The sequence below is a fragment of the Pocillopora damicornis genome, chromosome 6, assembly GCF_964200805.1.
Source record: "Pocillopora damicornis chromosome 6, jaPocDami1.2, whole genome shotgun sequence".
Taxonomy (NCBI): Eukaryota; Metazoa; Cnidaria; class Anthozoa; order Scleractinia; family Pocilloporidae; genus Pocillopora; species Pocillopora damicornis.
The window spans coordinates 7,970,621-8,042,709 of record NC_142675.1 but is presented as its reverse complement, the minus strand read 5'-3'; the positions used below and the strand labels follow the sequence as shown (position 1 = coordinate 8,042,709).

General features: G+C 37.5%; 2 protein-coding genes, 1 long non-coding RNA gene and 1 pseudogene across 4 annotated transcripts; all 4 read right to left on the bottom strand.

Moving 5' to 3' along the window:
• Positions 1–8,455: 8,455 nt before the first annotated feature.
• Positions 8,456–16,017, bottom strand: LOC149043753 (uncharacterized). The gene is made up of 4 exons (XM_089210676.1): positions 14,280–16,017; positions 12,914–13,036; positions 12,194–12,304; positions 8,456–11,128 (listed from the first exon to the last, which is right to left on the bottom strand). Exons 1-4 carry the CDS (start codon positions 14,959–14,961, stop codon positions 8,523–8,525), a joined length of 3,522 nt encoding a protein of 1,173 aa, XP_089066802.1. The 5' UTR covers positions 14,962–16,017; the 3' UTR covers positions 8,456–8,522.
• A 3,786-nt stretch (positions 16,018–19,803) lies between these two features.
• Positions 19,804–28,020, bottom strand: LOC149043752 (uncharacterized). 2 transcript variants are annotated; one of them, XR_016187980.1, is made up of 4 exons: positions 27,862–28,020; positions 27,604–27,669; positions 26,161–26,231; positions 19,804–19,860 (listed from the first exon to the last, which is right to left on the bottom strand). It is a non-coding gene; the product is annotated as an uncharacterized LOC149043752 (long non-coding RNA). The 2 variants fall into 2 exon arrangements; XR_016187981.1 differs by lacking the exon at positions 19,804–19,860 and adding an exon at positions 23,191–23,817 and having other exon boundaries at positions 27,862–28,002.
• A 1,620-nt stretch (positions 28,021–29,640) lies between these two features.
• On the bottom strand, positions 29,641–34,329 carry LOC149043751 (uncharacterized; annotated as a pseudogene).
• Positions 34,330–42,606: 8,277 nt separating this feature from the next.
• Positions 42,607–64,051, bottom strand: LOC149043750 (uncharacterized). Its single transcript, XM_089210688.1, has 20 exons — positions 63,895–64,051; positions 60,622–60,969; positions 57,596–57,850; positions 55,747–56,019; positions 51,191–51,241; positions 50,285–50,373; positions 50,032–50,087; positions 48,880–49,058; positions 48,423–48,533; positions 48,288–48,306; positions 48,123–48,153; positions 47,073–47,376; positions 46,786–46,896; positions 46,148–46,338; positions 45,333–45,455; positions 45,028–45,098; positions 44,420–44,460; positions 44,132–44,228; positions 43,949–44,048; positions 42,607–43,544 (listed from the first exon to the last, which is right to left on the bottom strand). The coding sequence occupies exons 1-20, from the start codon at positions 63,959–63,961 to the stop codon at positions 43,479–43,481; spliced, it is 2,583 nt and encodes an 860-aa protein (XP_089066814.1). The 5' UTR covers positions 63,962–64,051; the 3' UTR covers positions 42,607–43,478.
• Positions 64,052–72,089: the final 8,038 nt, after the last annotated feature.

Sequence of the window (72,089 nt, the reverse complement as noted above, 5' to 3'; positions counted from 1 at the left end):
CGGTCAGAGAACATTTTTCTATAGAACTGTAAACTTATGGAACTCTTTGGATAATTCCTTAAAACTGTGCAACTCCGTTAAGGTTTTTAAAAAACGTTTAAGGACCAAATTACTCACAGAGTTGTAATTTTATATATTTGTATGCTTTCATTTTTCTTTTAGAACATTCAGATTTTAAAACATCTTTAATTGTAAATAGGATTTTTAATTGTAATAGGATTATTCTTATAAAATTGTCTTTGAAAAGCCCCCTTGGGGAAAGTCAATAAAGTATGTTATGTTATGTTATGTTATGCTTCTTCTTCCTCTTCCTTAATTGTGCCACCTCTCTATAAAGAAAATACTTATGGAGAATCTTCAAAGATTTATAAACAATAACAAGGCCAGACCACAAGAACGGAAGCTGCGTCCCCTTTTCTTTGCGAGAAGTGGGTGGGTTCTTTAACGTCCCCTTCCTAAACCAGTACAGAGAAGATTCAGGAGAAGGGGCGTGTGGTCTATCGTCCATCTCTGTGAAGACTAGAACAGCTAACCGTTTGCAGACGTCATAGCAAAGGACACGCATTCTTCTCAGTTATTTTAAGACCCCGAGTGTGTGTCCGGTTAAGGCTTGAACCCTCTAACTCCCCCACGATAGCCAGGACTCGACCACCTATGGTAACCAAGCGGCGGTGACCTGCATTGAAAGGTTTCCGCGAAAATTACCCACGCGAAATTGCATACCTTGCAATGTAATAAGTTAATCAACGTAAATGTCAGTTTACCACATAATCGTTCTAGCCATGTTCTCTATTTTAGTTTCAGCGTGTGAGTTCTCTTTGATTACATCAATATCATCTTCTTCCTGCTTTCTTGTAAGATATCTTCGGTGCAGTCACCAAACAATCTATTCCTACCTGGCTCCTTTCAAAGTAACATATGAGACGGTCTTCAGTTTCCTTTTTATTATAATATAATTTTGTTTAGTGTCATTGGAAACTATTGTCATGGAAGATTAAAACTAGTTGTGTCAATTCTCACAATCGGAGAACTAAGAGCCGTGGGTAGACTTCTAGCTCTCTCTCCCTGACTTGAAGTCGACTTCAAGCTTCTGGGTCCCTGAGGATGGCCAATTCTGAAACTAACTGTTCGTTGACACAGATCAGTATTTGACAATTATCACGAAATTTAGTTCCTTTTGATACACATTTTTGGCCAAACCGCGAAATCAAATTCCTGCAAAATTCATACCTGTTCCATTTTCGCGAAATTAAGTTCAAGCGGAGGGTAGTGTAACACTAGAGCGAGATGTTCAAAAGTTCTTCCTAAATTGATAAATGAATTCAAGCCTACTTCACATTTTATTTTAGTTGTCTCTCTGGCTGCATGTTTTTATTTTCTGAGTCATTCAAGATGCCAATTGCCAGAGGAACGAGACCAAAGAGCATAGAAATATTCTTTAAAAGGGTGATTCCAATGTAGTGTTAGACTAACATGGGAGTCAAGTTGGCTAAATATGCAAGCTGTAACACTAGCCGGCAGCATTTTTAACCCTTCCAAAATCCAAATTTTAGTACAATTTTTTCTTAATTAACCTATATAACTTGTTTCCTCCATCTTTCATCACTGGTATTTCAGTATAATCTCGAACAAATCCTTAGTATCCAAGCAAAATGGTTCCATCCTGTTTCCTTAATATCGCATGTCAATGGAATTGTTTCGGTAACAAAAGTCTAAGAATCATTGCGTAGTACACTTTCTCTTTTGGAATGAAACAGATGTTTCAACACACAGCACATCTTTGAAAACAAAGTTAAGAAAACTTTACACAGATTACTGCAAACGGCTTGACTGTAATTTGATTATAAGGCTCGTGGCTTTAAACGACTTTCAAAACAGGGAAAGGTCATCAGGGTTCTTTAATCAGTTCAGCGCAATGCATTTGATATTAGCATACGGGTAATACTGCCTTTTTCTCTCAGAAATTTTTTACTCCTTTCATTTTTCTTCCCAGAGGGATATTTGGTGTCAAACATCAGGAGAGACTGGAAATGGGTTTTGACAGCGAAAATAAATGAGATGGGAGGGGAAGGGGGAGAATACTACCTTTCTGTTTCTTCCGCCAAGCTCTTACTAAACTTACTGATGGAGTTTTCAGGTTTTTCTCCCATTCCAGCCTGTGTGGTCACGTAATTAACGGAGGGATCGTGGATCTTGTAGGATAAGGAGTGGATAGGGGGGGGGGGGGGAGAGGGGAGGGGTTGTACGGGAAGTGAGGGAGCATAGCAGCGTTGCTTTAGCAGCAGTCAACTTCTTGTCCTTCCCAATCCCACTATTAAAGCTTTGTTGGGGAAGCATTAAGATGCTTGCGATTTCGTTTCCTTCACACGTTTTTGCTGTCCGCTGGCAATACATTACCATTTTAGAGTTATCCACAAAAATTTTGTTTACCTCGCCCCTATTGTGTCCCCCCCCCCTCCCCCCTAATGTCCATCCCCCCTCCCCCACAAACCTCCCGTTCAGGAAGCTTTCAGGGTCAAATTTCATTGAGTGGCTCTGCAGCTCGCAAGAGAAATAAAAAATGCCTATAATTTTGTTTTGTTTTGGTTTTTTAGTGAAAGAGAGACGCTCGAAATTTGGAAGTAATGAAAATCAAAGGGCTCTTGGAGCCAGCTCATTCATGTTATGGTTTAGGTTTGCATTGATTTCTTGGACTTGCTAATTATAGGTACAGTTGAGTTCGGTTTATGTGAACTTTCAAGACTTTTGGAGTAAATTTTCTTTAATTTTTGGGCAGTTGTGTGATAAGAAAACTTGTGGATTCGTCGTGATGGGAATTGGAAAAAAGTTTGTGTGGGCTGGAGGTGGGATGGGCAAAGGTCATTAGGCAGACTACACCCTCAGTCGGCTGCAATATATCTCATAACGCTGACTGCCGCAATAATTATCTATTAAATATTCCCTGCCCGTTTCTTGATATTTTTTGTTTTAAACAAAGCGGCCACTGCAATTGATTTTTATCAAAGCGGCCACAATCGCTCTTAATGGAATTTCAAGTCTTCGTATAATCTGATTTTCACATATTAATATTAGCGTAGTCACCAAACCGACGAGAGATAAAACCACCAAAAAAAGTAAACAAATCACCAGTCACGGAGGGCAACGCTTCGCTTTTCCCTATAAAAATTCTCCGGCTCCTCATGTAAACCAATAACAATATAAGACACATATGTGAAAATCAGTGTGGGTACACTTCTGAACTTTGAAAATATATCAAGTCGAAGGAACAGTTTTGGTCTTGGTTCGCATTTTTGTCAACAAAATAAACACATATCGGTTAAAAAGATGAATTTCTCGAATATTGCGCAGGTTAAATATTCGATAGTGACATCCCATTTACATCTACATCTATAACTACTTTTATTTAGTTGGTAAATTCTGTACAGACATCACGCCAACCAACTCGCGCGCAAAATGAGAATACTAGATGAGGCTTGAAATTATAGTAAGAACGATTATGATCAAGAAACAGGCAAGGAATATTCCACAATAGTGCAAATAATAGTGAAAGATGATCGCGAAAAAGCGCTTGCGTGACGCTCGGTAAGTTGTAAGATGACATGTTACAAGTATCAGACGAAAAGACAGTCTGCGGTCTGTAGTCCATATTTTGAACCTAGTAGACATTTTTTTACCCGGTCTGCAGTCTGCACTATGTACTGACCGATTGGCATTGCTATTTTTGTTCGAGCAAGCCTCAAGTCCGGACCGAAATATTGGGGCTCGAAAAGAGATTTTAGTGAGACTATCTTAGCCGCTATGATTGATGTGTGGACTGTATATTGAAGAGTTCCCAGGGACAAGCACAATGATAGAGCAATAATCCGTGTACCTTAGTGCCAACCGATTTTCAATTGTATAGGAAAATGAAACTCAAATTTTACTTTCGTCTTTCTTTGTTCTTTGCAGTGAAAAAAAAATTGCACTTCCATTTCCGTTTTTCATTTTTCCTCGTCGGGAAGGAAACGGAATTCGAATTCACTTAATGCTCTACGTTTTCCTTTTTCTGTGGCTCCAAAAAAAAAAGGTTTTAAGTCTCTTTTTCGTTTTTCGCTTTTCGTTTTCGTATGGAATTTTGAAAACGGATTACGATTCGTTTTTGGTTGTTGTTTTCGGTTTATCGCATTGAAACTGACAATCTTTGTGTAAGCGGGAATATTTAGGAAACTAAGATGGCGGCGTTAGAAAATGTCTTAGATGAAACTTTGTCCGCCGGTTTCTTATCGAACAGAAACATACTTACGAGGAGCTTGTCACTGAAATCAAGGCTCGATATCGGAATCCAAAATTTTCAATTAGAAAGGAGGACTAGTTCATTGCGTTCCGTGTGCAAAATCTCGGGAGAAACTATAAGAATTCTTTCAGAGTGTATGCATGTTGCTTTGCAAAGAACACTGTGATGCATTTTAACTTGTTTGTGTTTTTTTAAGCAACGCGGTATGTCTGTAATGACTAGAATGCCAAACTCTATTCTTTAATTTTGATCTTCTCCACACTGTGCTTAGTTCATGACCTGATATTTCAACGAAGATTAGAGTGATTTAACAAGAGGACGGGAACGTCATTTCAGATCGGGAAAAACACACGGATAGTCTGGACACGACTCTATTTCGACTTCCGGTGTTAGCGTTGCCGTTCTCTCCAACAAGTTCAGGACGTCATTTCGCTAATTTTCACGTCGCGATCAAAACGCCTGGGATTTGCGTAAATTTGTAAATTTTGCGCTTATAAACGAGATAGTGCTGTTGGAATTATTTCAAAAATTATTTCAGAACTCATTTCCAGGATTACCTAGTCCCTTCCCTTGGTTTATTCGGTGTATTTTGGGAAAATTTACCGCTTCATTTATGCTGAATTCCCGAAAGGGAACACAATCGTTGGCGAGCACCGGATCCAAGATTTTAGGGCTCAGTATACTTGTAATTAAGCAAGGCTTAAAACAGCGAAAGGGCTGTTCTTTGATACATTTCTTTAATCCTGTATGAAAACTCTAAGAATAGGACGCTGATAATTTTATCATGAATCGTTTCATCAATAAATTAAACTTGCTTCATGTTGAAGTTTATCAAAATGAAATATCAATACGCTTACCTACATTATTATTAAGTGTTATTGTCGTTTTTACCGTGATTGAAAACCTTTCTGCGAATTGAAGTCAGAGATGAAAAAAATTGAGAACAGCTCAGGTATGCACTTTTTTGTTTGAAATTTTTAATCATCGCAGGTGAAAACTAAGACAAGAAAGTCATGCTCTCGCTTCGAAAAGAAATTACAATCAACTCGATTTTGGCACGGCTTTCTAAATCTATTAATTTGATTCAGTCTTGAACGACTTCATTCGTTAAAGAAAAAAATTAAATTAAACAAAAACGAAAAAAAAAAAGAAAAAAAATAACAAGAACGAAGCCTAACCGTTTCGTTAGTGACTAGTTTAAGTTCATTCTTTCACGGATAAATAGGAACTCATCGTAAACAACTCCATCGTTGGGTCGCTTGGTTTCTATATGGTTTCGCCATAACTCCTGATAATTCCGTTCAAAATGCATTTCACCTCTAAGAAGGTGATGCTCAAAAGAGATGTACTGTCATAACTAAGAAGAAGATTCAGTAAACTAGGGTAAAAACGACGACGATTTTCCAAATTATCCTTTACAAAATTGTAAAGAAAAACGAGTAGTGCTGAAATTTAATAGCAAGAAACTAAATAACAGCGACACAAATCATAGAAAAAAAACTATTTAGTGGGCTTCAAAATTTGATAGATGAATCAGCAGACTCGAGACTAAACTGGAATGGAATAGTTAAAAAGTTTAATCGCCCATGTGGATTCATATCAACAACTTACTTGCCGTATCTCTGTCTACCCTCTGTTTGCGCCTGTTACATAATTCTCGAAGAAGATAATTCGTTGGCCTTAGGAAATACCAAAGGAGGATAAGCGTTACTTTAAATTAAGAAAATATAACAAAGGTAGCTATTGTAACTTGAATGTAATCTAATCCACATGCAACTAAGGACAACTAAAAGAAAGCTCCGAAAGAGTTTTGCCATGCGTTCACAAAAAGGAAAAGTTACAAAAAGTTACCTTAAAGAAAAAGTACAAAAAAGAAAGTACAATCTCTTCAATTATTCCTCCAGAAGTCGGTTCAAGTCATTCGCGGTTTTGTTCTCATTTGTTACCATTGTTACACAAATCTTAATTGATAAGAGTCTTATCGACTTTAATTGTCCCTGCAATAGACGTAGCATCAGGATCACTCATACAGTTGCAATACAAATTCAAATTGGTTAGCGTTTTGTTGACTTTCATTACCTCAGTAATCGACGTAGCACCCGCATCACCAATAGCATTGTAAGTCAAACCCAAATTGGGTAGCGAATTATTCATTTTATGTAAATGCAAGTTCAGAGTCAAATGTGTGGCCTTAGAGAGGAGTGAGTGCTTTTAAGCTTCTCAAAACCAGACTCTACAATAGAATGCAGAATGACATGCTTAACACTCTTCTCCACATTTTGATCAATGGCCCAGCAGTAGGGAGCAAGGAATTTGAAGATCTCATTGATTCGGCTGTTTCGGCCTGGTTGGCAGCTAAACCTCGTCGCAAGTGCCCTCCAAAGGTTTTCAACACAGCACCACCACCAGATCCAGGATCTGCAAATGAGGATGTTCCTGTGGTAATTGTACATGATGTTGGTGTACAGGCAACTGATGATGACACCCAGTTATTCTATACGTGGAGCTGCCAGATTTGGATGTTGAAGATTCTGATTGCGGCTCTGACTTTGAGTTTTCATAAACTACAAAAAGTGTCAGTTTCAAACTTTATCACTTCAAAAGCTGAAGTTAAAGGCCCATTTCCAACCTTAATGCAACGCGGTCGTTTGTTTTTGTTTAAACCACCGCTTTTGTTTAAATAGCGCCTCTGATTGGTCAGTTATTTTTACTTTGTCACGTCTCAAAATACTTTCTGCGTTTTCTCCGATGAATTTGAAGAGTTTATCTAAATAATTCTGTTTAAAACAGTTCTACACGTTTTAATCCGGTATAGGATTGGATGAATCTATTGATTTAGTAGATTCCGAGGCAGTAAACGCTTATGGATTGGTTGTTGCTAAAGAGAAACGCGAAAATCCTTGCGAGCATTTCGAAGGTAAAAATGTTGATCCACCACGTTTTCATTCATTCATCAGTTTTTTTAATTGAAGTTTGCCATCTTTGTTTAATAGGACTAAGTCAGTTGAAGTTTCCTGCCCGTGGAGAGGAACTTGCGCTCGAAAGAGTGGTCGGGGTTGTTGTCCATGCAAAGCAGTAAATAAGAATTGTAACGCAAACTGTCAGTATCGCTGACGTTCAAGTTCCTGCAATGAGGTGACGACACTTAAAATAATTAAGCGTCCGGCAGTGCGATATTTTTCCATATTTCTCTTCGAAATCCAAGAAATATTTATACGAAAATGTTCTACCTTTATGTACAATCCTCAAGCGCTTCCAGGCAGCCTAAAATTTCGAACTTGATGTTTCTCGCTAACCCTGTATACAAAGTACGAAGCCATCCAAGCGCTTGACACTTAAAATTTCAATGACATGGCTGGACACGGTCCTCAAATAACTCCATATTTCTCTTTGAAATATCCTAATTTTTCATTGGAAAATATTCTACCTTCATTTACAATCCTCAAGCGCTTCTAAATGCCAACTTTCTCCGTTTCGCTGACCTTGTACACAGAGTGCGAAGAGATCCAAGCGTAACACCAAGAAAATTTTCACCAGACACTACCGGACACCGTCTTCAAATAACTAAACGTCCGGCAGTCTGATATTTTTCCATATTTCTCTTTGAAAAATACCAGTTTCTATTGGAAGTATTTTGTCTTCATTTAGAATCCTCAAGCGCTTCTAGAAAGTGAAAAAATTTGAATATTGTCCTTTTCACCGACTCTTCACAGAATAGGAAGAGATCCCAGCGTGACACTTAAAAAAAAATTTCTTCAAGGGGATTCTTCACGACAAACTTCAAAATACTGTAAGGAAACTGTGAAATGACGAACGGCGAATGTATTTACCGTAAAACTGTTGACTATATGTTCAGGATGGCTCTTGAGAAAGACGATTTTAGAAGGTTTTCAGTGATCTGGGAATTTCGTGTTACAGGAAATTGGGTCGCGGCGCGTGTTGCATCAAGGTTGGAAATGGGCCTATAACTTGTAACTGTAGGATAAAACGAGGCTCCGAAAACAACAGTGAAATAAACAAATTCTCCCAGAGTACCATTATTTTTTATTATAATAGATTAAGTATGCATCATTGCAAGAAGATTTCTTTTCCAGATTGCAAGAAAATGCGTTTCCGGGAGACTTATCTTTTAAAAATTTCCCGGGGGAGCATGCCCCCGAACCTCTAGGGGGGTTCGGGGGCATGCTCCCCCCGGAAATTTTCAATTTTCAAGGGTACCTGCCTACTTTAAAGGCAGTGCACTTCTACTTCAAAGCTGTTTAAACCCTGCTTCAATTGCCTCAGCAATACATGTAGCACCCGCATCACTAATATATTTCCCAGACAAATCCAAATTGGTTAGCGTCTTGTTCACTTTGATTGCCTCAGCAATACATATAGCACCCGCATCACTAATACCATTGTAAGACAAAGCCAAATTGGTTAGCGTCTTGTTCACTCTGATTGCCTCAGCAATACATGTAGCACCCGCATCACCAATAAGATTCCCAGACAAATACAAATTGGTTAGCGTCTTGTTGACTTTGATTGCATCAGCAATGCATGAAGCACCCGCATTACTAATAAAATTCCCAGACAAATACAAATTGGTTAGCGTCTTGTTCACTTTGATTGCCTCAGCAATACATGTAGCACCCGCATCACTAATACCATTGTGAGACAAATCCAAATTGGTTAGCGTCTTGTTCACTTTGATTGCCTCAGCAATACATGTAGCACCCGCAGCACTAATACCATTGAAAGACGAATACAAATTGGTTAGCGTCTTGTTCACTTTGATTGCCTCAGCAATACATGTAGCACCCGCATCACTAATACCATTTCCAGACAAATCCAAATTGGTTAGCGTCTTGTTTACTTTGATTGCCTCAGCAATACATGTAGCACCGGCATGACTAATACCATTTCCAGACAAATACAAATTGGTTAGCGTCTTGTTCACTTTGATTGCCTTAGCAATACATGTAGCACCCGCATCACTAATAACATTTCCAGACAAGTGCAAATTGGTTAGCGTCTTGTTCACTTTGATTGCCTCAGCAATACATGTAGCACCCGCAGCACTAATACAATTTCCAGACAAATCCAAATTGGTTAGCGTCTTGTTCACTTTGATTGCCTCAGCAATGCATGTAGCACCCGCATCACTAATAAGATTCCCAGACAAATACAAATTGGTTAGCGTTTTGTTCACTTTGATTGCCTCAGCAATACATGTAGCACCCGCATCACTAATACCATTGTAAGACAAATCCAAATTGGTTAGCGTCTTGTTCATTTTGATTGCCTCAGCAATACATGAAGCACCCGCAGCACTAATAAAATTTCCAGACAAATCCAAATTGGTTAGCGTCTTGTTCACTTTGATTGCCTCAGCAATACATGTAGCACCCGCAGCACTAATACCATTTCCAGACAAATCCAAATTGGTCAGATTCAAACCAGTTCCAAACGACTTCGATAAATGCGAGTGAAAATCACTTTTTTCTCTTTTGCATTCGTTGATGGCCTCCAATACAATTTTTGCACCACCGCCTTCATTTTTGTTGACTTCATTTGTTAAACTCTTTACAAGAGCCACAACCTGTTCATCGCATTTCATGGCCAAAATTCCACACGAAAACAAAAGTATTTGTTTAAGTTCAACGAAATACCTTGGATCGGAAACTAGTTCTTCAGGTTTCATTTCCTTGCTTTGAATCTGAGAACAAATGAAGAATGCTGCAAAGAATTCTTGAAAACTTTTATGTAAGAAGGCATAATGCAGTGTTTGTCTCAGTTTGCTGCTACCAGGCTGCACTGACAGAAATCCAAATTCAATCAGGTCTTTTGCATGGTTTCTCACTTCACTTTCATTAAAATCCAACTTATCGTCAAGTAAACCATTCAACGCTACCTTTCCAAGGTGATTCAATTGCGGTTTGTAATAGTTTGTCAAGTCTTCGATCGTTTCTAGTAGTCCCTTTTTTTTTCTATATCTTCTCAAAACACATTCAACCATATCCAAGTACAGTTGAGCTCTGCTTTCGGGGAGTGTGCCCTCAAACTCTTCGCATAAAAGGCAAAGAAGTGCTGTGTTTAGAGGATTGGCCGCTATTTCTCTCAGGTTTTTATCTCGCGACATCCGTTGCAAGAGCTTGGTGGCTAAATCCGTCCTTTCTTTAAAGAACTTGGTGACAAATCCTTCCACATGCTCTTCAGTGAATCCTTCGATCTGAAGCAGGGCGTCACAACATTTTCTCACCTCTTTTCCAGCTTCGTGTCTTGCTGTTGCAACTATGTGGCATCTGGGGAGTACTTTTCCTTCAATTAATTCGGAAAACATCGACAATTTGCCGGATGGTAACTCATCCAATCCATCCAATATCAATAAAATGCTGGACTGATTTTCACGAATAAACTGAAAAAATTGTCGTTTGACTTTTTCATCGATGTCTAGGGACAGCAGCTGATCATCAATGGCTTCCCAGACGTCAGAATGGATGTTTCGACATTTCAACAACAATACCACTTTAAATGCTGTTGAGCCGCAGCCCTGAGGTTCTTGCTGTTTTGTGGCCCAGTCGTAGGCGTACTTTTTACAATAGGTGGTTTTTCCCATACCAGGTTCTCCTTCAATCAACACTGTTCTCGGCGCTGAACACTCTTCATACGGGTCTAGTATTGACGACATGTCAACAAATACGTCAGTGATTTGTCCTCTCGTTTTCTTTCTTCTGACCACTTTGAGCCTTGTAAAAATATTTCCAAGAAAAAACTGAAACTCTTCACACCATGGAAATGGTGAGAGCCATCCCTCGCGAGTCTTGTACATCTGGCGAATTCCACTGATAAGCTCAGTTGGATCAAAAATACCTAGCAGTAGCAGAATAAGTAAGAAATCTAATGAATGCAGCGTTGAAAATTGTGGTACGTCTCTGTCATTCGGCACTGAATTTAAATATGCGAATGAGTACGATACCGTTGCCAAAGAAATTACTTGGACGATGCAAAAAAGTTTTAGTGTATGATTCATGCCTACTGATTAAAAGCCATTTAGATTATGAATTCAGTTGAACCTATTCTGTTTGTTCGACTTTAGCGGTGTTTAACAGTGAAACTCTGTCGTAAAATAAATTACTCGGGAGATAGATATTCATATCATTGGAGCCGTAGTCTGGGCAAGGCTTTTTCGGGATATAGGGAGACTACGAACTAATAAATGAAAACCAAACAACGTCTTTCTGCCTTCTTTGTCATGGGGTTTCATCAAAAATGCTGCAGAAAACTGGAGGCTCGCCTGCGATGAAGTAGGAGGTTTTGCCAACAGTCTTTTCCTCAGGAAATGTAAAATAACCACATACATCTTATTCTAACCCATTTTACTCAAGACGATCCTCATTCAGCTATTTTCCCATGTAGAATTGAATACTCCACAATATAAGCGAAGGAAGGGTTTCCTTATTTTATTCAGAAATATGCGGATCACATTCAGTGCTATTAGGTATTCGGCACTGAATTTAAATAAGTGAACGAGTACGACACCATCGCTAAAGAACTTAATTGGACAATGAAAAAAGGTATCAATGTATGATTCATGTTAATCACCAAAGGCCATTTAGCTTATAAATGCCGTCGAACCTACTCTGTTAATTTCTAACATGGAGCCGAACTTAATGCCAATATTTTCGTTAAAACTGTACTTCATTTTTATATCGTTCTCCATTCTAATAAAAATATAATGTTTCCGGGCTATTTAAGGGTGAAAGTTTAAATAATTGAAGGGAAGGAAAGCACACCAGAGAGGCTATTCCAGTGATTGTTTAAATTGTAAAACTGAATCTCTTTAAGATAGGATGATCTCTCTAACATACAGAACATGTTTACTACGACTAAATTAACGGTTAAGCAGGATAACTTTTATTGTATAATTCAACTGACCTTCATCCTTGCTTTCTCCCACAGGGGCTGCCAAAGTACACAGCTTTCCCTTCACTTCTTTAAGTTCACTGTCCATCTTTGCCATTTCGCTTCTCATTTTCTCAAGAGACCCTTTGTGGAATAACATTGGAACTTTTAGTCTGAGTGGGAGTCACTTTATTCATTAAAAGTTACCTGAATAGATCCTTTTCCCTTCCTCTGTGTACTTTTTTTATTCTATACAACAATCTAAAAAACCTTATGGCCCGGCTTCAGCGGTTTCTAATAGTGAAACTCAGGAGATAAATATTGATTTCATTGGAGCCGATAGTCTAAGAAATATTTTTGTCGGTAAAAGCGACATTGTAAGAACTAATGAATAAAAACCAAAGAACGCCTTTCCGCCCTCTCATTTCTCCCTATGTCCTCAACAAAAGTAAAACTAGTATAAGACAATAGCCTTCTAAGCTAAATATGTATGAGTGTTGTCAGAAAACTATCCAACACCGTGAGGTAGCCTCACATCCGTGCCATCCCATTCATCCCACACATAACCAAGTATCTTCATTTGTAGCCAGGGCAGGTTGGAAGCCAGGGTGTGCTCTTACAACAATACATTACCTAATAAAATGTTAAATTGGCCGACATCACGCGAATAATGTGGTCATGCTCAAAAGATGTTTTAATAAATCCCTGTTGGTAGGTCAGTTTATCTGTGAGTAGCTCTTTCTAGTAACCAACCTTGATCTGCGCTTTTTTCCACTGTGGTCGCCTGGCTACTAAGCGTCTCTAAAACCTCCTTCATTTTCATCTCTATCTTCTCAGTTGTGTCTCTGAGGTCGTGCCTCATCTTTTCTAGCGAATCTGGAAATGTAAGAAAGATAAGCGCAATTTCATAAGCACATTTACACCACAGATTCACGTTTAAGTGTAGACAAAACAATGAAACGTATATCAATATCTAGTCGATTCCGAATAGATCAAACTCAATAGGACGCTTAGAAATTACAAAAATGCACTCCAGCAATTATACGCGAGCACCCACGAACAGAAAAATACTGCCGATGAAAACAAAGTGTGAACATTTGGGTTAATTCTTCATTTTTCACATATAACGCTCGAATAACGTTTCAAGTATGTGACTAGTTCCGTCCTCAATGAAAACATCCTGAGTAACCCTACAAGGCGGTGATTCAAAGCTGGAGAAATCTAGAGACCCGCCTTCAATGAAGTGGGAGGTTTTGCCGACAGTCTTTTCCTCAGGAAATGTAAAATAACCACATACATCTTATTCTAACCTATTTTACTCAAAACAATCCCCATTTAACTATTTTCCCATGTAGAATTGAATACTCTAATACGCCAGGAGGAAGGATTTGGTTATTTCATTCCGAAATATGCGGGTCACATCTAACGCTACTAGGAAGTTAGGTTCATTATAAGAAAGGTAATACTAAAATAAGACGATAAACTATCCCGACTACGATGATACACATGTATGAGGGCTGTCAAATCACCATCAAATCCGAGAGGTAGCCAGGGCAGAAAATCTCAGATTCCGTGGCATCCCAGTCAAGGTGTGCTCTTAGACTAGTAAAGTATGCTGTGTTGGCCGACATCCAGCGCTTACCGTCGTAATGCATATGAGCTGCGCTATGTACCCAAGAAAACAGCGTCGCTCTTAATAATTTTTTTTGCTGTGAGTAGTCTGAATCTGAAAATTTCAAAAGGTATGCGCATTTTCATAAGCAAATTTATATCGCAGCTTCACGTTAAGTGCAGATAAAACAATGCTATGTATATCAATATCTAGTCGATTCCGAATAGATCAAACGAAATAAGACGCTTAGAAATCAACAAATGCACTCTAGCTGTTGTACACAAGTACCCACGAACAGACAAAAATACTGCAAATTAAAACATAGTGTCAACATTTGGGTTAATTCGTCATTTTACACACAACGCAAATATACCTTCCAAATATGAGACTAGTTCCGACAATGATGAAAACATCATGAGCTGACCTACACTACCGTGTTAATTGGAAATATATACTTTTGTAGCCTTCTGATTCATCCACATTGGCAGTGGATAATGTTTTACTTACTTTCAATTTCTTCAAGCTTGTCTTTGATGCTGTCGTCGTCTTTCTTCCATTGTTTCATCAGTTGACGATAGTGCTCCTCGATATCTGGATCCATGCAGTCGTGCTCAAGGTTGTCGATTTCAGCTCTAAAATGGGCTCCTCCGAGTCTTACCAAAGCTTCTCTTACTTCCTGCCAGTAAGCACTGAAACTGCTGTCATCCACAGAGGCTTGAGAAGCATGGCCGTATACAGTGTTCCTGTAATACTTGACTCTGGCGATGTCATCTGCGATGCTTATGTTTGTAGCTAGGGGAAGACGATCCCATCCATTGGCAGGAGGGCCCAAACCACAGATATTTCTAAGAAGCACCGTTAGAAGTGTGATATCGAAGGCTGCAGAAGACACGGGTGCGTGAGTAGGGTACAACTTTCCCCACTGCGTGGGATTCAGCACTTTCTTCCTCCCTTTGTACAGTGATTGCAATGTGGCGTAATGCACTGAGGTACTTCCCAATACTGTATATAGAGTCGCTGGTGGATGTATTGTGTCAAAAGTGGACCTAAGCACCTGAGATCCAACATCCACCAGGAGGCGGCATAGCCTTGCATAGTTGGTAGTCTCTTTCGTAGACGCAAATGGCGAAATAGCCGTAGCCATAATAATAACTTTTCCAGGATGACCTGTCAAAAAGAGAATTGACATTAAGTAATGTTAATTAAACCCATTCGAAAAAAAAAAATCTCCCGATAGCCAATTGAGACCGAGAATGGTTTCAAATCGTGATGTCATTTTCTAAATCCTTTTAAGCAAGGAACACCAACGAAAGAACCTAATAAGAGATTTAATCTGAGATTTTTCATTTCAACCCAGTTTCTAGATTAAGAAAGAGTTTTGTTTTTCAGTTTACAAAGTAACAACCAGAGACATAAACAGCAGAAATGAAACGCGATTTGAAAGGTTAAGGGGAAATAAGTTTTTTTTTCCTCTCTAGGGCCTTAAACCCGGTCAGTTCTGGCTGGTTGACGTTTGATTCTTAATCATCATCATCATCATCATCATCATCATTATCATTTTATTTGATAATGCAGGTAGGAAATTGGCAGCCAAGAAGGTTGATGTGGACTTACACATCACTAAAATAATTAAATGATATATACTATACTGCTAAAATAAAAAACTAATCTAAAAAGAGAAACTTAATCTTATAATTTAGGATTTATTATATCTAACAAAATTCCCCATTTCGCCTAAGAAGTATCTAATAATAAAAGTAATCACAGTTGTACCAGCATTAATACAAAAGCCGCACCCGTTTTTACTACTTCATGCAGCATCACAAAGATCTGACCATTGCCGGCGTAACCATTATACCTAAATCTTAAAACCTCCATAGCTCCAAAACGATGCACAAGCAGACACAAATATATAAACTACAGTTAAAAATCAAAGCAAGACTGCACAACCTCCATTTACCACCCTGCGAAGATCACTGCTACAACTTGGTCACTTGAAACATAATTGCAAAAGCATCATCTATCACCATCCCAACAAGAACAAAAACTACACAATCACAAGCAAACTACATAACCATAAGCAAACAACACTGTGTTAAGAAAATTTTCGTCAATATGGGAATCACGCAGTTACACTACACTGAATCATGCAGTTAAACTGCACTGAACTGTTTGAATTGACAACTTTCTCGATAATATTATCAGTGCAACGGCCTCTGAAAGTTGTAGTATTGCTTGTTTTAGGCTACATTTCTGAAACATTGCATGCTATATTTTAATTTGTTATCTTCAGATATTATAAAAGAAGGTACTGACTCGAAATATGACATGTCTTTCAGTAAACTTAATTCACACTTGGACTCAAACTTCTTGAAATTTATACTCCTCATGTCAGCTTGGTGTTGCTACTGCTAATGTACAGTTGTTGTTATGGTTATTAGTGTTTAGTCAAAAACACTGAAAACTTGGATGTCATAAATTTGAACAAAATTGGTATGCATGTAGCATTTATTTCTCCCAAAAGAATTACCATAATTAAAGTTATGCAGTCATAATGTCCATAATATAATGTCTATAATGTGATGTCTGTAATATAATGTCTGTAACATAATGTCCATAACATATAGTGGGCTTTATTTTTTCTTGTGCTCTTCGAGGATTTTGGTAATTTACAACACTCAAGTTTAGGCCCCTAGAATTTGTAAAAAAAGAGCCAAGCAGACCAAAAAAAACTGGTTTTCAATTTCAGAGAAAACAAAAAAAGAGCTATTTTCATACACTTTTCATTGGACAAAAATAAACAGCCTCTCTTGGCCATTTCCTGCAAAGTCAACTTTCAGATTACTGTTTTTTAAACAATTTAGGGTCTCCTTATTCCAAAAATTCATGAGTGGGCTAGATATGAAATATTTTAAATTTCACTATTTACACATAGGTCAATATGAATAGGTCATGATGGTTTTGGTTATTTTTACCATCTCGTAAAAATTGCTCTTACCATCCGATGAAATATACTTTTACACAAATGTTTTGGCCGTCAATGGCTCTATATGTAATGGTAATTTATGAATATCTTGAACATGTTGGATTGTTTATATGATCTTCGTTATTCATCCAGCTTGGGTTAGATTTTGTGCTTCGACGTCCATGCTACAAAAATTATTAAAAGTTAAACCTCTCCACACAAAAAAAATAATTTATGCAAAATCATCATGGTAGCCACTAATTGCCGAAGGGTTCCTTAAAGGACTTAAGTTAGGTTTAACTTGGCAAAACCTTAATGATAGACACTTTGCATGAATGTACTAATTTCCCATGCAAGACATGCAAGCATGGGGTGATAATTGCTAATCCATATGTACTTTGCCAAGGATGGAACCAGATCTCTGCACAAGATCTTCCATATTCCTGTATTAGGAGGGGAGCTTAAACTTTGATTTTATATGAATTAATAAGTTTTAATCAATGACCCAAAATTGAGTCTCTCAAATGTTAATATTCATAAGTCAACATACAGTTGAAACACTTCAAATACCTAGCTGCATGTAATCAGTAACTAACCCAGCAGTATATCAGAAGGACCACCAGAATTTCAGCAACATTTTCTAAGAGTATTTCCACATGTTTGTAGCCAAACATAATCATGCACAACCATCGATCACAACATAATTAAATAGGTCATTAATATAATGTATAGTTCTTGACATAACATTACCAGGCAAAATAATTAATACTCACATGGATATAAGTGAAATGAGAGCATGCAGAATTCTAAACATATGCAAACAGGACACAATTATTCCCAGCAAATAAATTATTAACCCTTTAACTCCCACATCAAATTTGTAATTCTCCTTACTCCCAATCCTACAATTCTTATAATGTTAGTTCAGAGAATTCAGTATTGGATCAACTTATTATCCCCAAATTTATATTTTTCTTTACTCTCATCACTTATCTGGTTGATGTTGTGTTGATATTGTAAGGAGAAATTCTGTCTTGGTCACTCATGGCAATTAAAGGGTTAATAAAGATTGACAAAATGAAGGCAAGTTTCAAAAATGAGAGAAAAAAAGAGCAGCAAGTCCTCCTACCTTGTATAGAATTTCCTGGGGTTAAGAAAATAACCCTTGAATCAGGGATAAAGTCAGAAAGTCTGAAAAGAAAAGCAGCAGAACAACACTGAGTTGCTATAAATCAGTTATGAAAGACAATGAAAGTCACAAAGAAGGGCACTAACAGGTGCCCCAAGGTTATCAGTGGTATTAACCACAACATTATATAATATCAAATTAATTTCATATTATCAGCTGAGTTGATAATGTAAATTCACCACTGTGATGAGTTTAAAAGCTGACAATTCCTTTGTCAGCCCAATTGCTCTGATGAAAAGGCTAACACTCAAAATGTCATCTTTTTAAACCTTATCAACTCAATTGATAATACTAAATTATCCTGGTATACTCTCCCACTGAGGCAGCACCACAGTTTCTTTAGAAACTTACCCCCTTTATTTATAATATTAGCAGTGAACTGTAATCTGGAGAGCTTTGATAATTTATAGATTACATATATCTACTAGGCTTCCCTCCTCATGGAACATCACTCTAGCTCATTAACTGTTCAAGGAGAGCTAAGAAACAATAGCTTAGAATTCTAAACATATGCAAACAGGACACAATTATTCCCAGCAAATAAATTATTAACCCTTTAACTCCCACATCAAATTTGTAATTCTCTTTACTCCCAACCATACAATTCTTATAATGAAAGTGAAATGTGATCATCGCAGTAAATTTTCCAATTTAAGCAATTGGAAAGAAGAAGCCTGAAAAAAAAAAAAAAAAAAAAAAAAGGGCTTCAACGGGATTCGAACCCGTGACCTCCGCGATACCGGTGCGACGCTCTACCAACTGAGCTATGAAGCCACACATTGGGAGCAAGGTCAATTTATTGAATTCATATCTTCCCGTGCAGTGAAATGATGTGAAGTTTATATGAAATAATTCATATTTGTACTGCGGTTGTAGATGAAAGTGAAATGTGATCATCACAGTAAATTTTCCAATTTAAGCAATTGGAAAGAAGAAGCCTGAAAAAAAAAAATCAGGGCTTCAATGGGATTCGAACCCGTGACCTCCGCGATACCGGTGCGATGCTCTACCAACTGAGCTATGAAGCCACACATTGGGAGCGAGGTCAATTTATTGAATTTACTGCGATGATCACATTTCACTTTCATCTACAACCGCAGTACAAATATGAATTATTTCATATAAACTTCACATCATTTCACTGCACGGGAAGATATGAATTCAATAAATTGACCTCGCTCCCAATGTGTGGCTTCATAGCTCAGTTGGTAGAGCATTGCACCGGTATCGCAGAGGTCACGGGTTCGAATCCCGTTGAAGCCCTGATTTTTTTTTTTTTTTTCAGGCTTCTTCTTTCCAATTGCTTAAATTGGAAAATTTACTGCGATGATCACATTTCACTTTCATCTACAACCGCAGTACAAATATGAATTATTTCATATAAACTTCACATCATTTCACTGCACGGGAAGATATGAATTCAATAAATTGACCTCGCTCCCAATGTGTGGCTTCATAGCTCAGTTGGTAGAGCGTCGCACCGGTATCGCGGAGGTCACGGGTTCGAATCCCGTTGAAGCCCTGATTTTTTTTTTTTTTTCAGGCTTCTTCTTTCCAATTGCTTAAATTGGAAAATTTACTGCGATGATCACATTTCACTTTCATCTACAACCGCAGTACAAATATGAATTATTTCATATAAACTTCACAATTCTTATAATGTTAGTTCGGAGAATTTAGTATTGAATCAACTTATTATCCCCAAATTTATACATTTCTTTACTCTCATCACTTATCTGGTTGATATTCCGTTGACATTGTAAGGAGAAATTCTGTCCTGGTCACTCATGGCAATTAAAGGGTTAATACAGATTGACAAAATGAAGGCAAGTTTCAAAAATGAGAGAAAAAAAGAGCAGCAAGTCCTCCTACCTTGTATAGAGTTTCCTGGGTTCTAGAAAATAACCCTTCAATCAGGGATAAAGTCAGAAAGTCTGAAAAGGGAAGCAGCAGAACAACAGTTACTAAATATCAGTTATGAAAGACAAAGACAGTCACAAATAAGGGCACGAACAGGTGCCTTAAGTTGTAAGTGGTATTAACCGCATCATTTTATAATTATATCCAAGTAATTTCATATTATCAGCTGAGTTAATTGATAATGTAAATTTGCTACTGTGACAAGTTTAAAAGCTGACAATTTGTTGCTCTGTCAATGAGCTAACACTCAAAATGTCATATGTCATCTTTTTAAACCTTATCAACTCAGTTGATAATACTAAATTATCCTGGTTTACTCTCCCACGAAGGCAGCACCAGTTTCTTTAGAAACTTACCCCCTTTATTCATTTATAATTATCACAATTCAACTGGAATTAAAAAACAACAACAACAACAACAACAACAACAAAAACCACCATGATTCACAAAGGCTGACCAAATGTGACCCTCCATATGATTTCAGGGACAAAGGTGATAACACACACACAACACACCAACACATCATGCAAAATGCCCATTGTTCTCATGACATTTACTAACAGTAGTGAAAAACATATAGATCTGTAATATTAGCAGTGAACTGTGCTCTGCAGAACTTTGATTGGTCATAGATTATGCAGGCTGTCCTCCTCAGGGAATATCACTCTAGCTCATTAACTGTTCAGGCGGAGCTAAGAAACAACAGCTTAATAGAAAGTTATTGTTTATTAGATATTGTTATAAAAAAATCACTCATTCATGCTTGTGTTACAAGCTGGAAGAGCATTCAATTTTAAAACCTTTCATTATACATATTCATCTCTTTCTACACCTTACTCAATAAACACTTCGGTTCTATCATTAATCATATATAAGATTCTATTTTCATCAGTAAAATCCACCTGCACAATTTTTCTATGATTGTAAGGACATAATAAAGTCTTAAAAGTCACTTTGACACCTGTTTCTTTGAAATAAAATGCGCCATCATGATTCCGAGAATCACGAGGGCAATTCCATGTTACAGACATTACATTCAGAGACCAATTTTTTGGAACCTAATTTCCTTAAAAAACTTATTTTGCACAGTTTTCAATGTATAATTTGTACAAACATTTCACACAGCTAGGGTACATGACCATCAGCAGAAAAGCAACTTTCCTTTCTTTGACAAAGGCTTCTAAAATTTTTGGGTTAAAAAATCAACCTACAATTTTTTGTGTTCGCTCGACACTTTTTTCCATGTGAATTGACTATTCAGACAAAAATTATTTTAAAATAATAGGAACAAAGCTGCTTCATTAGCTTTTTAAAAATCTTGTTGTATCCCTTATTCTGTAGTTTAAGATCTGAGCTTGAGCTAAAAACTTCCTGTTGTGGACATAACACAATTTTTGTTACAGACATTACACTGTGGAACCTTTTTTTAACACTGGTGAGAAAGCATAGTTTTGTTTATCTATGAGCTTTTTATAATTGGCTTTGTCAGAACTGATAAATTTATCTTAATCAGGCCCAATTACAAGTTAACCCTTTAACTCCCAGAGGTGATTAATGTAAAACTTCTCCCTACAAATCCATACATTATTCAGGAAACAGGTGATGAGAATATTCAAACTTATCAGGTAGAAGCTGCTATCTTCATCTAGCACCAAGTTCTCATAACTAATTTACAAGGAAATGTGTAGCAGCTAGAGGGGAGAATTAACAAACAGATCTTGGGAGTTAAAGGTTAATTCTCTTTTCTGGTTGTGCTGATAACCAAAGCATTAATATCACACTTGGGTGTACATGTAACTGTGGTAGGTGGAGTATCTCATATGGAGCATGCTCCTTACAATTCCATTTTATTGAGCATGCTCTAACTAGTATTTCTGCTGTCTTTTGGTTCTTGCTTTCTGAGATGCAGTACAGGTTTCTAGTGTGACAACAAGTTTTACATTGGAAGAGCCCTTAGGGTTACTGATAATGAGGTTGAAATCAAATTTCTTCACCAAGTTTTGAAAACATTTAACTGGCCTCTGAGGAGCAATACTGATATTTTCCACAAGAGAAGAGTCTACTGTGGCTCCAAAGAGCTGAAAGGCACTGGACCTTTCAATATTCCAAGTCTTTCATATATTGAGAGGATTTTTAAATATCTTTGAAAATAAAATGTTTGCAAATAAATGATCAAATTAACTGCAGATTGCAGAAGTTAAACACTGCTTTAATAACTAAACTTAGATTGTTCTGATCTTTTTGTAAGAGTACTATTCATTGACTCTTAGTAAGCCAATTGCACTTGCTCTCATTTACAAAGTACACCCATTTTGGAAAAAATCCTATCTGCAAGTTCTTCTATGTGTTGAGTTCTGTTAGTTTTGTTGTTCTGGTGAGACTTAAGGAATACAATTGTGTCTTACTGAAATCATTTTAAACCTTTCAGTGTGCCAGCTTTTCATTGGACAAAAATAAACAGCCTTTCTTGGCCATTTCCCGCAAAGTCATCTTTCAGATTACTATTTTTTAAACAATTTGGGGTCTCCTAATCCACAACATTTTGAATTGTTTGATCTTTGTGATTTGTCCAGCACTGGATTAGATTTTGTGCTTCGACATGCTAAAAACATCATTAAAAGTAACCTTGGCTAGCTCTCCACATGAAAAAAATAATTTATGCAAAAATCCATGATTGGGCTAGATATGAAATAATTTCTTTTTAAATTTCACTATTGAGGCAGTTGTAAAATAGAATAGGTCATGATGGTTTTGGTTATTTTTATCATACTGTAAAAATTGTTCTTGCCATCTGGTGAAATATACTTCTACACAAATGTTTTGGCCGTCAATGGCTTTATGTAATGGCAATTTATGAATATCTTGAATGTGTTGGATTGTTTACATGATCTTCATGATTCATCCAGCATTGGGTTAGAATTTGTGCTTTGACATGCTACAAGCATCATCAGAAGTAACCTCTCCACATGAAAAAAATAATTTACACAAAATTGACATGGTAGCTGCTAATTGCCAAAGAGTACCTTAATTGAAGGACTTAAGTTAGGTTTAACTTGGCAAAACCTATGATAGACAGTTTGCAAGAATGTACTAATTTCCCAAGACATGCAAGTGTGGGGTGATTATGTACTTTGTCAAGGATGGAACCAGATTTCTGCACAAGATCTTCCATATTCCTGTTTTAGGAGGGGAGTTTAAACTTTGATTTTACATACATTTATAAGTCTTAATCAGTGACCAAATTACCACCCAACACAGGAACCAAACAGATGACTCAATCAGCATAAAATCGAGTCTCTCAAATGTTAATATTCATAAGTCAACATACAGTTAAAGCACTCCACAAACCTAGCTGTACACAGTAATTCAACCAGCAGTATATTAAAAGGACCACCAGAATTTCAGCAACATTTTCTAAGAGTATTTCCACATGTTTGTAGCCAAACATAATCACAACCATCGATCACAACATAATTAAATAGGTAAGTAATATAATGCATAGTTCTTGACATAACATTACCAGAAAAAATAATTGATACTACATGGATATGAGTGAGATAAAAGCATGCAGAATTCTATACATATGCAAACAGGACAAAATTATTCCCTGCAAATAAATTATTAAGTAAACCCTTTAACTCTCACATCAAATTTGTAATTCTCGTTACTCCAAACCATACAATTCTTATAAGGTTAGTTCAGAGAATTTACAGTAATATTGGATCAACTAATCATCCCCAAATTTATACATTTCTTTACTCTCATCACTTCTCTGGTTGATATTGTGTTGATATTGTAAGGAGAAATTCTGTCTTGGTCACTCATGACAATTAAAGGGTTAATACAGATTGACAAAATGAAGGCAAGTTTCAAAAATTAGAGAAAAAAAGGAGCAGCAAGTCCTCCTATCTTGTATAGAGTTTCCTGGGTTCAAGAAAATAACCCTTGAATCAGGGATAAAGTCAGAAAGTCTGAAAAGACAAGCAGCAGAACAACAGTTACTATATATCATTTATGAAAGACAATGACAGTCACAAATAAGGGCACTAACAGGTGCCCCAAGGTTATAAGTGGTATTAACGGCAACATTATATGATTGTATCAAAGTACTTTCTTATTGTCAGCCAAGTTGATAAATAAATGTAAATTTGCCTCTGCGATGAGGTTAAAAGCTGACAATTTGTTTGCTCTGACAAAGGGCTAACACTCAAAATGTCATCTTTTTAAACCTTATCAACTCAACTAATACTAAATTATCCTGGTATACTCTCCCACCAAGGCAGTACCACAGTTTCCTTAGTCTTCATATATCAAGAGGCTTTTTAAATATCTTCAAAAAGAAAATGTTTTCAAATAAATAATCAAACTAGCTGCAGATTGCAGTAGTTAAACACTGCTTTAATTACAAAACTTGGATTGTTCTGATCTTTTTGTAAGAGTACTATTCATTGACTGTTAATGAGCCAGTTTATACTATTTTGGAAAGTTACAATGCACTGAACTGCATGAATTGACAACTTTCTCTATAGTATTATCAGTGCAATGGCCTTTGAAAGTTGAAGTATTGCTTGTTTTAAGCTACATTTCTGAAACATTGCATGTTATATTTTAATTTGTTATCTTCAGATATTATAAAAGAAGGTGCTGACTCTAAATATACATGTATGTCTCAAAAAACTTTATTCACACTTGGACTCACGCTTTTTTGAAATTTATACTCCTCATGTCAGCATGGTGTTACTTCTCCTAATCAATGTACAGTTGTTGTTATGGTTATTGTTAATGGTGTTTAGTTAAAAGCACTGAAAACTTGGATGTGATAAATTTGAATAAAATTGGTGTGCATGTAGCATTTTATTTCTCCAAAGAGAATTACCATAATTAAAGTCATGCAGTCATAATGTCCATAATACAATATGTCTATAATGTGATGTCTGTAATGTAATGTCTTTAATATGATTTCCATTACATGAAGGGGGCTTTATGTTTTCATGTGTTTTCCAGGATTTCGATAATTTACAACACTCAAGTTTAGGCCCCTAAAAAGTGAACAAGGAGCCAGGCTGACAAAAAAAAATGGTTTTTAATTTCAGAGAAAACAAAAAAAGAGGACTGGTTTTATTATGGACATTATGTAATATCCATAACAAAATAATGTTACCTGCTCTTATTTACATGTACAAAGTACACCCATTTTAGAAAAAATCTTATCCACAAGTTCTTCCTTGTGTTGAGTTCTGTTAGCTTTGTTCCTCTGGTGAGATTCAATGAATATATATGTCTTACTTAAATCATTTTAAACCTTTCAGCATTCCAGCCATTTTCACAAACTTTTCATTGGAAAAAAATATTATTATTATATATTAGCCATTTGCCACAAAGTCAACTTTCAGATTATTATTTTCTAAACAATTAAAGGTCTCCTTAATCTAAAAATCCATGATTGGGCTAGATATGAAATATTTTAAATTTCATCATTTAAGCAGTTTTAAAATGGTATGGGCCATGATGATTTTCATTATTTTTACCATCCCCTAAAAATCCCTCTGGCCATCCAATGAAATATACTTTTACACAAACATTTTGGCTGTATAACTGTGATTTATGAATATCTTGAACATTTTGGATTGTTTACATGTAATTGTCACAATTCATCCAGCACTGAGTTAGATTTTGTGCTTCAATATGCTACAAACATCATCAAAAGTAACCTCCACATGAAAAAAAGTAATTGAAGTGTCTGCTTTAAATCCTAATGCAACTCATACACAGCCAAATGTTCCAACTTTGTTTTTGCTAATCAAGAAGTTCATAATTATAAACATGGATGTTTTCAAGTAGAAGGGTGTTGTGAGCTTAAGCTTGCTATCACCTTTCTCCCAAAAATCATATGGATGGTTACAAATACTGAACCTTGTATTAGAGCGAGCAGTTGCATCCTATACTGGTCATTACACCTGTAACAACCAAAGCAACTTTCTAATCATTACATGCATTTCAGCTGCAAGGTCCAACATAATAAGACATGATGTCAAACACTATTGAAGGATGACAACATTCAATTTATACTCCTGAGCATAAATTCAAAGGATCGAACCACTGGTTAAAGATTGATGCAAATTTAATTAGTGACCTATCTTGCTACTTTAACATTATATTTCATATTCAAAGCAAACTGATATTCATGAAAAAAAGAGAATAGCCCATAATAACATAAACATTTTTCATTCCCATGAAAATAAGACACAAAAAATCCTTTCATATATGCCTTATATTAAAGAGGGTAAAATGGAAAAAAAAACATATATACCTACCCTGTTAAGATTTCCTGCCTTCAAAAAATCACAATATGAGCAGTCAGAAAATGATGGAAATGTAATAATTTCTGAAAAAGAAAAACATAAAATAAATATTAATCAAATGTGAGAGATATTGACAGTCACAAAAATTCCATTTAAGGTGCTATATTTATTCCTTTAACTCCCATGAGTGACCAACACCAAATTTCTCCTTACAATCAACCAAATAAGTGACAAGAATTAAGAAAAATTTCAATTCAGGGATAATTAGTTGATCTAATACTAAATCCTCTGAACTAACATTATAAGAATTGTATAACTGACAGTAAGGAGAATTAAAAATTGGATCTGGGAGTTAAAGGGTTAAGGCAGTAATTGTTGCTATTGAACAGTGTATTGAACTGAAGAAAGCTTTAGGACAATCTGAAAGACATAGATGACATAAGGCTGTTTCACTCAATCATGCTCAAAAGGGGTTGTTGGAAAATAATTGAACTCAAGAGGAATCCTACAATGGTAAAACCTTCAGATATTTCAATTCATGGATACTGCATGTGTTTGCTATTTTTAGAACACAGCAAGTTGAACCGGGAACTGAGGATAATATATAAATATAATATATAATATATAAATATTTCATTAAACAAATTGCCAAGGAAAACTTCAATAGTTTTTGGGAAACTTAGCTTTGAATCGGATGTTGCATAATTTAACATCTGCAGACTATTCAGTGGTTCCTGTTACTGGTAAAGTAAAGCTATATGCTAAGGCACAAAGAAAGATTGCTTTGGAATTAGAGTTCAAATGCTCAATAGCCTCTTCAGTGCACACGGAACCTCATTCGCCATTTTCTTTCCATCCCACCCTCCTCAGTGGTTATTTGTTATGGAAGTATTCCCTATCTTTTGGGTTTTCTGTATAAGAAAGCCTCTCTGTTAATATTATGTTTTAGCACTATTAGATTTATCACCTTATATGCATCAAATGAGAGTTACACTTTGTGGAAAATTAGTTAACTATAACCAAGACTGCACGATTTGTCCCAAACATTACTTGTGGTCAAATGTCCTATGGTTTATCAGATTGAATTTAAAAGCACAATAATTTTGTTGAAAAAAAAATCATCGATAAATAATGCCTCAGTCGAGTTCTCCGAAAATAAGTCATTGAATTAGAGAAGGCAAGTCATTCTCTAGCACCAGAAAACGAACTGTGAGTAAAGGCTTTCGCTTTCAGTTTCTTGTCGCCTTCGAAAATAGCAACTTCCGCCTAGACTGATACGTATTGCGTGTTCCAATCTTCTCTAAAGCATTTCCCTGTCCCTTTAATCTAGATCACAAACGACTGCTGGAAGTAAAACAGCTGGTCTGAGTCCAAAACAGACCCTTACTAAAGTATGAAATTCAAATAAAGTGACCTTTTAGTGCGCATCAATTCATAATTCATGAATCTACTTACCTCTCAGAATGGCGCTTTAAACGAAATAATTACACCCGGGGTACGTGTAGAGGGTACGCAATCGACCTGAAAAGAGAAAAAAAGTAGCTTATGTATCAGGTATATCTTCACCATACGCTTATTTCCTAAGGCTTGTATTAAAATTTTCGTAATCATACGCATTTACGCGAGTGAAATACCGTAAGTCAACAACGGGTTATTGAAGTAAAAGTTAAAGTTACGGAGTGAATAACTTAACTATTTTGTCTGTATACGTACCTGCTCTTTCTTCGCGTCAACTCTTGTCATGAACAGCAATGTGAGTTTAAACCGATTCGTTCCCTTGTTTCCTGATCTTCCGTCGAGAGAGCGAAGAAAGTCATAAAATGTAGGTATTCTAACAGACTCAGAGAAGGGAGTTGTTCATGACATGCGCAGGTAACATTATTCTCAAATGAAATATAACACCTAAAATCGAGTAACACCGTGACTATCACGCAATGAAACTAACTTTGCAATGCGTTTCTCGGCCTCAGGAAGAAAAATCGTTCAAAAAAAATTAGAACGGTATTCTTTTAAGGTTCACATGAACAATAAGCAACTTTTTTTTCTCCTAAAGCTGGAGACGAGTTTTCGTTAGAGTTGCTTCCACACAACAACGCGTGATTCACTCTATACCACCTCTCACTACAGGTCACGCATCTTAACAAGACACGCACGGCAGATTTCAAGTACCATCTTATTGCCAAAACTACCGACGAGTGATGCGTTCGTCTTCTTATGTCTTCAAAATTTTTAAAGGCCGGAATCCGCCCCTCCCCCCCCCCCCCCCACCCCTTAAAAACACGGCCAGAAACTTCCACCTTCGACGCTCAATGCTTAATCCCAATCAAAACCTCCCTCCTTCTGATTACTAATTGCTGGAGTCTGATCAGCAAAGCTAAACTGTAAACTAAGCCTTTGAGTCTGTTCCTTTGACGTCTCCATCATCGACCCGTCCAAAGACTGGCTAGGCGAGAAGGACTGACCTAGATGGACCTGATCAGAATATTGTACGCAATCAACTCATGGACAGAGAGTCGGATGGTCCTGCGGGGATTAAAGAAAGGAACTTTAATTTGCGACTGATTTTAAATTACAGGATAAATGCTCTCAAATATATTTTTAAGCTGACGCCTACAAAGGAAAAGCATAAAGCTCTACTAAAAAATTATTGACCTTGTTCCTACAACTTGCAAGTTATCTGTGCAACCTCAAATAGTGAATATAAAATCTGAATTGAGCCCTAAGTCACACATTCGGAAAGACTAGCTTCATGTTGTAAGGTGCCGCTCATTATTTATCGCCTATGGGGGGCTGGAGGATTTTGGTTGTGTTACGACTTAATTTACCTGCTTCCCCCATAATATATACTTATGATTCCTCATTTACAGTCAATTGGCGGTCAGTTTTCTAGAGTCCCCCTGAAAACTCTGTTGGCGACAACTGATCAGCTTCCGTTTATTGCAAATCATGTAAACCCCATCCCCCATTCCCCTTCCCCCTCAAAGGGTGCATCCTTAAGGAACGCATGAGACATGTTTCAATTTATTTTGATTAACGGTTTGTCAATCAACAGTGCCGAATAAATTACTGTGTTTTTGATCATTTCGATTCACTCGAATATTTGATAGCTTTGAGGTCAAATATCCCCCCTTGCCAGAAAGCTACAACACTGATTTGAATGCCCCTTTCTAATCCATCGCTTCATCTCTGAAAATCATTTAAAAACTTTTTGGGTACTACCATATTTTTGTCTTGGTTGCCTTTTGAAATCTGCGACTGTGACAAGCTTCTCAAATATGAGTGTCAGGCAATTCTGGCTGTAAGCGGTCATTTAAGCAAATAAACCGACATTTTATAGCTCTTTATACAAGATAATTGATCTAGGAAGCTAAGAAATGTAAACAACTTTCGAGATTTTTTGTAGTTATGGAAATTTCATATTTATAGAGAAGCATGTGGGCGAAACATTGATGGGAAAATCGTAGCGTTTTTCTCTTCTGTCGTTTACTTTAGAGATTTTGCTTAAATCGGCAAATATGGCTCTCTTATAGCAAAAAAATTCATTAGTCTTTGATTTGATCGTTTATTATCACAGTTTACAATCAAGACATTGTAACAGGAAAGGAGATTTCAAAGACACATGCCGCCTACTTGTTGACACGCAAGTTCCCATGACGTGTGCAATACAGACAAGAAGCTTAGCCTTCTCACTTGAAACGAAATATTAGAAGTTATATCCCGAATTTATAAACTGCGCTAGTATTCCTTAAAAATAAAACTATAACGGTTTTTTCGTAGTCACTTTCTACCATCAAACATCTCATGCAGAACTTTGCCGAACTAATGTCTGTGGCGTGACTCCAAAATGTTTCATAGCAATTGGAATTACTCAAGCACGTTGCTACAAGCCGTCTGCCAGATAATAAGTTCAGAATATTCTGCAGATCTCTTTGCTATTTTCTTCCTTCTTGGTCGTAAAATATATATGTTGTGTAAACTCATGTTGTAACTACAGGTAGAAAATCTGCATCTCTCTCGATCGAGAGTTGGCGTTAAATTGCGTCACTTAAAGAATGAGCCCGTAATATTTTGATCAGTGGGCTTCGTGCAAGTTTCCATTTAGGTTAGGTTATATAGGGAAAAATGCGAATCATATCCAGTTGTTTTCGGGAGTAATGACAAGAAATTTGAACGAAAAGCGAGACGCAAAGGTCTGTATTTTTTAGTAGTCTAATGGTAGCTGCACCCTCCCATGCTGTCTTCGTTTAAATTTTGCGACTTCACATATGCCAAAAAGTTAAGAAAACTAAATTAGATAGGGACTTCACGGGTGTCTGAATAGGGCAAACTGTCAACTAAGAAATGGTTATAAGTTCTCACTACAAGCTGAGCTCTTTTTGCTTGCAAATCAAACAACGAATTGCGATGCGTAATTAATTAAAATTTACCTCCGGAAGCTAACAAATGAAATAAGGCAAAAATTGGCCTTTCTAACCTTGGACGGGATTTCAAGTTGACAACCGCACCCCTCGGAAATGAATACTTTAAAGTTCAAGGTCCCTCCTTATTTCTGCCTTGTACGGTCAGTGTCGACTTCTAAAGCTAACTCGTCTGCATCAGCCTATTCATCCTCAGTCATTCTTACAGAGGGGGACCTCCGCAATAGACCTGTTCTAGTCAGGGCAGAAAGCCGGCTGAAATATCGAGCGATCTACTGCTCTGTCAACCAGTCAGTCTTAGAGAACATTTTCTGGCCTGTGTCGTCTCTTGAACTCTTCATTTTGGGGGCCATATCAGAGGCAGTTGCCTTCTTACCAGTTTCCTCCCCTGTTCAGAACACGTCTGCGAGATAATTTTTTGCTCTATGAAAAAAGGCAACTGCTTTTCGCGTTTTCCGAAGGGCCCATCCAAGATCCACCTGGTAACAACCGGCGTTGTCTGATCTCAAGTACACTTGGCTGAGATTTGGCTTCAAAGCCTTCAGTGTTGTCAACGTGTGTTCGATTATAGACGCCACCGCAAACCAGTTCTGAGCGCACTCATCAAATATATGAATGTAGGTTCGTGTCTGAAGAGAATATTAGAGTGATTAATTAAAAAAAAAAATTCAATCCGGAATCTCTGATACATTTTTTGGTTTTGGCTTCGGGGCAGTTAGTTGTCCAAGCTCTAATAAACTCGCCTTTTCATATTTTCGCGTCGGTGCAGTCAAAGTGCAACATATCAGAGTTTATTTAAGGGTTGTATACTAACTTGGAAAAAAGAATGGCTCTAGTAATGTTTCAACATTAAACAAACCTCAATTTCCTCGCTGTCTGCTTCGTTAAGGGCAACAGTAATGTGCCAGGACTTTCCTTTTTGCCAAACCAATCGCGCTGCGTCTCACTTATTGGTAAGAAATTCATAGCCTAATTCATGATTAAAAACACGCTGCTTTGTGAAAGGGTATCGATAGCAGCAGTCTTTGCAGCATCTTGGTAAACAGATCGTACAATGTGCGACTTCCATTCTTCAAGTTTTTGGTATGGCCGATTGAAGGTCATGCTGGAGTTCCTCCTGTTTCTCCTTGTTGTTATGGAAAGAATGAGAATATAAGTAACAACAAAATTCAATGTATATGACGGCATTCTACTATTTGCTGGTAAAATTCAATTTTTGATTGCAACATGTGGGATATACTCATAAAGAAAAATGCCTCACAACCGATGCTGCGCTGATGTGAACAGGTTTCACGGTACTCAGCTTCATCGCTACTCAGCGCGTATACACTGCAATGATCTGCACAAGGCGTCTCACTTGAAATGTGCAGCTTCAAGTCGGTGGATAGATAGCGTTTACCAGATCGCAGACGTGAGGCAATTTCTCTTGCCTTATTATCTTGAAGGCCTGCATTGAGAGGAATACATTGGTTATAAACGCTCGTGTGCCCTTAACAGCATGTGCAATCCATGAGACGTCAAGAATTATAAGCAAAAGGGCAAGTTTCAAGGAGGCTATCTGGGGGACCATGTAGAGAAGGACACTTATAAGAGCAATGGTTCCTATCTCAAAACTGACCTAAATTTCAACAATCCCTAGCGCTGATTATGCAGGCACACAAATGAAAACGGTCGTAGCTTTTAAGCATATGCAGGTTTTGAATGAATCGGGTGTTAGAATGTAAAGATGGCTTCATAGTCAGAGAGGGTGAGACTTCTCTAAACTTTCTCTCAACCTTAACATCCTCAAATTCTCTCTTCCATGGTGAGCCCTGAACTACCTCCCCTCAGAAAATACTGTTAACAAGCCACAAATATAGATACATCGTCATCATTCTCAACAATTTCCTTCAAAAAATCAATTATCTCCTCTAGGGAGGCGACTGCATTGACACCATCCGTCTGCGTGTTGTCCAGACCCGCCAATGACTTTTTCTGCGAGGCAGCGCACACCTGAAGTTCAAAGCATTTCTGATTTAGTATTTATTTTAAGTGTGATAGTAACAGTTCAGTCCCGGAACAAGCTGTAGAAGTTCCGTTTTACTGTAGTCGCCGGTGAAGAGGGAGAGAATTTATTGCTGGTTGTACCAACAGTTAGCTTCATTGTAGAGGGTCACTAGTCTGTTCACTAAGATGTCCTCTTCAGAAGTAACAGAGACAGCTCGTTCGCTATGGTACTTTTCGAAAGTTTTCTGAAGCAGCCACGACGAATTCCCCGGGGCAATAGCATTCAACACGGTATCAACAGCTTGGCTGGCTTTTTTGGGGTAGTACCGTTGCGACGACGATGAGATAGTCATAATATCGGACTTGCACTGAGACCTGACCGGGCTAATTCGGCCATCAGTTGACTTCATTAGATAGCTGTTAAGGTACCGCAGCTGATGCTTAACCCGCGGAGTAAGCTGCCACTCGCGAGACGTCTCTACCCCCACCGACGACTCCTGCGACGACGACGAGAGAATGTCTGAATTCGGGTCGCCCTGCTGTAGCAAAAAGAAATTAGAGAGAAAAAGCTTGTTTGGCGATTGACAGAAAACTCCGCGCATCTGACTCCACCACACGAATTATTAATAGGAATACATTTCTTCCTAATGATGATAATAATGGTAATAATAATAATAATGACAATAATGATAAATCGTATTCTTAACAATTACGATCGCAATTGTTATTGTGATATATTTGATAATGGGGACGACAGTGAAATGCACAGGTCCAATGACGCAGCATAGATCACTATGTCTAAAACATCAAAACTCAGAATATTGCAATTCAGAACGTTTGGGCTCAGCAAGGAATAATTCTGGGTATTCTGTATGAAAATGAGTTACGTATTATTAACATGTATTGCAATATTTTCTTTCGGCCTCTACACATCATGAAAACACATTGTGGAATGACATGTAGTCTTATCTCACTGCCAATTTCAACTCGAAATCGTACGCGTAACGTGGCAACACAAATTCGTCTTCGGCTGTCTCAGGGGACTCCCTTCCTCTCTGTTCCTGAGACGGTCCTGCAGTCTGGTCCATGGACTCCACCTCTGTTGCAACTGGGATTTCACTTGTTACAGTTTCGATGTCAGAGGGAGGATCGCCCGCTTCCAAACTGTTTATGTGAGCGCCTCTGCAGTATCTGCATATACCTGACAAACATATGATATAATCTTCAAATCGGTCACAAGTTACAAGTAAGAAAAAGTGATGTTCAGATAAGCTCCCCCTGAGTAAGCTTTTTCCATATACCCTATTCATCGACTCTAAGATACGTTACGCGTCTTACAACAATTCGGTATATAATCAGTCTACATGATGACACAAAATGCAATAGTGAATTACCCGCACCAACTGAAACGACAGTGTTCCACTTTGCTTTGACTTCTCGTGCCATCTTCAGATTTACTCCTCTCTCAACCTTACCTCTCCGATTTCCATGGAGGGGATGCTGGCATTTAGTCGAAGGTCTCAATCTCACACCAAGTCGTGCACGATGTTTAGGGCATACCGTGGAATAGTGGCCTTCAGAATCTCCAAACAAGCCAACACGAGCTAAAATAAGCTCTTTCTCGGAGGAAACGCATCTGAGATACATTGACGTCTCTCAAGTGTTCTTTTATGGTATCCATGCACGAAGTTAGGGGTATGAGTCGTTGTCGTCCCGGAGAAGAAAAATTACATTTGGTACTGCACTAACGTACAAATGAACAAGACAAGTGTGCCATCCTGACTCCCTCAATTCGAGTTCTAGATTGAATTGAGGGCTTTTTAGACGCTTGCACACTTACACTAGATAGGATTAACAATATCCGTCACGCTAACTCCTTGAGAGGAAGGAAAAATATTACCGGAAGAGGAAATTCTCTTACAGTTACGTGACGTCCCAGACATGTTTATCTCCAGCTGTCACATAACATTGACCCCATTTTAAAATAACTTGGAAAAAGAGCGACCATGCAAACTACACACTTATGAAGGCTGGTCGATACAATAATAACGAAGAAATTATTTTACAACACTGTGTAAAATGCTTTAGCGTGCAGACCACGGGGAAGAAAGTCAATTCTTTGGTACATTTAATAACATCCTGAGAAACTTATTAAATGGTATAATTAGGGAGTACAAAAGAGAGGAAGTGTACAATGTAGACGGAAGTAGGAATTCATTTCATTGTTTCTTCTCGGGCTGTCACAAAAGACTTCGTAAATTGAATCATGAAGAATTTACTTTGAGATACCGTCCAGAATTTGCCTTTAATTGCATGCAAGCCAAGACGAGAAAAAATTTTGAAACATTTGACAGGACTTTCGGGGGGGGAGAGGGTCAAAAGAGGTCACGTCGCCGCATCATCAGCCTGAGTCAAGAAGCGTCGAGCTGAGTGACATCGCATTCGAGTGAAATGAGTTTCCAAATGTAATGATCAATGCCGAGAGCGTGAGGAAAGGCACGTTTTTAGTCAAAGTGCAATGATTCTCCTTGCCGTATCAAAAATTCATTATGATACGGTGAGCTTGATTTTCTGCCAAGGTCGACGTGACTTTACATCGGATGTATGTCACGACCCGGCTTAGAAGCAAGATGACACTTTTTTCTCCTTTTTTTTTGACGAAACTTTTTTTTTTTCATAATTAACTGGAGAGTATCACTACCCGAACTAAAATAGTGAAAACTTGTTTTAATCTCTTACGCATTTGGTCTGAAAATAACAGACTTCACCAAGGAGTTTTACAAGTGTGGTAAACGTTCGTAATTTTCATGTCTATTTTCGACCGTTTCGCTAAGGTGCTTTTCGGACGTTACGTGCACGGGTACGTGATGTGTTGGGGGGCTACAGATTTGGTGAAGCAAGCAGAAAGTATTCGCAACGACGTAATGTGTGCCTAAGGTGTGTTGTACATGCGTGACATTTTCCGACGTTACACGTACGAGTACGTGAGTGTTTTAGGGTCACGGATTCAGTGCAACAAACACATCACCTATTATACATGTAACGTCAATGGTTTATCATTCACAAAAGTTTCCAAAAAATAGATAAACGGCAATGATTAAAAACAAAAGAATTGCCTATTTGCAGCGTGCAGAGATGTTTAAGCGAGACCTAGACATCTAAACCCGACACCGCGCGCCGAAACCCAATGGTGCTCTCTAACAGCTGGCCGGTAGGTGCACGCAGGAAAGGCCATGACATTTAGGGAAAATAATGGCAGATGAAGATGATGTTTGTAGAAGAAAATCAGGCAAATATAATAGCAGAGGTGATAAGAATATTTTGATGTTGTCACCTTAAAAAAAGGTCAATGATTTTTTGTTCTTCTCATGGAAGGGCTCGAGGTCACGCTACAAATACCGTTTCTGCATAGGATTTCTTTATGGTGGTGAATGATAACAAAAACACCTTCCAGGCTCATTTTCTGGGGAAATAATGCAATTTATGAACTTGATAGAGCTATTGATATTTCCTCTCAAGCGAGAGAGCAGAGTTTCTCGTCATCCACCGTATGCAAGACCCGAAGTTGTTGTACACGGGAACTTGCATGTCAACAAGTACGCGGCATGTGACCTGAAAATATCCTTTGCTGTTACAATGTCTTGATTGTAAACTGTGATAATAAACGATCAAATCAAAGACTAATGAATATTTTTTCCGTAAGAGAGCCATGTCTGCTGATTTTTGCAAAATCTCCAAAATAAACGATAGAAGAAAAAAGCCTTACGATTTTCTCAACAATATTTCGCTTATATGCTTCTCTATAAATATGAAATTTCCATTACTACAAAAAATCTCGAAAGTTGTTTACATTTCTTAGCTTCCTTAATCAATTATCTTGTATAACGAACTACAAAATGTCGGTTTATTTGCTTAAATGGCCGCTTACAGCCAGAATTGCGTGACACTCGTAGTTGGGAAGCTTGTCATAGTCGCAGATTTCAAAAGGCAACCAAGACAAAAATATGGCAGCGCCCAAAAATTCTTTTGATGATTTTCAGAGATGAAATAATGGATTAGAAAGGGGCATTCAAATTAGTGTAGCTTTCTGGCAAGGGGAGATATTTGACCTCAAAGTTATCAAATATTCGAGTGAATCGAAAAGATCAAAAACACGGTAATTTGTTCGGCACTGTTGATTGACAAACCGTCAATCAAATAAATTGAAACATGTCTCATGCGTTCCTTAAGGATATACCAACATGTCTGCAAACTGTCAGAGTAATATGTTAAATATAGTTGCAGTGAGAGCTTCATACATTTTACCTGTTTTGAGGCGATTTCTTGGAGAAAACCCATGAAAACCGGGGGTGGTCTATCTCCCCCCGGAAATAACGCAAACAGAAACCACTTTGCAATTTTGAGTTTTTGGGGAAGACCCTTTAGACTGGCAAAGTTTCACTGAAATCGGTGAGATGGTATGTAGCACGACTGCCTGATGCTCTCGTGGACACGCACTTAAACTTTTTACCAGAGCCACGACTTGTTCATCGCATTTCATGGCTAAAATTCCGCGCGAAAACAAAAGTACCTCTTCAAGTTTAACAAAATACCTTGGATCGGAAACTAGTTCGTCAGGTCTAATGTCCTTGCTTTGAATCTGAGCACAAATGAAGAATGCTGCAAAGAATTCTTGAAAACTTTTATGCAAGAAATCCAAATTTAGTCAAGTCTTTTGCATTGTTTCCCAATTCACTTTCATTCAAATCCAATTTGTCGTTGAGTAAACCATTCAACGCTACCAACCCGAGGCGATTCAATTGCGATTTGTAAAGATCTGTCAGGTCTTCCTCCGTTTCTAATAGTCCTGTCTTTTTTCTATATCTTCTCAAGACACATTGAACCATATCAAAGTACAGTTGAGCTAAATCGTGCCTTTCCTTAAAGTACTTGGTGACAGATCCTTTTATATGCGGAATTTGAGTGAGTCCTTCGATCTGAAGCAACGCGTCACAACATTTTCTCACCTCTTTTCCAGTTTCGTGTCTTGCTGTTGCAACTATGTGGCATCTGGGGAGTACTCTTCCTTCAATTAATTCAGAAATATCGATAATTTACCGGATGGTCACTCATCCAATCCATCCAATATCAATAAAATGATAATTGTTGTTTGAATTCTTCATACTCGAGGAAGAAGTTGCTCATCAATGGCTTCCCAAACATCGGAATGCATTTCTCGACATTTCAGCGACAATACCGCTTTGAATGCTGTGAAGCCGCAGCCCTGAGGTGCTTGCTTTTTGGTGGCCCAGTCGTAGGCGTACTTTTTACAATAGGTAGTTTTTCTCATACCAGGTTCTCCTCGTCGCACGGGTCGGACGGGTCTAGTATTGACGACATGTCAACAAATACGTTAATGATTTCTCCTCTCGTTTTCTTTCTTTGAGCCTTGTAAAAATATAGTCAAGAAAAAACCGAAACTGTTCACACCATGGAAACGATGAGAGCCATCCCTCGCGAGTCTTGTACAGCTGGCGAATTCCACTGGTAAGCTCGGTTGGATCAAAAATACTTAGCAGTAGTAAAATGAATAAGAAATCTAACGAATGCAGCATTGCGAGCAAGAATCTCATATCAATAATCATATGCTCGCAACATGCAGAAAGTTTATCTCCATGGACATGATTAATTGAGCTGGCTTGCCACAAGTCTACTGTATCTAAGCGTTACAGTGTCTGAAGTACTGAACAGAAGGTGGTAGGTTTGAGTTGCAACTGAATAAGAGTCGTACGCTCTCACTAACCATTTCTAGTGTTCCTATTGGTTCTCTCACTTTCGGTTATATAGAAATGATTTATCTAAGTGTCGCTCAGCTAAATCTATTTTTGGCTGGGAGCAATTACTTCTTTTTGTACACTGGAAATTAACTAAAGCAAATGCTAGTCAACGTCATGTCGGTAACAAAAAATAAAAGTCAAAAAGTTTAATGTAACTTGATTAAATGGGACTTGAATTTGAAGTTTCACTTACAGCACTAGCTTCATATCAACGCTTTATGGTCAAGGAAAGGTATAACGTTGCCACAACAGAAAGAACAGCCGGTTACCTTAAAAATTTCACTATAGGAATTACAGAATTTGTGTTGAAATATCTACGCTCTAACAGGATTTTTCTTTATAAAAACTCAACTTCGACTGCGGATCTGTTTGAGTAGCCATAATACTGGTTTCTCCATTCGCTACCACGCAGCAAAACATTTGAACATTAGGGTATAACGTTTTAATGATTTAACCAAATGTTTATCTCATTAGGAATAGAACTCTTAAGAGCGCTTGTCTGTAAAAATCAAACATATCGCGGCAAGGGTGGAAAATTCGATTTCTTTCTTATTTTAATGTTAAATAGGCTTGGTTATAGCTAAAATCCCTTGATACTTTTTTTGGCAAAATAACTTTTTACTACAGAGAAAAATACAAATAACGAAATTCCGTTAAAATCGTCATTTTTAGCAGCAAATTATTGCACGAGTTTGAGGGCTTCGCGTGCAAAAACGAATCAGTATCTCGTCTTTTAAACATTCAAATCTTCTTTTTCGATCTCATAAGACCTCACAAAATGATTTTCGTAAACATTGCGCTCTTCTTTGCGCTTAAAATAATTTAATTTCGAAAGCATGCATTTCTCTTCAGTAAAAATACTTCGTGAATAAAATTAATTTTAACCATGTGCTAAACCTTCAAATGGATTAAACTTTTGGTGGTTAAATTTCGAAAAGATGTTCTCAATATAACTGTAAAAATTTGTTTGCGCAAATGATTGAGAACGATACAAAAGCTTTTCAAAGTCCGTTAAAATGCAGTTATTTGACCTTTTGCGCTCAACATTCCAGTCGCGAGTCACACATATTTTGATATGTTTCAACCCATACGAGGCCGAAAAAGGCCGAAAAATGTTCATAGAAAAATATTCACAAATGCTCTAACCTCATTTGCTGCAGAAGACCGAACCAGAAACCATTTTAGAGTGATTCTCTTGTCATTCGTCGTTCTAGGTCTGTGTAAATGATAAGGTCGGATGAAACCACCAACCCTGTCGAACACCATCTTGTTGTCAAACGTTCGATATCTTTCTTCACTGTGGCATCTTATTCAACGGTTCAGTTGACTGCGAGTATTGCTCAGTTTACAATGCACTAAAAGATTACATCTGACAGTCTAATTCAATGCCAAACTGAGTTGACTACAAACATGTACGCCCTTTGAGTATTTAGGTTGTCACGCAATACCGGTGACAAAGGAACTTAAGGGGGTAGGTGAAGGGCAAAACTCCATATAATTAAGCACTATCGGAATTCAACTCTTGGAACCTAAAAAATATTTTATTCTGTAAACATTTTTGTAATAGTGTCATCTTTGTCCGGTGACAAACAGTAAAATACATTTATTTATTGCAGGGAATTATTCTTTTGTTTTTTTGGCGCTCTGTGCAGTGCCTGTCGTACCTATTAGGGGTGTTTTTCTTTCCACTAAAATTGCAAGGAATACCCTAATAGCATGAAAGAGAACCTTTTGTAAAATTTTTACAACACCATGCTACAAAAGGCAGTGGTGGGGATGTGTGGCTTATGTGAGGCTGGGGTGCTATGTTCCGTGGCCAATGGGTGGGGCTTGCATAAGGGAGTGGTACTATTAACCACCGTTAACAGACCAACTTCCGTTTAAAACCTTAAACTACAGAGGGGCCGACATATGTGCGCTCGGCACAAAATAAGGTCGATCTCATTTTCAGGACCGGTAAATTTGGAAGCCGACTCATGACTTGCGATATTCTTGGTGCATGAAAGTAAAGGAACAATTTCCGTTTCACGCATTCGATCTCTAGTGTTGTAACCACAAACTCCGCCAATAAGCGACTTGAACGAACAACAACCTTCCATTTTTTATATAACAAAGTTACTGTATTTGTGAAAACAAAGTCCGAAGCCCTGCCTCTAAGCGAACAAAAGGCATCGTGTAATTATCATAAACCAGGTTTTGTTTACTTAGGCTTACTATTTTTAGCAGGTACTGAATTTAGCTTTTCAACGAGTATCGGCCAGAGGCCCGATCTCCGCGACTTACATGTAAGAGATTTCAATGTTCACTACAACAAAAAAGTTTACCAGCACAGTGACGTCTTTTCACTTTCCCCTCCCCCTACCCCCTAAAAAATAACTTTCCATTGTATGATTTGCATTGCTTGACGACTCTCCGTATACAAAACTACGTTGACTGCAACATATGTGTAGTACCACTTTTAAAAGCATCGATTAGATCTACTGCACCACAAACCGAACAACACTCACAGTCAGCTGAACCGCTGGATAAGATGCCACAGTGCAGAAAGATGTCAAACGTTTCACAAAGGAGGTTGGTGACAGTTCGCAGATTGACAGGCAGTTTCATCGGACGTTACAAATACGACGAGCGACAAGATAACCACTGTAAAATGGTCTTTGGATCCTTCTTCTACGACAAATTAGGTTAGAGCATTTGGAAATGTGTACCCATGTACATTTTCCGGCCTCATATGGGTTGAATCATATTAAAGTATGTGTGTGACTCGCAACTGGAATGTTGACCGCGAAAGGTCAAATAACTGCATTTTAACGGACTTTGAAAAGCTTTCGTATCGCTCTCAATCATTTGCCCAAAGAAATTTTTACAGTAATATTGAGAACATCTTTTCGTAATTCTACCGCCCAAAGTTTAATCCATTTGAAGGTTTAGCACATGATGAAAATTAACTTTACTCACAAAGTACTTTTACTGAAGAGAAATGCATGCTTTCGAAATTAAATTATTTTACACGCAAAGAGTAACGCAGTGTTTACAAAAATCGTTTTGTGAGGTGTTGTGAGGTGTTGTGAGGTTGAAAAAAAAGATTTGAGTGTTAAAAAGACGAGATTTTGATTCGTTTTTGAATGCGAAGCCCTCAAACTTGTGCAATAATTTGCTGCTAAAAATGACGATTTAAACGGAATTTTGTTATTTCAATTTTTGTCTGAAATAAAAAGATATTTTGCCAAAAAAAGTATCCAGTGATTTTAGTTATAGTCTAGCCTATCTCACATTAAAATAAGAAAGAAATCGAATTTTTCACCCTTGCCGTGAAATTTAGAATTTGTCTGATTTTTACAGACAAGCGCTCTTAACTCGTACACTCAAAGCGAGAAATTGAGGTCAGGATATTGAAACGAAAGCTATCCTCGATCACAAGCTTTGCTCTGTTCCAGGTTCCTGTTACTGACTTGTTGGATACGAGATTGGTATAGCCAACCCATATCAGGTGCGGACTCATGGAACAACTGTTAAATATAGTGCACATATTATAATACGTATTTACAGAAATTGTACGAAAGACAAAGGTTCTTTGATTACAGCTTACGTCTATTTCTTAAGCAAGACTACTGAATTAAAAAATGCAGGGGCTTGGAGTCATTAGCCGGTTCTAGGCGTTCAGTTAGTAAAACAGAACGAAGTAAATGAACTGCGCGATACTAGCAGCAAAACAGCACGCGACCCGACCCACCCCTCCCCCGTTTTTTTCACTCAGCTGCTATCATCGTATCATTTACTGTTACCCTTTGCATTTATCAGGAAATGTAAGTGAAACGATACTAAGTCTTATCTCAGCCAAGACAATACTCTGGACGCCGGGAATATCAGGGAGTTCCAGTATCTACATTGTAAGTCCCGTCGCCAATCCGTTTATTTCCTCTGACGTGACGATAACTACCCGTAATTCCCAATGGACTAACTTTTGTTGACTGTTCCAAATTTGTATGGTCAGCACTCGTTCTCATTATTTTTGTTTGATCCTCTCTTGGGTACTCGAAAGAACACTAATGATTTAATAAATATCTCCAGGGGGAAAACCTGTGCATTTTGATGAGTGAGCGTTAAAATATCATCACACTTTTGCGAATTATGCTCCTAATTGTGACGACAAATCCTAGGAGATAATGTTATTTACGTGCAAGGTGATAAACACCGATAAGATTCTCAAAGAGATCGAGGAGTACTCGAGTCTTACACATGGTACAGAGTTTCATTTTATTCCTATACGCTATAATTATAGCAAATGTTTTAGATCAAAACGTCTATTGACAAAAGGACAGTTACATCAAACTACGCGACTTTTGATTAATCCTGGTCAGTCAGTCCTGACTCGAGACTACCCGCGTAAGTCTCTGAAGTTAAGTGACACCCCTATCGAAGTGCAAGAGAGGAGGCTAAAGACCCTCTTTAGAGTTCTCGTTATGATGGGATATTTTGCAAGAGTATATCAAAAGTTAACCGGTGCACACAGCAGTTAAACGACAGAAATAACACTCATGATACCCCTACCAATTCAACTACCTTATCAAACAACGTGCAATATTCTTACCAAGGAACGACTCCTAAGAGTAGTACAGAATTATCCTGAGTAAACTTACTTAATCTCACTACAGACAACAACTTAGCTCACCAGTGACAAAATCTTTGTATCAGAGCTGGACTCGTGATATCGTTCAGAGTGACGGATTCGGTAAAAAAGTCATATGTTCCTCTTAACAAATTTACTCATTTTTCCTTACAAAGACCATTTTTGCTTTACCAAAAACTTCAAATCTTAAAATTTAGTTTCTTTAGTCCTACAATACCTTGCATTTCGCAAAGTTTAACATTTCGTTTCCCACAGAAATGTTAGAAAAAAGTCATTTTCCCTCTTGGCAAAAATCTTCAAAAACTTTAGATAAAATTTTCAGTGAATTCATATCCCAAAGCTTCGACGATTGCACAAGTAATGCGCCAAGTATAATTCCTACCAAGTAAGCGTGTGAGGAAAAGATGATTCAGCCCTGAAACTTGTTGTGGCGAAGTGTTCAAACTGTTAGCCAGTCATATACCGCGGAAATCTATCTAACTACACTATTAAATCCTCGACGTTTGCATACAACTGCTTGTCGTACATTGTCATGTTGATCAGCTTCTGCAGAAAAGAATAATTTAATAATCAGCATCATTAAAAAAGTGTTCCTCTTACGTTATAAGCGTTTATCCTCAAAAGTGGTCAGCTTTTCACACCAAAACAAATCCAAGAAAGTATTTTATGGCGTCGTCGTTTGCTACTCTTTGTGCGTCTCAATACGGTTTTGCAATCACCCTATGATCTTTTAAATAACCATAATGTATCAATTGTCATTGGAACATTCTAGTTCGCTTCTTCCCCGTTTTTCGTGGAGTGCTAGCTTCAGTGACATAACAAGAAGATGTAATCCTAACTTCGTAAAAATTACGTTATCTAGGCTACTGTTAAGTTTAAGACTATTTAGCTGAGCCTAAGCAAGTCGGTCTCACGTGAAAAAAAACTTTCATGTTAATCAAAATTCTCACCTTGTGTTGGGTTTCCATGTCCTTAAGCTGATTTTTCAATTCAGTGAAGGTTGGTCTTGCATCAGGGTCATTCTTCCAGCATTTCATCATAATCTGATACCTGGTATTGTTCAAATGATCTGTTAGATATTTAAAGAACATTTCCTTGTAGGGTGAGAGAGGAAGAATTCAAAAAGCACTTACAATTCCTCATCGATGTGTTGTGGTTTAGGCATCCTGTATCCATCCTGAAGTAAGTTTGCAATTTTTCTTCCATCCATTCGTGGGTAAGGTGAACCGCCTGGAAGAACCATAAGACCATCGAAATATAAATGTGACGAAAACGGCCTTCACTGAAACACCACCTGTGTCACTTGACGTAGTTTAAGGCTCATTTACGTTTGTCTAACTGAACACGTTATATTGTTTAATATAACATGGTATATAGCAAAAAACATCTACAAGGCCTCATAAACTTCCATTCGATGTTACCTATGGTGAAAATCTCGTACAGCAAAACTCCATAACTCCACCTGCAGAAAGACAAATCAAACAAATATAAATTAGGTGAATGAAGACAGTAAAATTTTTATACGAAAACTAAAATATATGTATTCTTTGACAAAGCATAGAATTCATGTCCTGGTTAAAATTGATAAAAACCTAGAGAAAGACGTTTTTCGTCTTATCACGAGCGTGGGACGAAGAAAAAATTCCGAGTCCCCATGAGGAATCGAACCTCAAACCTTCGGATTCCGCGCTCCGATTCTCTCTCTTATTTCTATTCACAAACATGACTCTATCGACATTGCTGATCCTAGCAGTATGCAGGACGTGTGTCATATGAACTTCGTAATAAACTTCACTCACTGAAGAGTCTCTGTGGCTTAGTGGTAGAGCATCGGATCGCGGACTTTCGCGGAATCCGAAGGTCTGAGGTTCCATTCCTCATGGCGACTCAAGACTTTTTTTCATTGTCAAACAATTATGAGAATATGCAAAACACTATTTCTTTATCGAGCTCAAAACTTACCATCTCTCTTGTTCTATTGATAAAACTTGTTGGAAAATTGCTACGGGTAACAATCAGGTATACTTACACGTCACTTTTGGTGGTATATTTACCATACAACAAGGCCTCATAAGCTGTCCACTTCACGGGAAGACGGCCCTAAAGATTTCAAATATCACTTTGCGAAACAGTTAAAAAATAATAGGAAGCGATTGGTCAAAGACAGTGATATTAAAAATTATACTCGTATACGAATGGCTATTTTCATTATGGTCCCATCCAAGGATTTTTCATCGAAATCGGGAGTATGTCAGCTTTATCAACAATGATTGTGAAAAATCACACAACTGAACGATATGAAGTACCGCCCCACCACCTCTCTTTCTTGATTACCTTGGTCTTTCGTTCATAAATATTTTCCTGCTGCACATCTCTGGCCATTCCAAAATCTGTCACCTTACACGTTTCCTTTTGTCCAACTAACACATTACGGGCTGCAAGGTCTCGGTGAATTATCTAAGAAAGCATTGACCCGAGAGCAAAAATTAGCGATTCCAGAAGAAAAAGAACTGAAATGAAACCGTTCAGATAGGAAAATAGAAATATCCAGCTACATAATATGGTGTGTGTATTTCTCTTTCTTCCAGAGATAAGAAAATTAAAATTACTATAATTACTGCTCCATATTCCACAGAGAAGCAAACTACTTTATTTCTACAATACGCATTTATTTTATAGAAAGCTTATCTTAATATTTTATTTGAAATAGGATTCTGTAATGTAGCAGTTAAGCAGCCAAAGACGAATTTTTTAATTTCAAGTTTTATTCCCTTTCCCTTCTTGTTACTAAAATGGATATTTATTGTACACTTAGTTTAGACTGAATAAAAGATCCTATTCATTCACGTCTCTGCCTTTGCCTACACGAGAAAAACTCTGATATTTTATTTCAATGTGGTGCCCTTGCAGCGATGCACAAATATTGCCATTCGCACACTGGAATGAAACTTAGGTGATGACGTCAAAATTCGTAGGGTTTCCGGCCCAAAAGAAGTGGCCTCAACAAGACGGTAAGAATACGTTTGCATATCCCGGGCGTGATCTTGTGAAGACATAATATGCTATGCAAGACATAGCTTCACATGCCGATACACCTTACAAGAACGTTTTAAAATTGCTTTTCTTTCGGGTTCTTTCAATTAACTTACAGATTTTGAGGACAAATAACTCATTCCATCAGCAATTTGCCAAGCAAACTTCATTAGCTGCTGTGACGTCAGATTTGTTTGTGGTTTGATATCCGGGTCTTTGAAGTAAGTGTCTTTTAATCCACGGCTCTTTCTCAGGTAACCGAGTAGATCCCCAAAAGGCACATATTCAATCAAAACCAGTAGCTGTTCTGAAGAAATTAAACAGTTTCATTTACATATTTCTCTCTCTAAAAAATTTTGCAATAAATAAAATAAATGAATGGCCCACTCATTGTCAATACTTCTGAAGAAATCGCACGAAAACAAGATGTAGTTTTACGAGGAAAAGCTGAAAAACTGTAACGGTCTCATGATAAAGTACAAACCAGATATTCCCTTAGAAAAAGCGATTCTGCTTAAACAACAGAATGGTTTGTACAGTGGCAAATATTCGATCTTGATCTATCAGCAAATCCAAGAGCGTCTATGCTGACTAAAAAAAGATAAAATTACCTTATGCGATGGTTGTTTGTTGTGTGCAATTGTGAAGCAGTAACTCTTCCCTTGAAGCAAATTTTCAATGACGAGAAAGCGTTACAAAGTAAATCAGATGCAAAATGTGTACAACAAAATTAGACCCCATAACCAAAACATACCAGATTCTGTGACACATCCCAGAAGTTTAATGACGTAAGGATGTGGTTTCAGCTGCTTCATTGTGTCAAGTTCTTTCATCAAATCTCTCTTGTCCGATGCAGCAGCGTTTGCTGGAACGTTAAAAACAAGGAGTAAAATTTGGTCAACAGGTATAATATGCGAAATGCCAAAATAACAACACAAGTTATGAAATGGCAAATAGCTAAAAAAATTACTGTAACGCGGTAACATTTCCTGAATGACTGTGGGTCGAGACTATCATTCTATTTACAGTACAAGAGCTCACTTTTAAGCATTTTAATAGCTACTGTGGTCGTTTCAGGACTCCCTCGAAGTGCTACTGCTGTTCCCTTGGCAACCTGACCAAAAGCACCTTTACCAATGATTTTTTCTATGGTCACGTGATGTCTCGGAACTTCCCAGGAGCGTGTTAACGGATGAAGAGGCACGTAATCAGCAGCTGAAGCACTACTTTGTGCTTTTCTATTATCTTTCTTGACTTCTATAAGATCCATGTATTCCGCAGGAGGCTGAGCGAGTTTTGCTGAATCGGGCAGACTTGGCTCGGTATCTTCTAATCCCGTTTCATTCTATTAAACCAACATACCGTTAAGGTATTCATGTAAAAATCTGCTATAAATCCCAATAAAAAGTCCCACATGTTTACAAAAATCAGTTTACCCGTTTTCATCAGACAAACGTTTATATTCTTACATAACAAGAGATTATTGTAGTTTGTAATATCTTGTCCTTATTATTACTTATTTTTGTTTTTACTAACACTCTGTTCGCTGCCATTGAAACTATCATGTCCAATGGGGTGATCGAGGTTCACAGCATACTCGCTGAAGCTACAAACTGCAACACGAAGATTGTCGATTGGTAGTGCAATTTTTTTAAAAATACACACACGAAAAAAAACTCTTTCTGTATTCGGATCCTGGACTAACGTTTTGAAAACAAGGCATCAAGATAAACAGACAGCCAAAACTGCGCGGAAAAAAAATTATTTACAAAACAAATATCAACCGGGTGCAGACCAGTTAGCGATCTATGAAGTGAAGTCACGCAGTTGAACCAGGGATGATCGCAGGAAAATCCATGGAGCAGCTTGGTAAAGGACATGATCCCAGGACAAAGCCCCTATCGAGTCAAACTTCTTCCCATATTCTATTGTACCTGTCATTAATGCATTATGCCTTTTTTTGTATAACTACACCTTTTTTCCTTCCTATCTGTTGTAAGCGTTAATTTTCTTCTAAGGAGTAGAGGTAAAGTGGGATTACATAATTACTGGCAACATTAACATGACCTCAATGTCTTAGTTGTAACTTACATAGGAAACACCTCTTTCATCTTCATAAGTCCTACAATTGAGAAAGCATACAAATATTTATGGCGAGCTGAGAATCTCAACAGTTTTAAGTGGAAGTTTGTTATAACACGATTCCTATATATGGTTCATTACATCGACGCAATCCAAGTGGCAGCAAATTCTTACCTCTGTTTCCCAACAGCGCCTGAAAAAGAACGAAAGGAAAAAAAAAATGATGTGGATGTGGGTCAAGATTTTCTTTTTCTAATAATGAATCTTGCAGCCAAACCCTCTATCATAGATTATGAATTTTTTACCTACCTTTCTTATGTAGCCAGATTATGTAAATAATTAGAAGAACGATTATGAAGGCAAGAACCCCATTTATGGCTAACGAGACGTTGTTAAATGGGCAGGTACATTCCTCGGGACCTAAAACGAATCATTATACAAAGCTTGATCAGGTAACAATCAAACCACATTTACAGTGATCGTGGTCAGTACACTGCTCTCAATACGTAGCTTACGCTCATGAACGAAAACCGTCAACTCTAATTGGCTGGGTACTAAGGTGCTACTTTCTCTATAATAATTTTAAAAAGTAAGATTTTTTTTTAATTGAATAAAACAAAAACAGCGACAAAAACAAAACTTGGAAATATATGACTCGCAGAACTGAGTTTTTTAATTAAACAGATACTGAATACAATTAGAAAAAGTCCATATTCGGACGAATACGCGTAAACATTTATCAATAATATTGCTTTGTAAAATTTACCTTTTGTTGTGCTTTCCGAGCCGTCTGTGGGCATAAAAACTTGTTTAATTGATTCTGGATCGACTTTAAAACCTCCGAATTTGTCTTGCCTTGCAGCAACCAACAGGACAGTCAAAACATTGCTGACAACTACACTTCGATTGAACCTCATCATGAAGTCGAGAACAACACTGCCACACCTAGGTAAGAGGGGTAAGGATGTAAAATGCCGAATCGAACACCGCGCCGAAAAGAGTAAGACGCATAAGTTATGACTGATTATACAGTCGGTATTAAACAAAACGAAATCGTGGGAAGAGTTCATTTAGGTTTGCAAGTAGTTTCTTCATCCACTTTTACATTCTCTACCTATTCAAACATTTGTCAACTTTGGAGAATAGAACTACAGTACCTCTTCCCAATATTTGTTTTATCTCTCCCATGAAAGCTTATTACGATTACAGTACAAAGCCATTTGTTACAATAAATAACATTTTCATTATAAGACCTTGTTGCTGTCTTTGTTTTGTGAAAAAAAATTGTCGCTACCCTAATTTAAATAACGTTACTTGAGTAATAGTTAAACAGGTTATGAATTAGGAGACCCGCAGTACTCAATTTACGCAACGTTACTCTTGGGGATACCCTTGTGGTCTGTTTTGACGTTTTATAAAATGAGCAGCCTAAAGATTAGAAAGAATCCAGCACCAAACAAAGTATGTTACCGAAAGGACAGCGTTTGCAGTGAGAGCAATTCGACGAAGGCGTACCTTGCGTGACAAAAACTGAGTAACCACACGGCTTCAATTGCATAATCAGTCATAATTTATGCATCGTGCTCTTTAGGGCACGGTTCTCTATTCGGCATTCTATTTGTAGTTTGGTGACTTTTAAGTGTTAAAATACATTGAAATTTAACCAAAAGAGTATTTGTGATGTAATAAACCGAGGTAAATAAAATGAATTCATGTCATTCTGTGTCAATCTATTGCTGTACATTAAGTAACATGTACTTCAAATGTAGATTATTTTGCATTAGATAAGATTTTTTTAGAGGAAAAACACCAGTTTTAAAACTAAAATACGCCAACTGAGAGAAAGCTCCTCCCCACCCCAGAACACAGATTTGCGTTAGCGTTTGTTTTTTCAGTGTTGAGACAAACTGCACCTTACCTGGTGTTCACGGTGTTGGCGGATGAGCAGCCAAACTTAAAGGCAATTTGACAAGCCTATAAGGACATTTAGAGAAGAAATGTAAATTCGAATACTTGTTTCGTAAATTGAAGATCGTTCAAAATGTCGTTTTCTTTTTACAGAAATATTGAGATTTCGTCTAAGAGCAGATTGATTAAGATTCCCTTTTAATGATAAATCTTATGGCAGTATTCTATACACTCCGGTATACGGATCAAGTAGATTATCTAACCATTTCTGGAAATTTCGCGGCAACGTCTGAACGTCTGCTGCAGTTCCCCTGTATTGTCGCTGTCAGGTAAACTTCTGTGCTTTCTGAAGCTAAAGAAAAGCCGTGTCCTTTTACATTTACAAAAATTATGAAGAGCCTTGATTCACAAAAATTGCTGAGAAGTGGTTCCATCTAACAATAATTCTACTTGAACATTGTCCAAAAATCCCAGCAGAGATCTTTCTGACAGAGTATGCTACTAAGCTCGAGAGTAAACTTATGTTTTAATGCACGCAGTAGCATGAACATGTTACGATTAGCCTTGTTCACAATGTTTTAATATTTGATACAGAAACTTGTAACAAATGTAAGTACGCCCAAAGAGTGATTGAATTATATTTTTTGAACGAGTACTATGGTTCCTTTCCCTTCCCCCACCCCACTTGAAAAAAGGTTTTGCATCGCCACATGAATTAAGTAATTTGTGTTTGAAGATGACCAGCATATGCTTCAAAATATTCATTAAACCACAACTGGAAGGAGTCTTTAGGGAAATAAAAAGAATACTTTTATACATCTATAATTATGCTTATTCTTACTCCTTCCATTATGGAAGGTACAGCCTTTTACTCATAAAGATCTTTTGAGTCGCTGCATGACACCTGACGAGATTCACATAATCATATAAGTTTGTATTAGAAGAAAGTAATTACGGAATAGTAACAACTTTGCAAACAAATTTTTTCAATTTTGATATAGATTTAGCAGTCTGCGTTACGACTGTTTGTGAGTCTACAGTCCTTCGCTAAGTTTCAGACTTTTAGTGACTTAATTCACTCTTTGTTTTTTACTCGAACTCATTCCGTGCTATTATGATGACATAGTTTTACACGGTGGTCAAAAGAACGTCTATAAAAAAACATTTACCTGCGGGAGTTGTTTGGGATGAAGTGGCAACTGTACTTGAAACTGTTTGAACTGGAAAAAAACAAAATACGACTTAAAATGATCGACAAGCAATTTTAAATTTTACGTAATCATTATACCAAGCTCAAACCACATGATAATAATAATACGTTAACTTAAATAATTTTTTCACGAAGGTTCTGGGTATGATAGACCATACTTCCTAAAGCTGTTATTATTATTCATATCATTGTGGCCAACATTATTATCATTGATATTACTATAACTATTATCATCATTACAATTATTATCATTGTCAACACTATCACTAAAGAGCACCCAAAATGTGAGAGAACTACAAAGAGGTCCATAAAATCTTAGAACAAAACTGGCCTTTCAGTATTAAACTCAGTGCAACATAGATATCAATGGACGGGGCCAAGTTTGAAATAAAAGGTCAAGTGACAAAGTGTCAAGTGTTAATATGTTAATATTATATATATTAATAATCAATTTTACTTAATTTTAAGATAGAGCCTAACGGTTTCTTGTAATATCGAAAAAAGTGCACTTCCAAGTAAAATGGGAAAGGTTTTGTAGCGCTAGGTTTGCCACAAAATGAATGCACAGCTAATCTGTTTGCCCAATAGACGAATATATAGATGTAAAGATATGTAGTCGTGTAGATGTGTAGTTGTGTACAAGTGATTCGACTTAAAATAAATAATTAACACAAATATCTAAATACAAATATAACAACAAGACCAACGACAGAGCTACAAGAAATAGAAATGACTTTTCAATTTGTGGCGTAACCAGGTCTGGTAATAAAACTCTCAAACAAAAGTAACACGGCGCTAACTAAAACTAACGAAACGACTGAATTAATTGAAATCAACAAGTAATGAGAAGTATGTAACGAAAGCAAAGCTTATACTGGCGAGAAATAACGTGCTACCAGCACTACGTAATTCTTACACAACCTCATACAAAAGTGCGGGCTTAATTGAATTGAAACAGAACATCACAATAGTAGTTCCATTGAAAGAAACACAATATAAAATCTTTTCGCAGTTACTTGACATTGGACAGAAATGCAAATTCTCCTTGCAACATTCCAACCCCTTAAGTTTACTTCAAGTATTGGGCGACTAGAATTCAAATTATAAATAACGTAAGAGTCCCTTAAGTTAGTCTGCTAGTGTTCAAAGTTCACGCACATCTGGTGCACAAATTCAAAGGCTTTTTTTCACTTTCAATAAACAACACGATAGTCAGGTAGATTAAATCGAGTCGTTCGTCGCGAGAAAGATCTCTTGTTCAAGTCAAAAAAGCTGTGAGATTGGCCTTGTGAATGTAGAGGACTTTGGCGCAACCTTGACAGATCGGATAAATCCATCCCTTTGTGAAATAACTCCGAGAACGCGGCCCGAAGGAAACTGACGGTGGTGAGCTCTTTCATGAGGAATAAAAACCAGGTCACCAAAAGCAAAACTATGACGTGGTCTGATCCACTTCTGCCGTTCTCGCAAATTTGGTAGATATTCCGACAACTATCTCCTCCAAAATACGTCAGCTAGGTATTGACCCTACTTCCAGCGACGTTGGCAGTACAAATCGTTCTTAACAAAGACTCCTAGTGGCATATTTCGAAGTAAGTAACAAATGGTTAGCAGTCAAAGATTCTGAAGCAATAGGACTGCAAGCCACTTTTGAGAATTCCCTCAACTCCTGCCATCAACGTTGGCAGTGCATGCCTCTCCAGAACCAATTGTTGCTTAAGAAGGACTCTTGAGATATTTCTCACTGAACGAATGATGCGTTCCCAGACTCCTACCATTTGTGATACCCCAGGAAATTAAACTTCCACTTGATGTTCTTTTGGTGTAGGAAAACTTCTATCCTCTACTGATTCCAGTTGTTTAGGGCTTCACGGATTCCTCTCTCTCCGCTACTTAAGTGTATACCATTGTTCCCTCTTATCATCTATGGCGTCCCTCTTCTGCTGATGAATCTGCAAAGAGCGCAAATAAACGAATCTTTTTCGAGAGACTCAGTCACTTCAACGTGGATTGCTCCGATAGTTAAGCAAGAGAAAAAACACCATAACTTTTAACTGCACTTCTACCTTGCTTCACGTACAGTGGGCCAAAGAAATCTATGTCAACGTTAGAAAACGAAGGTTTATCTGGAATAAGCCTGTCGCCAGGTAAATCTAAAATCAATTAGCAGGTAATTTAGTGTTAACAACTGAGCTGAAAACGTAAATTGGCCACCGTAAAGGGTAAAAAAGCTGACGTTTCGAGCGTTAGCTCTTCGTCAGAGCGATTGGTCCTTTGCAGCATTTTGCTTTTGGCATATCAAAGAGTTACTGAGTATTCTTCAAAGAGCTGCCAGTCTCTTGAAGATCAAGTACTTTTGTCTCAAACTGTTCAGGACATATTCTTGGCCTAGATGACTAACAGACTCATGAACATCCATAATGAGCAGCTTGGTAACCTGGTGCTTTGAAGGTAACAGCAATTGATGTTTCGATTGGTAATCCGATGAAGAATTTTGAAGCCGACCACCAACTGCAATATTCCCGCTCCATCCAGAAACGGTCTCAATCTGCACACTGAATCAAATAGGCTGATAATCTTCAATTTACCCTTCTCTGATTCTCCTGGGCTCAAGTTTGGGAGGGCTTGCACGTATGTGACGATTTGAGCCTCTGCATGTTGTAATTCGTCTATCGACAGCCTACCACAAGGAATTCGATCAACAGGGTCCTCTTGTAAGCACCTCTTGCTCTCATGGAATTGTTAAATCTGAGACGCGAAGCAACTCCCTTCTTAAACTTGAACCATAACGAATATTGCAGAACCATTAGGTCTAGTGGTCGTTTATCTTCCATGAGAGTAACATGGTTTGTTCGAGCTTAGCATCTGACCGCTGGGTTTTACTCAGAAATGCTGAATGAAGAGACTGGATGGGTGGGCTACGATGTCTCACTTTCCCAAAAAAACTTAGGGCCTCTGAACCACACTTCTCTCTTTAACGACACCTTTACTCTCAGTTCTCGGCTGGCATCGTCAGCTGGGTTCATGCTTGTTGACACAAATTTCTACTGGGAAGGGAGCCATCATGTATCACTACCAGGCAAATAGCCACAAACATGTAGAATCGTTTGTCTCTTTGCTCTTGATATATTGGAGGACAGCCATGGAGTTTGACCAAAACACTGTCTTGTCAAATTTTAACTGAAATTCTTCTTGTAACGTCTGATTCAATCTGACAGATAAAACAGCGGTGACAATTCTAATCTGTGTATAGTCATCTGTTTAACGTGAGCTAAGCGAGATTTCCCAGCGAGGAAACTGCAGAGGGTAAAGCCATTTTCATTGACGAGTCTTGCATATGAAACAGTCCCATAAGCAATCTGAGAGGCATCTGCAAAGCGGTGAAGCTCTGCATTTTGTATCCAGCCAAAGTTGGTTCCTTTCAAACATATTGGTAAGGTAACACTTAAAAGTATCGGTACATCACATAGCCATCGTACACTGAACACCAAGGGTTATTTCAATATGAGGTACACCGGAATGTAAATCCAAATCCAAAATTGATGAAGCTTTGTCTGAGGTTGAAATGGTTTTGAGGACTTCCCTCCTTTTACACAGCCACTTAGTCAATCGAAATCCACCTCTTGACAATAGGACACATTAATCTTCTCTCAATTTACTGGCGAATTCATTTAATTGCACTGATTTCAAACAGTCATCCACATAAAAGTTCTTCAATACTGTGTTCATCACTTTATTGTCAAAGTATCCTGCATTGTCTGGAGCCGTCCTCCTTTTGGACCGAAATTGTCCTAACTTGGTGAAGACGTGCTACCAAAAGGTGTGCTCAACAGGCTCCTTAGATAAATCATCATCAGGCCACCAAAGGAACCTTAAGGTATCAACATCGTTTGAATCAGCCATTACTAGATGGAAATTGCTTCAATGTCTGAGGAGAGAGATACTGGTTCCTGACGAAATCTTAAGAGGACACCAAGCAGGCTGTTAGTCAAGTCTGGACCGCTTAGTGGTTGGTCATTCAGCGATGTCTCTTTGTATCGGGCTGTGCAGTCAAACACCACTTGCAGTTTCCCTGGCTTATTAGGATTAAAGGCAGCATATAATTGACTGGTGATATCTTAACTGGACGTTGTTCATTGTGGTTTTTAAGTGTGACTCATTTTCGCAAACCAATATTTTAATTCATTTCGATACCATATCAGTTCAACTGATACTGACATCATACACTACATATGAAGAAAACATTCCCTATCCTCGAAAATCTGTTGAAAACATCAGGAACATCAACAAAAGTCTTCATCGGCTTGAGAATACTGCTAACTAGCACATGTGTCGTTCGCCAGGCACAAAAGGTCAACCTCATCACCAGGGTCTCTATTTCTCCTTGTTCGGGATTGTAATGATTCACTGTGTGGGAAGTTTTATTGACGCAATGTAAACTGGTATAAAACATTTTTCCTGTTTTGGATTATAATTCCAAAGTACTTAAAAATGCTCAAAGATGTTTCTACCCACCCTTTATGTTAAGTCTCACAGTGGCTTTTTCTCCATCTCCAACGTCATTATATGGGATACATACGTACTCGCCATAGTGCTGAGATCGATTGACGTTATTGAGAGTATACTCACTGTTGCTGTTCTCGCTTAGGAGGCTGCCATTGAAATAGAACTTGTAAAATGATACTTGTGGCACAGCAGCCATAACTATGCACTTGAATGTAACAGCGTCTCCTTCAGTGACGGTATTTTGTGCAGCATTGGTTGTGAGCCTCACACCTTCAGGTTTGTCTAAAAATTTAAATCAAATCAAAATCTCAATTTCAGTTTAATTCATCGCTTATACATTTCGCCTGGTTATAAATCATAACCTCTTTTAAAAGTCTAGATGGTTCATGATAAGGCAACAAGGGTTTGTCTTGTATCAGTCCATGGAGTGCTTTGGGCAGAAAATATAACGCTTTTGTGATGGAAAATTGTAGCAACTCATCTACCCATGGTTAGAATGCTGACTATAAGGAAAATACTTTAACTTACACATTGCAAACTGAAAAACAACGGCATTACTGCAGCAAGAAAAATAACATCAACTATTTTGTTATCAGGATAACTATTTAAAACCTCTGTTACTAAAAATGAGCAATTTGTGAAGCCCAGCTTTTTGTCTTAACGGACATAAAACGTTGTCGCTCTTGAAAAATTTTTGATGAAAATCCTTCATTTTGAGTCAAAAGGCGAATGCAACAGGGTCCTAGAAGCTGCACGTGAGAGGATCTCATCTCGCAAAAAAGCGGAAACCCAGTTTGAAACAGTTTGAAGACATTCCTTATTTTCCTCGCGGAAACCCAGTTTGAATCAGTTTGAAGACATTCCTTATTTTCCTCAATTGGTACCAGGATGATATATTTATCTAAGAGATTCCTGAGGAACAGAGCCTCAATTTTAGAGAAACCTTAAGTCGAGGGCCTCAAAGGCTAGATGCTTCATTAGGGATTTTTGGCTCGACGCCACTACCAAATATGCAAAAAAAACAATTCAATTTTCATTAACAATCCAAGCTTCCTCAAGTTTACTCTTGCAAAAAGCTTAAGCAGCAGCAGAGCGAAAAAACTAAAGCGAAAAACCAGAGAGATTTGGTCAGGTTGTGTTCACACTATCGTGGCTCTTTATACTTCCTGGGAGTCTGAAACAGGCTAAATAAAATTGCAATTCTGATTATAAGTATTTTTAATTTGCACGGACAATAGTATGTAAACTGCTTGTTTCAACGAAAAACCTGGGGGAAACTAGACGAAGTTAGGAAATACATATCTTTCATAGGGGGCGGCATAATGCTTGCAGGTTACACAACCTCCAAAACCAGAAAGTCATAGAAATCAATTACCCAAGTGCAGGATTTGTCATTCCTTCCCTGTCTTTAAATGAGAAAAAAAGTGAAGCTTGTAATCACTCCATGGTACAGTCTGTCACTTTTGTGTCATTTGACAGTCGAGTATTTAGTATAAGGTGGCAAAGCCTTGTGCGCTAGTCAAACGGAGTGAATTTTGGATTATCACAATGGTTCGGAGATAGTTTTAAGCCATTTTCGGAGTTAAACACAGTCCAACTGAAGCAATGAAATAGCAAAAAAAATGTCGCATCCTTCTAAGTAACATACCATGAGCAATGATTTCACGTAAATTCAATTGTCCCAACCGATAATTGGGACCAATGCATGGAAAGCCAAAAATGATTTGATGTGGAATTCTGTTTCCTTTCATTTTTGAACAGATTTATAAGTTCTAGGTTACTGTCACCCCAATAACATTAATCGCACTGTAAATAAAGTAAATCCAGAAATAGAAAATTAAGGTTAAAATATACTTACACTGAACTACAATTGATGTATCAATAGAAGTGACTTCCACTGAGTTATTGGCTTGACATGTATATTTTCCTGCATCTGTTCTGTTTATATTTTCGAGCTTTAAAAACGTAACTTTCTTCCCTGAACTTTCCAGTACTCCATTTCTAATCCATGCCACATCCGGCAATGGTTTCCCAGAAGCTTCACAGGCCATGGTGACAAGGGATCCTTCAATGTAATATTTTCCTCTTAAAGAGATGTTTATAAGTAGTGCCTCTGAAAGGTAAAAGAGATTATGTCATTCCTCACATAGCGTAACAAATCCTACTTGGACCTAATCTCAAAATTTACCCAACGTCGATAAAATAGACAAAAACATCAAGCAATTGGTCCCCAACAGCCAAATAGTAGAAGGAGGCTCAAACCTCTTTCAGTACAAGTTAACCTGTGGGCTCTAACTACTCGATAACTTACTCGCGAGCTAAATTATAAAGCAGAGCCCCAGCCTAGAAAATTAAGGGCTGATTCAGGAATTTACTCTTTGGGCTAAGGACCCTGGCTTCTAAGCTACTTCTATTCAAGTGAAAAAAATTTATGCTGCTGCACAAACAAATAGGAACAGAGCCAACCAAGCCACACCCCACTCAGAACTTGGTCTGACAAAGGATCAACAGGACACATCCTAAACCCAGAGAACTGAAATTTTGATGAAAGAGAAACTATGGATTCTTCCCAATAAAAAGAACACACCAGTGGCGTGCTGAATGCTGCTTTCCTATAACTTAAAGTTAAAAGAAGGTCCACTCTTAGTAAAAGAAAACAAGATGTTTGGCCCTCAATTATTTCTACAAGTCAAACCTTCAAAGAATTGTAACCTTACAGAAACGTGCGTTAAGAACAGTAAGCAATTCTACATACATTACCCATACTGGCCCTACTTTTAAGGAACTTAAACTCTGAAAATTTCATGATATCCATTCGTTTCAATTAGGTACTTTTATGTTTTCATTCGTGAACTCTACACTCCCTTCCAAATTCAATAACTTTTTTTTACTGAATAGTCAAATCCACAATTATAATACTAGGAATGCTCAGTCCTTCCGCTTGCCACTGTGCAGAACGAACACCAGGAAGTTTTCAATTTACTTTCAAGGTCCAAACTTTTATAATTCGCTAAATTCTGACATAACTAGTTCTCCCTCTTCCGCTTCTTTTAAAAGAAAGCTTAAGGAATTTCTTCTCTCTAGGTATTAACTTCTGTAAGGCAGTAATTCTTAACTAACTTATTTAATATGTGTGTGCATGTGTGTGTGTGTACGTGTGCGCGGTCAAAGTTAATTACCATAAGTCCATATTGTAATTCTAATATAAGATTAGTTATTTTAAGTGAGAAAGCCTGACTTGTTATAAGCCTCGTGGTTTCTTTCAGGTTTTCTCGCCATTTATTCTCTGTCATCAATTTTCTTCATTTTTTTTTTCCATCTGTAAATGTCGTATATGGCAAAATAAATATTGTATATTGTATTGTATTGTATTGTACAAGTGAAATATGAGACATAATTGGCTTTAGGCTACAAAAACCAAATGCAAATGATGATTCGTTTGCCCTTTTAAGCCATAATAACCTGGTATCTTTCTATTGTAATACAATTCGAAAAGGTAAGCTGTGTGACAGGTATTGTATTACAGTTAAAATAAGCCAACAGAACTTAATTAGCAAATGTACCATTAAAATAAAGAAAAGAAAGAAGGTGTTGTAATGGCTGGTGAGCTCAAAAATTTTTAGTCATGAGTCATAAAGGATCAAAAACAAGCAAGTGAACAAAGTAAACAGTGAGTTTGGATTCTTCACAACAAGTGAATAAAATCATTCAAGCAAACAATGAGGTAAATTGTATATGAGTATTGAGATGCCACAAACGTTTTCAACTTTGAATCACAGTCAAATGACAAAGAAGTTACATATTCAATATCACACTCGTTTAAATGTACTAAATGTACTCTTAGATACTGTATTCGAAAATGACAGGTAAAACACTCAGAGAGAAGATTATAAAGTCTGTGCAAAGAACATTAGGCTTCTGTTTGATACATGAAAATTTTCTGAAAAGTTTAGGTTACATAAGCTCACGAAACGTTTCATACTGTAAATTGAAATTGAATAATTTTAGTCTCATGTTGCTTTTTGTGGAATTCAGCCAGTTTCTCAGTGAGGCAACCAAAGTCAGCAATAAAATCAAAGCTGTTGAACTGACCTCCATGAAAACATCATCTGCTCAGGACAACATTCTTACCTGGCCACATTGGTCATCAGTGAATTATTTTCTGTTTGCACGTTCAGTGTCTTTCAAAGAGCATAAAGAGCTTAGATTATAGACTTTGTTGGTTTATTGTTTTAATAACTTTTAAATTTTTTTTGTCTTGACTTGCTCCTAAGTGTCAGAGATTACTTGAAGAAGTCACCAATCTGTTAATGAAATTTACATCTGCAAACCTTGATGATCATCATATTAATCCCCAGAAAGCAGCAAATGATGCAATGCTGACTTTCATCCCCTTTGGCAAGTCTCTTTAAAAGGCTTGAAAAGCAATATGGTTTTTTTCACACCAAATTTATTTCACCTGCTGCTTGTGATTGGTCATGCAATATTTTCCTTCTGTCACTGACTTAGCAAAATCATACAACCAATTGTATTGTTATAGTTTCGACTGATCATTTTTAATTGACAGCTTTGCTAAGAGAAAATATCAGTACTTATATTAATATTACAGTTATCTACACATAACAGAGTAACCCAGTAGTTGTTGCCAGAAGAATAAAGCAATAACTCTTTGATTTCTTACTCGTGAGAAACAGCAAAGCAAAAAGGGTAGAATTTATTTTCTCCTTTTAGGAGTGCAGTATCTCATGCCAAGTAAAAGTGGCACTGTCTACTGTTCCCAAATTTATGCTATTGTTTACTTTCTCCAGATCAAAGAAATATGAAAGACATGAGTTGAATTCATTTGATTTATGTTTGATTGATAACTATTTCTGTAATACCTACCTGCCACAATAAGCTGAACTGTACTTTTAACTGTTTCGAGAAAGCTTCCAATGAGCTCACAGTTAAATTTGGCATTGTCTCTAGGGTTGATGTTCTTGATAACCAGGGTAGCTCTTCCTTCAATTTTAACTCTTCCTTTGTAAGATGGAGGAATACTAGGATGTTCTTGGACACCAAGACTGTTCTTAACCATCATTTTGACAAATGCAGCATTTACCTGAACTTCATAGAGAATGTCCTGAATGTCATTATGTGGATCAGTGTAGTCCCACACTAGCTTGGCATCACTACCATTGTTAAAGTAGCTTGGACTAGAAGGTTCCTGGGTGAAACGCACATCCACACCCCCTAAAATCGACAACCGTAAACATAATATTTTCAGCCCTTTAGTTACATGTGTAAAGATAATATTTAGGAAGAAGGGCTTAAATAGAGTCCACCACAGAGGCACTTTTAGTGTAAGCAGTAACAACAATAAGTATAAATATGCACTACATTGGTATTCACTGATTGTATCAATCAGCCCAAAGTATACTTTCATTTGCTAAGAAATAAGGTTCAATAACAGTAATATGTTACTCTTTGTGCCTTTTGAAAATAATTTTTGACAAGTTCCGCTTTCCGAAATTAATGTATAGTGGTAAAATTTCCAAAATTTAGAAACAGTACACTTGAAGAAATTAGTCGAAGAAAAACTTGTGGAGGTGGAAAAGGGAAAGTGGAAATGTCCTCACATATTACAGTATATGTTAAACTATCGATTGAGGGATTTATTATTCCCCCATTTTCTAGTCTTCTGGCTTTGAGTGTTTGAAAATTTGTTTGGTCTTATCTGAGCATCCTCAACCCATCACATAAGATATGTATGAAAGAAGAAAAAAACAGAAAAGAAACCATTCAAGTGTTCTTGATGACCAGAACAAAATTCTTGTGGGCTTTAAAGTTTAGTGCTGAAAAAATTGTGCCTAAAAATTGGAAAAGAAATAAAAGATCAAACACATCACTTCTTTCCCTAATCTTGCCCTGTTCTGTAGTGAATAACCAAGGTAAAAAGACACAGTAATGAATAAAAATTAACAAATATTTGTGGAAGATGAAGTGAAGTGAATATTATTCAATGATCTCCCCTTTGCCTTCAGCAAAAAATTGTTTTAATACAATCCCCCAGGTGCTTTCAAATTCTGTTATAAATTCTGTAAATAAAGAAAACATTGCACACATTTTGTTACAATTATGTTGATTACCTGTATCAAGATGAGCAGGCAGTTTTAAGAGGTTTAAATTTTTTAATATCAAAAACTTTATCCCTTTGTTTTGAAAAGTGTTCTGCTAATCTTTTAGCATCTTTTATGCTCTTTGCAATTTAGTTTTCTCCCACTGAATTCAACACTCCCTTGCAACACTTGACAGAATGCATGCAAAGCAGCCATTTTGAAATTTAGCACTCTTGTTATAATCACCCTGCACACTGTGATTATAACAAGATATGATGCAATACCTGACCAATCAGAGCATGGGCATCTCTATAATAACCTGAGTGAGAAATTATACTAATAGTATAGTTATCATTGAAGCCATCACATAACACAGGGAAAAAAAAACAATGACAGCACAAACAAAAATGCAATGATCAATCATTTCATGTGCATAATTTCTGAAAACTTTGGCATATTAAGCTGGCATAAAAATTCCAATGTTATAGAAATAGAAATAAGAAATAAGACATCAAACACAATTTTCTATCATCTATAGCCTCGGTCATAGAAAGGATGTCAACAATGGTCAAAACTTGTACTGCACCTCCTTTAGCTTTGAATATCTTTGACCTCATTTCTACCATCAATAAGGTATTGTATAAGAAGCTGAATTATACTTGCAGGACAGGAGTAAATTAGTTGAATGAAAAGTGTGTCAATACCATGGAAATAATAGTACCAGTTTGAAACAAATTTTTGCTCATTCACACAAGCACAAATCAAATCAAAAAGGTGGATTGTAATGCTTTCTTATCTGAGTCAGAATCTATAAAATTTAAGTCTTTTGTACCCATTGGGAAGAGATTCCACTTTAGTTCCCCGGATTGCAAATGTTAGCAATTGATCAAAGCATAGATTTAGACAAAGATTGTGATCAGTTTGCATGAGGCAAAATCAGAATGATTTTCACCAATTTTCATGAAGCCCAGCTGACTTCTTGTTTTCAACCTTGAAGTCATAATTTTACAGTTGTCAGCAACCAGCAAACCTTGCTGACATTCACTTTCATTCCATTTGGCAAGCCCCCACAACACAAAGGCTAAAAAACCCAAATGATTGTTTTCACTGGTCTACCTCTAATTGGTCAGATGCTCATTTCTCAATTGTGAGAAAAACCATCCTACCTATCAGAATTTTTGCAGTTTATAATAAATTTTTGTTTTGTTAATTTAGCTTGGAGTAAATCTCAGTATGTAAACTATATGATAAGCCAACATATCTTCACACATGTGGTCATTTCAAAAATTTTGGCCCTGCTTAAAACGTTAACTGTTTTTAAATGCACAACAAAAATAAGTCTTCCACAAGGACCGGTGTGGGGTACCACAATTGTATGTGCATAAAGCTAAAAAATTGGTCAAGTAGACAAATCATACATGTACATGTGAGCAAACAATTCTCATTTATCCATCCAAGTGCATTACGTAGTTTCTTTACATGATTGCTGCTTGGAGGAAAAGTAACACTCAACTTAGCTAGCAGCAATTATCCTTGCTGATGTCATTATTTGCACCAACAATGCGAGCAAAAATTGGTAACAGCTCTTCCCAATAATGGTGATGGATGGCAAGGAAGAGAGTTTAAGTACAGATGGCAACTCTTTTCTGACCATCATGCTTGTAATGGAAAGCCACCTGACAAAGCAGTAACTTTTCTCATGGCTAAGAAGAGGGCTCATACTAACCATGAAAATAGTGCAGTTCTCAGTTTCAGAGTTGGTGTTAAATTCTGAACGTATGGTATTGTTACACTTGAAGCATAAAATCATTTGCTTGTGATTTCTATCGCATCATAGTTACTCAGACTTCATCTATCACGTGATTGAAATTCCAAATCATATCTTAATTTTGAAATACAAAAGATTGTTGAAAGCCATCTTGGAGTTCGGAAATCATTTTGACGAAAATAACGTTCAGAAAGAAAGGGTTGGCGTTTTCGATGTCTAAGCTTAAAATGGCACCCGGTAAAAGAAGACACCGTAAAATCCTTTGTGTGGGAGAATAAATTTCACACTTACCTGACCCGTGAAACTTTACCAGCAGAAGAAAGAGTAAGTAAATTTCATAATCACGGAAAGACACCATCCTATCAGACCTTTGCTGATGCTTCAATGAGGAAGGTTGTGCCAAAATCCTACGGAAGTCACTTGAAGGAATAAACAATTAAGCCTTTCTTCGCTTTGAGACTGGGACCGAGTGTCACGATCATCTTCGTGAAATTGACGGCCTTAGTCGGCAAAATTCTCTAAACAACGTGGCGGATGGTGCGATTTATGGAAGAAAACTCGATTTATGTTAAACACCAAGGAAATTTCTATGAATTGTAAAAAATTTTCTTCCGGAGAAACGTTCCCTTCAGATTGAACTATGCGTGAAACTTGCGAATGTGTCGAATGAGAACATTGGCATCGATATCGAACACGCGAACGTATCAAGCTAAATGAAAGTCACGCAAATATAAAATAACATGTAACAGACAGTTTTCATCTCCTCTTTCTTGTATATCAACCGTGGATTCTTTTTTCAGGGCTACTAAATATAATTAAGGTCGGGTAGCGCTGATCTATTCCCTTTGGGGATGCACGGGTGTACCAATACTCCTGGGGCCGGAAACGGAAGTCAAGCGGATTACAAGTGAAATAACGCAATCCAGACGCGCAAACTTAGTCAGTACATACCAAGAAGTGCCGGAAAGTCGATTTGAATACATTTTTTAGAGAGTAATTTTCCTCAATCTTGATATCAGCTTCTTCGTATATCTTCGAACCATGTCGTGTAAAAACATATCTAAGTTTTGTGCCGGATGTAAAATCAGCCGAGAAGCAACTGCACAAACACGAAGTGGAAACAACAACTAGCTTTGTTATGTATTACAGCTAAGGTGTTGGCAAAGGTAAATCTAAAGTCAGCGGGGCGCCTTATATGAACTCTGGTTACGAGAGGGAATGTTAAGTGGAGGGATGCAGGGGTGTGCGGGTTATGGGGAGACCAAGGGGGGAGGGGATGCAAAAATTTTTTTCTACTGTAGAATTCCATAAAAATTGCAAATAAAATCTACTCTTTATTTTGATTTTGAGAGACAAGTGTGTAGTTCACTTTCCAAAAATTGGAAAAACTGGAATAGAATTAAAAAAATAAAAGGACTACAGAACTTCAATAGCTGAAATGTGGTGGTTATCCTGAAAAGGGGAGGGGGGGGTTATATGTGGTTTTTTTTTAAAAAAATCCTGAATGTTTCTTAGGTCCTATTTTTACTACTGCTTAAGCAGTGTTCATTACTGCGAAGATCACTCTCATATTTCATCATCATTATTATTATCATTGTTATTATTACTGCTATTATTATTAGAAGTCCCTGAGAGAAAATAGGGAAAAACTGAAATCTCGACCACGTATTTAACGGGAGTTAATTTCACGTCATCGGGACACATTCAATTCATTCGATCTGTTGTCTGATCTTTGCGAGCGAAGGATTGGCACTGTTAATTGGCTGTTTGTTAAAAATCACAACGAATCCATCTTGGAAGTCATCAGCCACTTGAGTTGTGCCTCTACTCCTATACCTCGTAACTCTTTGTGCAGAAAACGAGGGGGAATCATGAGTGAAAATTACTTCTACTTCATCCAGAGGAGTACCATCAGGAGTGTATGTCCGCTAAAGGGTGATGTTGTCATTTTCCACTGAATACAACGGATTTGAAGGAGTCGACATGACGGATGGTGCTTGCCCTTTGCGAAGGAAGTAAAACATCGTTGGTAAGTAAGGAAGATCGATTACTAAGTGGTGCAACCTCTACATTCTTTTAGAAACGAATGGTGCTTTACCCATAAAGAGTAAACTGATCAGAACAGCACGAGATTCTTAGGATACTTTGCTTACCCATTTCCTCGACATAGATAACCACTTCGGACGAAGGAGCAAGTAAGATAAATGTGAGAGGCGCCATATTTTGTAACTGACAGCAACATCAAGTTAAACTCTAACACTGGAAGCAAAATGCTTTCAGCAACCTCCCACTCAGGTGCTTTTGGTCGGTTTTCAAATGAAGACCTCTTGCGCTTAAATCTGAGTTAAATAGACTTCTATAATTTCATTTTGATTTCAGTGAAGTAACTTCAACTAGTGAAACGTATCTACTATTATACGAGAAGTGTATTTTAAGTTATGAGGTGTTTCGGAAATGCACCAAATGTTTTTTGGCAGAATATTGGTATGAAATTGAAAAGAAAAAAATAATTAAACAACTAAATGGAGAAAAGAACTCTTCTGCTTCAGCGAGCACAATCGATCTCGCTCCTTTCGAATTGCCCTTGGAAAATTTCCCTTTGACTTAAATCCGCGGTGCAAACTTAATTTATGGTTAATTTGCTCATTGTAAATAACATAATACCAGCCGTCTTTAAGAAGTTTTGAAGTATATTAATAATAATCAACTGTGTTTCTCCCAGTACTATTTCACGGAGAAAACTTTACCTCAAGAAGTTATCATGAGCTGCAGCAAGTGTCCGAAATGGCTTCATGAGAATTTAAAGGTAATTATTCGATCATTATTGCGAAATGCGTAGAATAAAAATTTAAGAAAAGTTTGTCAATTCAAACATTCTGTTGGTTAACGCATAACAAAGATTTTATGCTCTTGTTTAACGACTCCATAAGTCCTATTCGTTGCGTGGCGATCGACTCTGTGGAATGTGCACAAACGGGAACATCTTCCGCGTCTCTCATAAAAGGAAGCCAAGAGTTATGATTTCCATAATCAAGTCAGATTTGAAGTTTTAATGTGTTTCTAAAACAGGAAAAATTCCTCTTTAGATATCAAAGTTACAGCTGGACAGGGAAGAGAAGGTAATTCAAACAAAATGCAGCTTCCGGGCTTCTACGTCAAGACATAGAAGCAAAATTTGTTTGCCAACTCATGCGATAAATAATGGGACCGAGTGAAATCCAATCGGGTCTTTAATCAAGCAAGTGATTGACAAAATTGGACGACTGCGATGTCAATCACGAGTATGATTACAGACAGAGCTGGACATTAGGAAGTCCTGTCATTAATAAATCTTAACCGTTTCAACTTCCGAAAACAACAATTGCATCTGGGCCAATATCTCCAGTACAGATAATTTCTAAAGTAAAAAAAAAAATTCTCCCTTTTGGAAATTCCTTAGATTTTTTTTAGGATAAGTGGTTGTTGCTATGGTTATCGTGATTATTCTGTGATTGGTGGATTTTCTGAGTAGATTAAGTATGATTGGCTGCTTCAACTGTCCGATTGTAGCCAACTGTCTTTACAGCTGTACAGAATGATTAAGGAAAAAATAAAGCAGCTAATGCACCAATCAAATTTTAGGAATTGTAATGGTTATGATTAATGGGTTTATTATCCAACTGCATAATAAGAGTACAAATAACACGTGAATAGGGTACAAATATCCTGCAATATTGTACATTTGTTTACTTTGTACTGTAAAGAAAGATTGTTTAACCTGTAGCGTGCGCTGCGCTTCTCTATCCGCTCTGCTTTTCCCGCCTTTTGGGAAATGAGCAGAAACACTTGGCAAAAAAACGGCACAATTCATAAATATGTTCAGCGATACTTCAAACCAAAACGTATATTAAGATATATGTATTATGTTTATCACCGCAGTTTTCTTTATACCTTTTCAATTGAAGGTAATCAAATATATAAGCTAATTATCATACATAAATCAGTTTTCGTAAAATCAAAAATTAGATCAAATAGTTTTTAGCGCCTACTTTTAGTTGCACAAAAAAAGATTCGCCCGGATGGAGTTTGATAAGTTGTCGAGTTTTCAACAAACGTTTGTTTCTACGGATGTATGGAATTTTAAACTTCAAACAGCCCAAACTTCCTCTGATACTTTCTTCTGATACGGTTCTAATCTTCCAGGTGTGTACCAACAACGGAATATCTGCACGTAGCGCTAACGGGGCTTAGTGGTGACTTACTGACATAATTTCTTCAAGAATGGAGTCTTCTCTTTTCACAATTGCCGTCATGTAGACATGATAGAAAATGTACCAAGAAGAACATAGAGAAATAAACAGGAGGTTCGGAAACCAAATTTCAAATTTCCCTTTTTAAAAACTGGGTTAGATATTTTGGGTCACAATGACGGGGAAACTAACTGCAGACTGAAACACCCTTTTACGAAAGGGATCAAGGATTCTTGATATGTCTTTACTCAGTCTTCTTTCATTTCTCGGTTCATATATATACCATTTGTCATAAATATCAATTTACTTCAATCTGGTAACTCTGGTTGTCTGACTCTAACTCTCTTCTATTACTTACTCTTCCTCTTAATTCTCACTAAATACTGAGTAAAATCTAAACTACATGAATGTATCTTCGCTATCGTTAGGCAAGAGTGGGCTTGCTGGTCAACTGACCATGGAAGATCCAACTTTTGACGTCAGAATACTAACCCAAACACTTTTACGAAAATCTCACAAATCAACGACGACGTAGTTAATGTTTCCGAATCAATCTCTGACTGCGTAAACCAAAATTAGAACTTTCGAATGGGTTCATAGCAAGTTCAGTAGACAAACAAAGCATGTCCGCCACTGGAATTTAGACAAGACAGTCACAAATATTAACTAATTGGGAACGCATCGTGGCAGCCTACTCCTAAATAACTTCGGGCTTTGAACTGATATAGTAATTAACAAAGGTATATGCTAAATGTAAACGAATAACTAAATCATACTCAACAAACTAAAGACTTAAAAACAATATTAATATTCTTACTAATGCCTTGGTCACCTCGTATGAACCTCTTTGAGCTTAATTAAATGAAGTGAGCTAATGATAATTACTTTTTTCCACTTCTCACAAGTAAATTTCAACTAAAAATACTGCATACAGAGGGAATCCGCTTCATTACTCTTAAGGTGAAAGCGGTAAATTAGTTCCCACTCGATAACGTGACACGAACAAATCAAGGGCAGTTCAACAACGAAACGTCAGCTTTGAAACTCTTTACGATGGCCAATTTACGCTATCAACTCAGTTGATGATACAATTATCACGAAATTTAGTCCCTTTTAATTCACATTTTTGGCCAAACCGTGAAATCAAATTCCTGCAAAATACATACCTGTTCCATTTTCGCGAAATTAAGTTCCCGCGGAGGGTAGTGTAACACTAGACCTACTTCACATTATTTTTAAGTTGTCTCCCTGGCTGCATGGTTATATTTTCTGAGTCATCCAAGATGCCAATAGCCAGACGAACGAGACCAAAGAGCATAGAAATATTCCTGAAAAGGGTGATTCCAATGTAGTGTTAGACTAACATGGGAGTTAAGTTGGCTAAATATGCAAGCTGTAACACTAGCCGGCAGCATTTCAAACCCTTCCAAGATCCCAATCTTAGCACACTATTCTCTTACTTGACCTATGTAACTTGTTTCCTCCATCTTTCATCACAGGTATTTCAGTATAATCTCGACCAAATCCTTAGTGTCTAAGCAAAATTGTTCCATCCTGTTACACAGGTTACTGAAAACGGCTTGATTGTGATTTGATTATAAGGTACGTGGCTTTAAACGACTTTAAAAATAGGGAAAGTTCATCAGGGTTCTTTAATCAGTTCAACGCAATGCATTTGACATTGGCATACGAGTAATACTACCTTTCTTCTTTAGAAATTTTTTCCTCCTTTTATTTCTCTTCTCAGAAGGATATGTTGGTGTCAAACATCAAAAGTCTCTTCCAGAAAAGACTGGAAATGGGTTTTGAAAGCGAAAGCAAATGAGATGGGAGGGGAAGGGTGATATAACTACCTTTCTGTTTCTTTCGCCAAGCTCTTACTAAACTTACTGATGGTGTTTTCAAGTTTTTCCCCCATTCCAGCCTGTGTGGTCACGTAATTAATGGAGGGATCATGGCTCTCGTAGGATAAGGAGTGGATGGGGGGTGGGAGGGGAGGGGTTGTACGGGAAGTGGGGGAGCATAGCAGCGTTGCTTTAGCAGCAGTCAGTTTCCTGTCCTTCCCAATCCCACTATTAAGGCTTTGTTGGGGCTTTATTGCGATTTTCGTTTCCTTCACACGCTTTTGCTGTCCGCTGGCAATACATTACCATTTTAGAGTTATCTACAACGACTGTGATTACCTCGCCCCTATTGTGTCCCCACCTCCCCCTTACTGTCCATCCCGCATCCCCCCTCCCCCACAAACCTCCCTCCCGGAAGCTTTCAGTGGTCAAATTTCATTGAATGGATCTGAAGATCGCAACAGAAATAAGAAACAATGCCTATCTATTCTTTTTGTTTTGGTTTTTATTGAAAGAGAGACGCTCGAAACCTTGAAGTAATGAAAATAAAAGGGCTCTTGGAGCCAGCTCATTCATGTTATGGCTAAGGTTTGCATTGATTTCTTGGACTTGCTGAATATAGGTACGGTTGAATTCGGTTTATGTGAACTTTCAAGACTTTTGGAATAAATTTTCTTTTATTTTTGGGCAGTTGTGTTGTTTGGAAAAAAGTTTGTGTGGACTGGAGGTGGGATGGGCAGAGGTCATTAGGCAGACTACGCCCTCAGCTGGCTGCAATATATCTCATAACGCTGACTGCCGCAGTAATTATTTATTAAATATTCCTTGCCCGTTTCTTGATATCATTTGTTTTAAACAAAGCGGCCGTTGCAATTGATTTTTATCAAAGCGGCCACAATCGTTCTTAGTGGAATTTCAAGTCTTCGTATAATCTGATTTTCACATGTTAATATTTGCGTAGTCACCAAACCGACGGGAGATAAAACCACCGAAAAAGTAGACAAATGGCTAGTCACGAGGGCAACGCTTCGCTTTTCCCTATGAAAATGCTCCAGTTCCTCATGTAAACCAATAACAATGTAAGACACATATGAGAAAATCAGTGTGTGTACACCTCTGAACATTGAAAATATATCAATTCGAAGGAACAGTTTTGGTCTTGGTTCGCATTTTCGTTAACAAAATGCACATATCGGTTAAAAAGATGAATTTCTCGAATATTGTGCAGGTTAAATATTCGATAGTGGCACCATTTACATCTACATCTACAACTACTTTTATTTAGTTGGTAAATTCTATACAGACATCAAGCCAACCAACTCGCACGCAAAATGAGAATACTAAATGAGGCTTGAAATTATATTGAGAACGATTGTGATCAAGAAACAGGCAAGGAATATTCGACAGTAGTGCAAATAATCGTGAAAGATGATCGCGGAAAAGCACTTGCGTGACGTTCGGTAAGTTGTAATAAGACATGTGATCAAGTATCAGACAAAAAAACAGTACAAATTGTCAGTCTGCACTTTGTACCCGGTCTGCGGTCTGCAATCTACATTTTGTAACTAGTCGGCATTTTTTACCCGGTATGCAGTCTACACTCTGTACTGACCGGATTGGTAATGCTGTTTTTGTTCGAACGAGCCTCAAGTCCGGACCGAAATATTAGGGCTCGGAAAGAAATGTTGGTGAGACTATCTTGGCCGCTAGAATTGATGTGTGGCCGGGACTTTACATTGAAGAGCTCCCGAAGACAAGCACAATGATAGAGCAATAATCCGTGTACCTTAGAGCCAACCGATTTTCAATTGCATAGGAAAATGAAACTCAAATTGTATTTTCGTTTTTCGTTTTTCTTTGCAGTGGAAAAGCAAAATTGGACTTCCATTTTCGTTTTTCATTTTTCCTCGTCAGGAAGGAAACGGAATTCGAATTCACTTAATGCTCTCCGTTTTTCTTTTTCTGTAGCTCAAAAAAAAAAGATTTTAAGTTTCTTTTTCGTTTTTCGTTTTCGTATGGAATTTTGAAAACGGGTTACGATTTGCTTTTGGTTTTTTGTTTTCGGTTTATGGCATTGAAACTGACCATTTTTGTTCAAGCGGGAAAATGTCTTAGATAAAGACTTTGTCCGCCGGTTTCTTATCGAACAGAAACATTCTTACGAGGAGCTTTTCACTGAAATCAACGCTCGATATCAGAATCCAAAGGGCTGCAGTTTACGAAGCGTTAAAAGGTTTTGTAATCACCAAGAAATAAGGAAAAGAATGCCAGTTTCGGATGACCGCATAAGTGCCGCTCTCGATAGGAGCACTCCTGTCGACTTTCCGTCGGAAAAAAGTTTTCTTTTATTTTTTGGCGAGAATTGATGCCGAGTTGTCCTAAATTGTTGCGTAAACGTAATCGGTCGTAACGC

Bases quoted from the DNA above. Each gene is read 5' to 3' on its own strand.
- LOC149043753 (XM_089210676.1), bottom strand. From the start codon at position 14,961: ATGTCAATTCTCTTTTTGACAGGTCATCCTGGAAAAGTTATTATTATG. The intron at 13,037-14,279 runs GTAAGTAAAACA...TTACATTTCCAG, and splicing joins CAAGCTTGAAGAAATTGAAA to ATTCGCTAGAAAAGATGAGG. The intron at 12,305-12,913 runs GTTGGTTACTAG...TATTCCACAAAG, and splicing joins GGAAAAAAGCGCAGATCAAG to GGTCTCTTGAGAAAATGAGA.
- LOC149043750 (XM_089210688.1), bottom strand. From the start codon at position 63,961: ATGGTGTCTTTCCGTGATTATGAAATTTACTTACTCTTTCTTCTGCTG. The intron at 51,242-55,746 runs GTGGGTAGAAAC...GTTTTTTTCCAG, and splicing joins TGTGAGACTTAACATAAAGG to TTCAAACAGTTTCAAGTACA. The intron at 45,456-46,147 runs GTAAGTTAATTG...ATGCTTTCTTAG, and splicing joins GTTATTTGTCCTCAAAATCT to ATAATTCACCGAGACCTTGC.